Raw genomic sequence first — 72,089 nt, 5'->3', positions numbered from 1 at the left:
AGTTTGCATTAGAGAAAGAGGTACCTTTTCAGAAGTTGTGTACTGCGCAAACAGCTAATATTACTTAAAAAAATTAAAAATCTGGCTGACTACCGTAGCTTTTATTTAGTTGAGCAGAAAGTCAGCTTGCTCTTACAAGCAGCTCTGTTAGCAGAGTTTGTTAACACATTCCACCCTTTTGAATGGATTTTTATCGCCTTTATCACCTTTGTCTGTCCTGGGGGTTGGATTGTCTCCTTTCCTCAATTTAACATCTGATACGTCCCCAATAAACTGAGAGACTAAAACATCTGCAACTTTACTCAGACTGATCCAAAACTTGGTGCAGAGTAAAATCTTCTAAACTGTAAGCCACGATGGTCACCACAATTACCCATATTACAACTGTGGTACCATAATACCCATAATAGGACCACTATAATCTAAAACAACCCCAAGTGCAGCACGCGTGAACCAAGGAAAAAATATCAGCTCCACAAAACAGATCAAAGATCCTGAATAAGCCCCCAAATATGCTACGTCCCCACTATAGTTATGGCAAGGTGAAAGCGGGGAGCTGATTTTTTAAACATTTTTTAAACAAAAACAAAAATAAGAAACAATGACATGTCCCTGCCTAACTGAGACATTGCATGACTTTAAAAGCTATAAAGTGTTTTTAGATAGATAAACACCACTGCACGAAAAGCAGGTGATCTTTCTTCCTCGTAATCATCTTAGAATCTTTGTGAACAATGTAAATTGTTCACAGTGTGACTTGGCCAGCAGCCGTATCACACTGCAACTCACAACTGGCAACCCACTGAAACTAAGCAGGTGTGAGCCTGATCAATACCTGGATGAGAGTCCTCCTGGGAAAAACTAAGGTTGCTGCTGGAAGAGATGGGGCCAGCAGGGGACACTCACCCTGTGGTCTATGTGGGTCCTAATGCCCCAGTATAGTGACAGGGACACTATTTTGTTAAAAGGCATCGTCCTTCAGATGTGACGTAAAACTGAGGGCCTGACTCTCTGTGGTCAATAAAAAAAATCCCAGGGCATTCTTTGAAAAGAGTAGGGGTGTAACCCCAGCTTCCTGGCCAAATTTCCAGTTGGCCTATACCAATCATGGCCTCCTAATAATCCCCATATATGAATTGGCTTCATTACTCTGCTCCCCTCCCCACCGATAGCTGATGTGTGGTGAGCATTCTGGCGCACTGCGGCTGCCATCACATTATCCAGGTGGATGCTGCACATTGGTGGAGGGGAGTCCCCATTACTGGTAAAGCACTTTGAGTGGCATGTCCAGAAAAGTGCTATACAAGTGTAAGCAATTATTATTAAAGTAATTTTGCCAAAGACACACAAAATATATATACACAAAAAAGATCATGTTCTTCCCTTAAATCCAGGAATTTAAACTAGGAATTACTTGGCTAAAGCTGCATTAGTGACTATTGGGAATGTGTACTGATGTAGAGTTAAATTAAAGCCCACTTCCCTTCTCCCTACTGCAAGGTGATAATGTGCTGGCTGGCACAAAACAATTCCTTCTTTCCGAGTATCCTGGAGATGGTCTGGAGGTTCATTCATTCATGTTATCACTAAAGTGTTATTACTAAGTGGGCGGTGACCTATGTTCTCAGCAACCTGCTAAATTAAGTATTTTGAATTGTATTGTATTTTTTAAAAAGGAGCCTTTATTGATATGCTGGTTTGGTAACCTGAATCTGAGAAGCAAGAACAAACTGGGCAGAATTGTGAAAATATGTCAGAAGGTCATTGGTGCTGATCTTCCAGTCCTCTCCTCTATCATTCACGTGCTTTGCATAAAGCAAAATCCATCTGCGATGATCATCCACACTGCTTTTTTAATTATTTCCAGTTACTCCCATTAGAATTCAGATACCGACTCCCCAACTCCAAAACCAACAGATTTAAGTTTTCATTCATACCTGTAGCCATATCCTTACTTAACTATTACCCTTCAATGTAAATATGTATGTATATTGTTGTTCCTGTCTTTTTTTTCTGTTTGTCTGTACCCCAACACTGCTGCTGTAAAACAAGTTGCCCCCCCGTCCCCAGGATAATAAAGACACTCTCTCTCTTTGTTTGTTTGAAGAGAGACCTATCCACCAAACCCACTGCACCAACGCACCACTTGAAAATAACATAGCTGAAAAGGACAGGTTAAAATGTTTCCAAAGTAATCACAAGTGAATGAGTCAAAGAAAAAATTAAACATGTTTACAAAGAAAGTGGACTACGGTAATACTACCAGCTACATAAATATATTTAGATCCTGAAATAATATAATTATTAATTTCCTTAGTTAAGAAAAACTCCAAGGGGGCTAAATATTTTATGAAGGCAATGTTGATTCACTTTGCAACTTGAAATAAGGGATAGTGTTTTCAGAATTTATTTGGAACACTGGAGTTAACACCAGTCCCGTAAACAGTGTCCTCAGGGGCACTGATATTTTTTAATCAATCAAATAGTAAGGACATCATATTAAATTCCCATCCAAATCACATGCACCACATGAAGCACCGTGCCTGCATCAGCCAGTCTGGTGCATTAATAAGACTATAAAATGTTTTCTATAAAAGGATTTGTACAGTTATAGGGCATGCATGCTAGGATTTCTGCCACAGAAGAACCAGTAGCTGCTGGAAAGATCAGCCAAATCTGAGGGAAAGTGAATTATCACTTATGAATAGGAACTCAAACTGGTCTCCACCATTGAGGGAACAGTTGAAAGGCATTAGTACAGCCTTGAAGTAAGCATTTGAATCACGTGTCCTTTCTCCTTTATTATAAGGCAATATGGCAATGTTGTAGCAAGACAGCTGAAGAATCATGTTTTAACTCAATAAGAAAAAAGGTACTATTCAATGCAATGCATATACATTTGACCTGAAGGTACAATGGCAGCTTCTGACTTTAAGGCTGATTAAGTAATTGCAGACTCTCATTGGTCTTCAGCACAAGTTCCTTCTTGCTTCATTAACTGGCTTACTGTGACATATTGTTATCCAAATCAAAGGGGCAGGAGGCCACACTCCATAATAGGACCTATTAGTTGTTCAACACCTTGCAGTTTGTCTGTTAGCCTTGTGCTTTTTCATCTTACATGATGAATGAGCAAATGTTTTTTTATTGTTGGTTTTGGTTACCTTCTCTCCAGCTCTGTGCCGTTGTAGCGGCGAGGCTTATTAATAAGAAAGAATTAAGTGTTCTGAGCCTTCCCAAATGAGGCCCCATTTCTCTGTTCATCTCTGTGGTGCAGCCACAGAGAAACTATTCATGCAGGCTGATTTAAGGTTCCTTTGATAAAGGACAGCTCCCAAAGGAGGATGCACTTAGCTAAGCCTGGCTATCATGATCAATGGTCATCCATTGGCACCTATCTGTCTAGGGAGTGCCAGATGGACATCTGGACTGCATTCTTAAGTGTCAGGAGTAAGTGACTCATATCTCACCTTAATCAACCAATCAGGGACTGGTAGGGCCGAGTAACCCACGTGGGACTCTGATGCCCATGGAACTTTCAGCCAATGAATGAGCTGAAGTTCCTCCAGGTAAAAACAGGCAACACAGAGAGCCTGAGAGATTCAGAAGGGATTCAGGAGAATTCAGTGGACTATTCTAAAGGGAATTCAAAGGAGAATTCCAGGGCAGGACAGCCCAGGAGCAGAAGGCTCCCAAGGGCAGGACATTCTCGCAGAGCGCCTCCTGACCATCCTGAGACTCAGCCCGGACAACCACGGAACGGCCAGTGTGTCCGAGTGCCAGAACTTTCCTTTGTTCTAAGAGTCTAGAGCAGAGGTTGCCAGAGAGTAACCAGAGGATCCACCCGAGGTTAGGACCAGCAGCAGGCCTCGTGAACAGGTCGGAACTGTGGACAGCTGAGTCACTATTCAGAACTAGCTCTTCATCAGGAACGAACCGGTCCTCTTCCTGACTTGCTGGGACCCACAGTCATCTTTTCTCCTGTGCACAAACTTTGCTAGTTAAAGCCAACACTAACTAGCCGGTCAGTGAACATCAGCAGCGCACCGTCGCAAGCCGCACAGCACAGCCTGGCACACAGCCAGAGAGCACGGATTGGACAGCAACAGCCTGCAACTGTTTCTTTGTGCCCGCAGGAGATCTGAATCCCCAGAGATTGGATGAGTATTCAACTTCAATGCATTACAGCTCGAGAATTCAATTGTTATCCCAAACAGTTGATATCAATTTAATTCCTAAGAGTTATGTACTTGTTTTGAGTATCTAATGTAGAAGTTGTAACCGAGTTCAATTACGAAACAGTATAAATGAATGATATACTGAACGTATGTCCTCTTGATATGTGTAACACTTTGTAACTGACTGAATATACCTTTTGTATTCTGATAACCCTCTCGATAAGATCTGTTAGGTTTACATGCATATTCTATGTATTAATAAATGTATTCTCGTGTATTAGTACCTGTGTGTGTGCGTTGTTTGAGTTATGTCGCATGGTTGGACTCTAAAGCCATCAAAAGAATCAACTTTGTGATCTACTGCTACAATTAATAATTGTCTCAGTAAATGCCCAAACCCTGCAGAACTGGTGCCTTCAGAGAGCCACTACATTACATTTTGGCTATGGCAACATTACACTGTAAAAACTGAGACATGCAGTTGTGAACTCATTGCTGCACATTGAATGTAGATTGAATGGATTGAATGTAGATCTTCTGTTCCCAAGGGAGATGTGCCATTAGAATTAAAAAAAAAACATCTACACATCAAAGTGACACACACCCCAAAACAGAACTCATAATTAATTGTAAAAATCACTGTCATACAGATGCAGCTGTAGTGATTCATAGCCGTTCAGGGACGCCAAATATGTAACGTTGCCATAGCCAAAATGTAATGTAGTGACTCCCTAGACAGATAGGCGCCAATGGATGACCATTGATCATGATAGCCAGCCTTAGCTAAGTGCATCCCCCTTTGGGAGCTTTCCTTATCAAACCTTAAATCAGCTTGCATGAATAGTTTCTCTGTGGCTGCACCACAGAGATGAACAGAGAAATGGGGCCTCATTTGGGAAGGCTCAGAACACTTAATTCTTTCTTATTATTAAGCCTCGCCGCTACATATCCCCCCTTTTTGAAGGTCACGAGGTCCTGAGGCATTGTTGCCTTCAAAACAAAACAGAGTTAAGTGATGTCCCTTGCCATTAGAACATTAATCTTAAATGTCCACATTACTCCTCGAGAATTCATACCGGAACCAGCATTGGATACAAACAGGATGAATAACATCTGGAGTATGTATAAACACGGTAGGAGACATTATCTCAGTCTAGGAATTACACATCAGGAAGTTCACTGTCAATATCTGATACCTCTGTAGTAGATATTTGGGGAGAAGTCACTTCCTTTCTTTTGACATGCTACCTTTGACTCATTCGTGCTACCCGGAGTACATCTTGATGTGAGAGTACATCATTCAGAGTATACTGTCAGTCATGATCCAGCTTCCCGGCAGTAGTGTTACAATAACAACAATTCTTGTTCCCAGCCCCCCGATAAACCACAACACCTGTGTTGGGTATCTGCTAGGGTGGTTTGGAGGTTTGTTCCATTAAAGCAAACTAACTACCCGTACCTCTTCAGGGCTTACTGTTTCTTGGATTTCTATCCAGTTCAATAGTATGGCACCTGAAGGCATCCATGACCTCAAGTTTGGTCTTATATTGTCTGGTTCCAGACCGTACAGTATTAAGTTCAAGAGCACTGTGGCCTCCTCGGGAACTTGCAGGAAAACTGTTTGATTAGGTAGCTGCATTGTGGTAGCTGTATCATGCCTGTCACAAGTCATGGTGACAGTTAAATGTGGTGTGCTGACCAGCCATTTACTTCCCACCTGCTCTTCATGGGGTTCATTAACCTCCCTCTGCCCATTAGTAGCTTTACACCCTTCATTGGTGAATCGTTTAGACACAGCCAATGGATAGCTTTGGTAGCCATACCCATCTCAAGATTTGGAACCGAATTCAATCTTGGATTGCCTTCTGGGTGAGCTATGAGCGATGGGGTTAATGTCACATACTCCTCTACTGAGAAGAGTGGAATCAAGTGGGTTGGGAATTGTGCCATGGTTAGACTGGCTACAGTGGCACTAAACTCCCTTAACAGGTCTTGTGTCAACATTCTGGCCTGTTGCACACAAGCATAAACCCACTGTATAACACCAACAATCATGTCCACTGGTTGGGGAATAAGGTTTAACCCTGTTGCATAGGAAGTTGCCTGTAGGGTTTTCCCTAAGCTTTCCAACTTTTGCTGCTGTCGATACAGTCTGTCACTACCCTCTGGCCTCTCTGACACCTGCCTTCTTGGGGCAGTCAGGGTGAGAGTGCCAGTAGCACACAAACCTACCAGTAAAAGCAAACGTGCAACAGTGGTGGCAGCAATCAGTCCTCCCAAAAGTCTTTTCGGGTGGCTGATCCCAGTCATCTCCTTCTGGGTGACTGTTGCCTTTCTAAGCTGGCGCAGCATGTACATGGTGTCTTCCTCAGTATGCCATGTGGCATCTTGGGCACCAACCTCCTGGAAATCTGGGGAGATCTGACGCAGCTGCTGATGCTGCTCCTCCTTTTCCAGGGCATCTGCTTTTTCAATTTGTTCATGCCTGTGCTCTAGGAACCCTGCAGGGGGTGGTGCAGCGGTGGAGCATGCCTGACCCTCGGCTGAGTGGTCAACTGGAGCACCTGAGTGATCTGGGATTGTTACCCCATTCTCACTGTTCAGGTCCACCCTGCACACTTCCTGATTGAGGAATCCCTCTATCGGCATGTTTACAATCGTTCGCTGGGCGTGGGTGTAGGACACCTGCTCGCTCCCCCCTTCCCTCGCTAGGGGTTCAGGGAGCTGCCCCAGCAGTGGGATAGCTAGATCACTGTCTTTGAACTTACTATCACCCACCAGGCCCATGTCAGTGCAGGCAGGGATTCTGACATCCCTCTTTGCGATGTCCTGCACTGGCAGGCGGGTGACTTGACCATCCAGCTCCAGTCTGGCTGAACCACTGTTGGTCAGACTCAGACTGACAGGCTGAGCTGGTGGCTGTAAGAAAACCGGCTCGGCTTTCATTCCCTGTCCCTTCTGGGGGACTGGGTGTGTTGGAAACCCTGCCGTTGAGGCAGGAACAATCAGGTCAGTCTCACTCACTACCTGGTAGTTGTGAGAAATAATGTTACCTGACTGCAGGTTCCCTGGGTCAAAGCAGAGGGAATCGGCATCTGGGATCAGGTGTGTCCACAGCGCAGTAGTCTCAGCGTCCAGCTGGACCTCCTGTCCAACCTGTGAATGTTGCACCAGGGGCACTTGGCGGTGGCCCTGTGACAGCTGCTCAAGCAGATCCTCACTAATAGAGGACCTGTCAGGGCTAATATCAGTCATTTTCATGGTCTGTGCATCTGTATGCATTAAGATCATCTTTCTGACTGACGGGTGGAGATTCGCAATGAATAAACCCTTGAAATGTGTGTTCTCTTCGCAACCCTCATCATTTCGCCCTGCAAAATAAGTTCGTCTAAGTCTCTCGTAATATTCGCGAGGGGACTCTGCTCTCTCGTGCTTAATGTTAAGAGCGGCGGCTATCGCAGCGGTCGGGTCAATAAACGCACTGTATTCTTCGATAAGTGCTTGACACAGCTGCTCAAAATCATTACAGACTTCTTTTATCTGCCTAGCCATCCACTCATGTACAGCTCTGCTGGTAGTTTTCCTGACCAGAAACACTTTCTCCTGTTCTGTGGCGTTTGGCAGGTACTGCAGGGTATACCTGAGGTCTTGAATATAACTCTCGAGATTATTCTCTGACACTGCGGGGTCAAAACTCTCTATGTCCTTCCCTAGCTCTCTCAGAGAATGGAGATTTATTTTCCTAGCTTCTCCGCTGACGGAGATATGGAAGAGATCGTGGTCAGACCTGTCGCTGCTAGAGAGAGTGCTTAATAGCGACTCAAATTCAGACCTTTTAGCAACCATCGTTAAACTTAAAGAGTATTACTTTTAAGTACGAAATCACAGTTTTACCACAGAAAACCACAAGATCAAGTATGCAATCAACCCGGTAGATTGCAAAAGATCACAAAACAATCAAGCACTGCTTAAAGAGCAAGGGGAACTTTTTTCAGCACACTGTATTATCGTGTATGAAACCCGCGGCGTTTTATATTGAATTATTCCACTTGGTTGACTCATTTCAGTCTTGCCACACCCGTGCCAGGGACGCCAAATATGTAGTGATTCATAGCCGTTCAGGGACGCCAAATATGTAATGTTAGTGGCTCTCTGAAGGCACCAGTTCTGTAGGGTTTGGGCATTTACTGAGACAATTATTAATTGTAGCAGTAAATCACAAAGTTGATTCTTTTGATGGCTTTAGAGTCCAACCATGCGACATAACTCAAACAACGCACACACACTGGTACTAATACACGAGGATACATTTATTAATACATAGAATATGCCTTAAACTAACAGATCTTATCGAGAGGGTTATCAGAATACAAAAGATGTATATTCGATCAGTTACGAAGTGTTACACATATCAAGAGGACATACGTTCAGTATATCATTCAATTAGACCCTTTCGTAAATGAACTTGGTTATAACTTCTACATTAGATACTTGAAACAAGTACATAACTCTTAGGAATTAAATTGATATCAACTGGTTGGGATAACAATTGAATTCTCGAGCTGTAATGCATTGAAGTTGAATACTCATCCAATCTCTGGGGATTCAGATCTCCTGCGGGCACAAAGAAACAGTTGCAGGCTTGTTGCTGTCCAATCCGCGCTCTCTGGCTGCGTGCCAGGCTGTGCTGTGCGGGTTGCAACGGTGCGCTGCTGATGCTCACTGACCGGCTAGTTAGTGTTGGCTTTAACTAGCAAAGTTTGCGCACAGGAGAAAAGATGACTATGGGTCCCAGCAAGTCAGGAAAAGGACCGGTTCGTTCCTGATGAAGAGCTAGTTCTGAATAGTGATTCAGCTGTCCACAGTTCCGACCTGTTCACGAGGCCTGCTGCTGGTTACTCTCTGGCAACCTCCACTCTAGACTCTTAGAACAAAGGAAAGTTCTGGCACTCGGACACACTGGCCGTTCCGTGGTTGTCCGGGCTGAGTCTCAGGATGGTCAGGAGGCGCTCTGTGAGAATGTCCTGCCCTTGGGATCCTTCTGCTCCTGGGCCGTCCTGCCCTGGAATTCTCCTTCGAATTCCCTTTAGAATAGTCCACAGAATTCTCCTGAATCCCTTCTGAATCTTACTGAATCTTACTGAAACTCGAATCTCTCAGGCTCTCTGTGTTGCCTGTTTTTACCTGGCGAACTTCAGCTCATTGATTGGCTGAAAGTTCCATGGGCATCAGAGTCCCACGTGGGTTACTCGGCCCTACCAGTCCCTGATTGGTTGATCAAGGTGAGATATAAGTCACTTACTCCTGACACTTAGGAATGTTGTCCAGATGTCCATCTGGCACTCCCTAGACAGATAGGCGCCAATGGATGACCATTGATCATGATAGCCAGCCTTAGCTAAGTGCATCCCCCTTTGGGAGCTGTCCTTATCAAACCTTAAATCAGCTTGCATGAATAGTTTCTCTGTGGCTGCACCACAGAGATGAACAGAGAAATGGGGCCTCATTTGGGAAGGCTCAGAACACTTAATTCTTTCTTAATATTAAGCCTCGCCGCTACACAAGCTCATAAAAGATATTGATTAAGGAACATTAACATATTACTGTATGCGAAACTGTACTGTATACAGTATGTATATGTATATTTAATGTCTTTACTGTGCCCGTTTTATTATTGAATATTTATATGGAATTTTACCACTGAAGGGAAATCTTAGTAGCTGAGCATAAAAAGAATAGGAGCATAACGCGTGTGAAGACCATAAACGATATTAATTATGGAACATAAACATACAGTATTACAGTATGTAAACTATATATGGCTGGTCTCGGTACTTTAAAGAAAAAATACACACCAGTATTCCATTTCTCCCTAAACATTTTAAGCATTGAAGTCTTTAACTAACGTGAAATAACGTGAATAAAAAGTGTTAGTTTTATATAATTTTATATAAGTACAATATAATTATACTCATGTACTGCAACACAAGAATAGTATACGCTGTACAATGTCTGTTGATACTGTTTGTGTAGGGCTGTTTCACCACTCCTCACGTGAGCTTGTGGGTGGTACTGTGGTCTAAGTGCCTGAGTGCTAAACCACAGGTTGGGTATTCAAATACAGCTGGCGCCATGACTTTTATTTTAACAAACATTTCTTTGAAAAAATAGAATAGCAATATTATGGACAATTAATTGACAATAAATATAGAAAAGCACATATTACATTTGGGAAATTTGGTTTCTGTCAAAGCGCAATGAAACCTATAACTTGATTCTTATGGAAGCCCGGTCCCCCCAAGGATTAAAAAAAAACATACAATCGCGTTTCTAAAGAAATAACAGTGATGTTCATGAACAAACAGTAGCATGTTACATTATTAGTTTGGGTGTCTCCTCTTGAAAGAAACCTCTAAATTGCATTTTGAGTGTGGTTTTTTACTTTTTTTAAATTACAACCCATAAATAAAGCTGATTTTGTTTAGACTTTTAATTATTTTAAACTGTATTACAGCAGCACAATACACAATGCAACGTAAATCGCTACATTTGTCTTCTACGTAATAATGTTCAGAAATAAGAAATTAGATTGCTCATAAATCTAATCACTTATTCTACATAAACACAGCGTAATTGCTCTCTGAAAATGCTCTTTTTCTTGTTCGTTTTGGAGACCTTGATCGAAACTGATTTGAGATGTCAGAACGGATTTATTTTCTGTGTATTTCTGTGTGCGCATTTCCTACATTGCTTAGTTTGTCGAGATTTTAACTTTATATTTTGGCTCAGGATTTCAACTATGAATCATACACCAATTACTAGCAGTAAATACTGATGTTTTGCTCACTCTTACCACAAAAATAAATATGTATTGTAGCTGGAATGAACTTTTTTTCGTATCTGTCTCTACCTACTGCGACTCGAACAGGCACCCAGAGGTGGGGGGGGGGGCGTTTTTTCCATATAAAAGTATGGTAGTTAAAAACCATTAATACTTTTGCTTGAGTTTAAATAAAGTCAATGTTTTCTCTTTTGGCTAGACTTGATTATTTAGCCATGAGATATACAATAGATTGTCATTAAACAAACTTATGTTTATTAATCTTCCTTGTTATGCACAGTGGGAATGATAATGTAATAAGAATTAATTTAATCACAGAGATCTCTCTGGTCGGGGCGCGGGAGAGCCGGCTGCCAGTCGGTGACGGAGAAGAAAATAAAGGCAGATTTGATCTCCGCAAGTCTGAGTTTTTGTGTCCGTCATCGATACACTATCATTCTGTCCATCGAAAACTGGTTTATATGTGACCTTTCAGAACACCTATCTGTTTTCTTCCTAGCACAATTTATGAGCACTCTGTGATTAAATTAATTCTCATTACATTATCATTCTCACTGTGCATAACAAGGAAGATTAATAAACATATGGTTGTTTAATGTCAAACTATTGTTTATTTCATGGCTAAATAGTCAAGTCTAGCCAAAAAGAGAAAACATTGACTTTATTTAAACTCCAGCAAGTATTAATGGTTTTTAATTACCATACGTTTATGGTACATGACATTGCTAAAATGTATTTAAAAATAAAAATGATTACAAATGCCAGCAGAGAGAGAGACACAAACAGTTTTTCATTGTCAAAAAGTAATTGCTTTTTTACTTTGTCAGCACCCAGAAAAACGCAAACGCGTTTTTAATAAAATGCTTTTATTCATTCTTAATCAGACTCACATTCCCGAATGCCCCCCACCCTGCTCAACAACCCTAGGAAGAACACGAATCAGCCTGTTATTAAAATTGTTGCAATTTTGTTTGGTCATTTCTTCTTCCCAGAATTTGAAGATCGTATTGATCAGTTCTTGCTTTGTGCTGGGTTTAACAGTTTTCCGAACATAGTCTTTCAGCGAATGCCAAACATCTCTATCGGATTTAGATCTGGGGATTCAGCTGGAGTTTTCATCCAGTTCACTCCTTCTGCTATAAGCCTCACCCTTGCTGCTGTGTGTTTCGGATCGTTGTCTTGAAAGAGACAGTGCCTTGATCCAAAGTGCTCCCTGATATATGGGGCGGCATGCTGTTTCACCACGACTTCCTCGAAGAATTCACGATCCATAATTCCTTCGAAAATAAGAAGTGGTCCCGGGCCTCTTCTAGATATAGCCCCCCAGACGTGAACCTTCAGTGGATGTTTGGGCTTTGTCTTGTCCACATATCTCCCCTTTTTACAAAATGACATTGTTGAAAACATTGTTACAGAGCCACTGTTGTTTCCTCGGTGAAAAGTACATCATGAAATGCCTCCGCCTGTTTAATCCATTGGAGCACTTGTTTGAGTCTTTCCTCTTTGTTTTTTACCCTTATCATGGGGCATGTGTTGGTTTCTTTGTATTTCCATCCAAGCCTTCTGCGCACTCTTATCGATGTCGGACTAACGCTCGCACCGAGGTCAGCCCATAGCCGTCTTTGAACTTGCATTGCCAGTAGCTCATCATTTTCATCTGTCAGTCTGTCGATGGCTCGCACAATAGGACCTGAAAAAAAAAGAGATCAACAGTTAGTTATAAAAATAATGTGCGTAGTTGTATTTACATGCAAGAAAAGTGTTTTTAGAAAGTAATTTACCTTTGAATTATCCTCGGTTTAGATTATCTTTGCCTCCTCTCCCCTTTATAATGTCGTCTCACTGTGCTTTCACAAACGAAGACGTCCATCGAAGCCAAATGCTGTACAATGTCTCGTGTTGACTTCCCATTTCTTTTCATCTTCATTATTTGGTGTGAGAGAGTCTTCGTGATTTTGGCCATAGTCTGTCTCCTTACCAAAGCAATACAGTGGTGCAGCTTTAAGTCTGTACCTGTATACAGTATGGTACAGATAAAACTTACACCATACCGATGAGCTAATACCAGGGAAAGACACTCCTATTTTATTTAAAACACAATACACCAGGAAATGTGTCTGATGCATTAGTAAGTTAAAAAAAATGGGTTGAAAACCCAGGCATAACAATTGTTTCCTTTTTCTGATCACTCACTGTCTGGATACTCGTCTCACCTGCCCTGTTTTCTTGGTATTTGCTGAGTATGCCTGCTGCGATCCACTCCTGCCCTCACACCTAAAGAAGACTATTTTACATTTCTTTGTGCGGTCCATAGTGCAATTAACCCTTGCTAATACATTTGCGGTCTTTTCAAAGTATGTGCTGTACTTTGAAAGCTAGATGATCTCTGGTTCTTTGACAAAACAAGGCTCGCCAGATAATGTGAAAAAGACACAAATCGAAACCTGTTTTTATAGCTTTTAAAGTCATGCAATGTGTAAGCAGGAACACATCATTATATCTTATATATGAAAAATACATAATATAGCTCCCAAGCAAACGCAAACATGTTTTTAATAAAATGTTTTTATTCATTCATAATCTAACTCGCATAACTCACATTCCCGAGTGCCCCCGTCTAACAATTTCAGGAAGTCTAAGGAAGGACTAAGGAAGTTGTCATCTGTTGTTGAAGCTCTGTGAGCTCGGTGACTTTGGAACACAGCGACTGTCAGAAGATAGGACACAGCAACTCAGACACCCGTTGAATGGAAAGGGACACTTTAATGTTCTGTATGGCTGGCACAGCACCCCACCGCACCCCACCCCCCACCGCAATATTTATCTTATTCCTCCCCCTACATGATAGTGCATGAATTAAATTTACATTGCACATGGATCATGTCTGTACAGGTTGATCTAATAACTTGCACATTTTTATTACATATGTATGAAGTAGTGAATCAACCACACTCTAGAGAAAGACACAGTATCTATTGAAAAATAATTATTTCATAGGCATTTACATGTATGTCACGTGTCTAACAAGGTGGTCTTACTTGTATGCAAAACTAGACTATTTGTTGATCACTTACAACATATGATATTGAGGAAAAAGTAAGTAGTAATGTGGGTGTAGGATAGGATTGACAGTTCTTTTATTCCCTCTTTGTAAGTTGGATTAAATCCCCCAGGTTTTGGCTCTTGTGCAAAGAAAGAATAACTTGATTGGATCCCAGTTGAGCAGCTCTTCCCCTGGCTTTCATTGAATCATTTATAACTTTTTTAGACTACTTGAATGAAGAACACAGAAGGAAGCTTTCTGAAGCAGCACTGTCAGACCTGAGCGCTGACAGTCAATCTGGACAAGACCAGAGTTATGGTTTTCCAGAAAAAAAGCCAGACCTCCAGAAAGCTTCCTGAAATCGTCGGATTATGAACGAATAAAAGCATCTTATTAAAAACACGTTTGCGTTTGTTTGGGAGCTGTATTATGTATTTATATATCTTATGTAAGATATAATGATGTGTTCCCGCTTACACATCGCACGACTTTAAAAGCTAGAAAAACAGGTTTCGATTCACATTATCTGGTGAGCCTTGTTTTGTCAAAGGACAGCACAAAACAAAACAGACATTGTGTGGTACAGCACGGAGCTCAGTCAATTCAAACAAGTTCAGTTTAAAAAAAACTGCAACGGACATAAAAACTCCCTTGCTTTTAACAGAGCGTTTCATAATTGCCAACTACGAAATTTATTTAAACTGCGACACTTATCATTCAACCAGAACTCGAAATATCACAAGGATCCTCTAGAGCACAGCAAAGACTGTATGAAAAGTATACTAGTGACAAACTAGTATACTTTAGATATTTTTTTCTGAACCGGGGAAAATCTGATCATGTTTCTCTATAATAATAATAAAAACATTATTTTACATATCACCTTTATGTGATATCACCTTAAGGACAGCACATACAAGGGTTAATTGCACAATGGACCGCGCAAAGAAATTTAACAGTCTTCTTCTTGTTTGTCTTTAGGTGTGAGGGTAGGAGTGGATCGCAGCAGGCATAATCGGCAAATTAGGAAAACAAAGAACAGGACAGGCGAGACGTTTATCCAGACAGCGAGTGATCAGAAAAAGGAACAGCTGTTACGCCCAGGTTTTACGCTCTCTCTCTGCTGAATGAATAAAAGCATTTTATTAAAAACGCGTTTGCGTTTGTCTGGGTATTTACTTTGTAATCTGTGGTTTACATCTACTGTATTGCTTTGAGATTCCACTTTTAAAGGTGATATATAAAATCAAGGCTTTAACTTGCTTTGACTCCGCAATGTATTTAAAAAATAAAAACGATTACAATCTAATCTTTCCACGTTTGATCCCAAGATCCCAAGAAAAATAAATGTAAATGGGGAGAAAGCTATGCTGAAAGTTTATTAAGATACTTAGAAGACAAAGATATCAATTTATATTGCATTTGTCTGGGTGTGAATCAAAAAACACATATATTTAAACACGCGTTTACGATTTAAATCAAAACACGATTCAAATCAATATAAATGTTTATATTGTAACACATAGGTAACTATTCATTGTTATTAAAATGACTTAAATTCGATCATGTTGTGATATTTAGAAATATAAATTTGTTTGGTGCGAGTGAGGTTTTATTTAATCTCTGACCAAGGGAAACGTTTCATTTCTTCAAAGAAATGTTTGTTAAAAGAAAAGGTCATGGTTCTACAGTGGGATTCGATCACAAACCATGTGACATGGGAGTCAGGAACCTAACCCACAGCGCCACCGGCAAGGTCGCATGCAGAGTGCTGAAAAAGCACTACAGAAACATTATCAACAGACAATGTACAGCGTGTACTATTCTTGTGTTGCGGTACATGAATATAATTATATCGTTATTAATTTCTTTAGATACGCGATTCCATATTATATTCCCTTTTAATCAAATTCTAAAAGTATGCTTGTTGACTCCGGTATCACATTTGTTAAAGACTTCGATGCTTAAAATGTTTAGGGAGAAATGGAATACTGGTGTGTATGTTTTCTTCAAAGTACCGAGACCAGCCATATACTGTATGTTTAAGTTCCAAAATTAATATCGTTTATGGCCTTCACACGCGTTGCAGTATGCTCCTATTCTTTTTATGCTCAGGCACTAAGATTTCCCTTCAGTGGTAAAATTCCATATAAATATTCAAAACTTAAAACGGGCACAGTAAAGATGTTTACTGTAAATCTTTCTACAACAGACCAATGGACCACGAGTGCCCCTGTCGGTCAACCAATCACGTACCGCGGTACCGCGCGTCATCGTGCATCACAGTGTGCGACGCCGTAGCCAATTACCTCCGGTACATGTGTGTACCGCGCACTTTGAATGGCTGCATCTGTATACTTACAAGTCTGCAAATACACACTGTAGCGTTCTAGAAGTGGGCTGCCCAGAAGCCTGAGCACATGACCTTGAAGCAGCCAATTTTGGAGACTCATTTTCTCTTTTCTCCTCCTCTCCAAATTGATGTCCTCTTTCCCTTTTTGTAGATTTTCGCACAAAACCCCAACCTGAGCAGTTGGCTCTGTTACTCATTTCACTCAGTTTTCCTGAGAGAACAGTACACATTTTTACTCCAAAAGGGCAATAAACTGGTAAACTGAAGTTCCATTCTCCTGCCTGTCTTGTTACACCACCACCAGTGTAGAATGAAATTAAGGGGAACTGCTACAATATGAATTGTACTGCTACTTAATATGAGACATAACTTAATTCAATCAAAATCGTTTGTTGTGTAGTTATGAGGTACTAAATTAAAATACAGTATTATAAATCCTGAATACTTTGTGCAGCAAATTATTATTTAGGTAGACTACAAGATGACAGTAAGGTAAACTAAGTTCATTGCTTTTATTGTTGTCCTTATCTTTATGTCCTCCCTGTTATGTATCACACTATAAAGGTACCCTATTGTTTGATTATTATTGAACACACCAGACTGAAAGTCCCTGAGGAATGGTCCTGAACCTTGTATGCTATATTGATTTTGCTTGTTAACTAGCCATTAACCCCAATGTTTGACCATTGCACACAATCAATGGAAGGACACAGAAATGAGCCATAACTCACCCACAGAAACAACTTACAATAGGATTTCACGTCCCTTTTTAAATCAACACTAACTTGAAAGATAATACCTTATCCACGAGGACTTTAAAACTATTTTTTTTTAAATTCAGAAAGTAAAGCAAAGCTATTTCCAATGGGAATAGTTGGATGACAAACAACATTTTTTTATAATGCTTAAAAGTAGAAGAGTACGTACTTGAGACTTTGTGTCACATAAGTATTTTATATAGTGTAAATAGCTTGGCCTACTTAATGAGAAATGTTCAAATAAAATCTTTAGGAGCATGTAAGTAGACTACCTGGATTAAAATAAGACTATACACACCCACACAACAAACACAACAGACACAGTAGGAGAGATGGAAGGAATTTGATTAAAATGATGGGATTCCACTTACAACAACTCAACCCACCTACTGCCATAAAATATCAGTTTTTGTTTGTGTGTGTTTGTTTATTTTTTGGTATTTTTTCTGTTAACAGCATGAAGAAATCGCTTTAGAAGGCATAAATCCTTTTATTCTTCTATAATCCCATTGTTTGCTGAGATAAGCACATGATGCCATCACAAAGGAATTCCTGACACTATAAAAAAGCAGTTAAAACCCAGTCATGCAGACCCAACAGGAGAAAGGATGATCACACAGAGGCCAGTGAATTTACCTGCATTAAAGACTGTTGTGGGGGGGAAGGAGTCCAGCAGGGAATCAGCATGAACCACCACTTGTACATTTCCACATCTAGAAACAGTTCTCTACTCATCTACATTCTGCATTTCTCTCTGTGGAGGCAGTTAAAATGAGAGACAACTGTATACATTTGCATACAGTTGAGTACCGCTTATTGCTGGGGACTGCAATTAAAACCATTAAAACAGCTATCCTCTGTAGTATGAGAAATACCCCAGAGTGCACGTTAGGAAGAATGGTTTCTCTTCTGCTGCATGTAATTAACATTTAACACCAGAGTTCATGATGTTTTCTTCCTATATCATTTTTGCCGTCCGATTTAGTTTCTCTATCTTGATTAACTTTATATATTTTTAACCTGAATTATTTGTCAAGATGCTAAATTTTTATGGAAGTAAATGAAGTAAAAAACATTATGTGTATTTTGCTTTTACCAAAATAAGTTTGAAACTTCAGGTGTACATCAAATTCATCTTCAAACTTCATTGACTCCTTGGTGGACAAAAGTGTCACATTAAACAGTAAATCTTACAATACATTTCTTTTAACATTCTCACCAATCATTTTATTGCAAACTTACTAATTTTGGAATCTCCACTTCTTGGTCTCCTGGGATCTACTTCAGTACTTCTCTCATCTGTTCTTCTTAGTTTGGGCTGGTGTCACCCCCTATACACCAAGAGGGCACTCTACTTCTGTACTGTTCCTAGTTCCCTGTAATTATTTGTGTATTTCCGGTGTGTCTTGTCTTGTAGCCTATTTACTTCTGTAGCGGCAATGCTTATTAATAAGACAGAATTAAGTGTTGCTGTGCTTTCCCAAATGAGGCCCCATCTCTCTGTTCATCTCTGTGGTGCAGCCACAGAGAAACTATTCATGCAGGCTGATTTAAAGATGTTTTCTTTTGATAAGGGACAGCTCCCAAAGGGGGATGCACTTAGCTAAGCCTGGCTATCATGATCAATGGTCATCCATTGGCGCCTATCTGTCTAGGGAGTGCCAGATGGACATCTGGACTGCATTCCTGTGTCAGGAGTAAGTGACTCATATCTCACCTTGATTAACCAATCAGGGACTGGTAGGGCCGAGTAACCCACGTGGGACTCTGATGCCCATGGAACTTTCAGCCAATCAATGAGCTGAAGTTCCTCCAGGTAAAAACAGGCAACACAGAGAGCCTGAGAGATTCTGAATTCTGTGGACTTTTCTAAAGGGAATTCAAAAGAGAATTCCAGGGCAGGGCGGCCCAGGAGCAGAAGGCTCCCAAGGGCAGGACATTCTTGCAGCGCGCCTCCTGACCATCCTGAGACTCAGCCTGGACAACCACGGAACGGCCAGTGCGTCCGAGTGCCAGAACTTTCCTTTGGTCTAAGAGTCTAGAGCGGAGGTTGCCAGAGAGTAACCAGAGGATCCACCAGAGGTTAGCACCAGCAGCAAGCCTCATGAACAGGTCGGAACTGTGGACAGCTGAATCACTATTCAGAACTAGCTCTTCATCAGGAACGAACCGGTTCTCTTCCTGACTTGCTGGGACCCACAGTCATCCTTTCTCCTGTGCGCAAACTTTGCTAGTTAAAGCCAACACTAACTAGCCGGTCAGTGAGCATCAGCAGCGCACCGTCGCAAGCCGCACAGCACAGCCTGGCACACAGCCAGAGAGCACGGATTGGACAGCAACAGCCTGCAACTGTTTCTTTGTGCCCGCAGGAGATCTGAATCCCCAGAGATTGGATGAGTATTCAACTTCACTGCATTACTGCTCGAGAATTCAATTGTTATTCCAACCAGTTGATATCAATTTAATTCCTAAGAGTTATGTACTTGTTTTGAGTATCTAATGTAGAAGTTGTAACCAAGTTCAATTACAAAACGGTCTAAATGAATGATATACTGTACGTATGTCCTCTTGATATATGTAACTCTTTGTAACTGACTGAATATATACCTTTTGTATTCTGATAACCCTCTCGATAAGATCTGTTAGGTTTATATGCATATTCTATGTATTAATAAATGTATCCTCGTGTATTAGTACCTGTGTGTGTGCGTTGTTCGAGTTATATCGCATGGTTGAATTCTAAGGCCATCAAAAGAATCATTTTGTGATTTACTGCTACAATTAATAATTGTCCCAGTAAATGCCCAAACCCTACAGAACTGGTGCCTTCAGAGAGCACACTACACTTCCATATATGTCATATACTTCTATTTGAGAGCTAAACCATTCCTGTTTTGTTCTGACTCTTCTTGTAATGTGATGCATACATCTTTCAGTGATTCCTTGGTTGTCTGTATTTTCTGTTATTGCATTTTTTCTTTTACGGTAGATCAGGCAACACGCATTAGTCAAAGCTCTTTCTTTTATGACACATAGGCAATTTTACCTTTACACCTTTTTTATTTTCCAAAAGCCATTTTTGGAAAGCCATTTTATGGGAAACATTATGTTTGGAACAGGAAAATAATTAGCAATTAATTATTAATTTTATTCAGTTTTTTGAATGAAATGCCAGTCCTCAAAATGTTGATTAATTTTCCTTACAATTTGTCACTTAAATACCAACAAATGATTATCATGGCGATAAAACTGTATTAACATACAGTGAAACATGAGGTAGATACTGCTCTATTTGATCCTGCCTTTCTGCACTCCTAAATAACTGAGATCTTGATTTGTCCTAAAAAATCATGTCTCAACCCTGTCAATTGCTACAGGTCTTGGTGAACTTCTTCAGTATAAAAGTTCAAAGCTCTTTTTGTTTTCTTTGTTCATAGCTGTAAAATTACACTAACAATAGACCTATAGACAATAGAAAATAGACCCTTGAAAAAGGTCAATCAATTCTGTATAAGAACCAGCCTCTTCAGCCACCTTTGTATTGCCATAAAACCTCTCTCTGACAGTAGAAAAAAATGTCTGCTGTCAGAGCCATTTAGAAATATTTACATTATGTTCAGTTTTACCTAAAGTTGCTGTAAAGTTAAAATTAAAGTAATATAAAACGAGTAATTTGAAATATAAGAAAGGATTGAAATAAGAGGAGGGTATTAGACCAATATGGTTGCTCGCCACTGATGGATTTGAAGATCTTATCCACTAATTTCTTAAAGAACATACACAGTGGCTAGTCGGCTAGCACCGTCTCACTCCACCCTTTAGAATAAAGTGTCTCTCATTTCATTTCCCATTTCCCTTAAATGTACTTCTTGGTGGTATAAACTTGTTTCCCTTAGTTCAATATTTAGTAAGGATTTAGACTGAGATCCCCTTGTAGTTTTCAATGTTGTTGAGCAGTGGTCAGCAGTCTACGGCACTCGTGCTATTATTGGCATGTAAAGGGATTTTTAATGCAATGCAAGCAGACAGTAAAATTCCAAAGAGCCACCAAGAAATTAAGTTTGTTGTATATGTTAATAAAGAGATATTCTTATATTCTTTTGACTGTTTTATTAACTACAGAAATCACACCCTTACATCATATATTCCCTCCTCTCTCGTTCTGTTGTCTCGCGATGCCTACTCACTATACTACAAACTTAAAAAAACATTAGCTATGCTAAGCATTAACTATGCTTACTGTTCTGTAATTTTTACAGCATGCTAACCAATGAATCCTCTTTAGCATAGAAAAATAAACATTCACTTAGCTTATTTTCTGCATCTTTTTTAGTGAGGCTGGCCTATAGTTTTCACAGGAAAACATGCCACTGATAACATTTTTCACACTGTCTTAAGTGTAAAGTCAAACAACGTTATGCTGTGGGAAGGTTTTGGCATGCTTTATGGTCAATATCACCCTGATCAGCATGATGAAAAACAGATTGCATTTTGTCAGATCTCAGGATTTTCAATGTATTGGCCCAGTGTTCTCTTTTCTGATTATTCCTTGAAACCAAGAATCTGGATTTCTCAGTTTTTCAATGGATTAGTATAAAATGCACAGCAGTACCGTTAGCTCAAAGTTTGATATTCACTGAATTTTCATTTTTTTGGAACTTTAGTAGCATCCTAAATAAACCATCTAGATATCAAACTGCTTGAATTTTATTGAGGGTGATTTGTGAATATTTGCATCCAGCATTTCAAAATGCATGACAAATAATGCAGCATCATGACTACATATTGTAATACATAATTAATTCTGTTGAAAGTATTTTGACTGTCACTAGAAAATGCCTGGTTTTCGGATCCCGGTCAATGCTCAGCCCCATAGGGACAGTCTTTTTCCAACTATAGAATGTAATTTGTATAGTTTTCTTAATGTCATACTCTATATTACAGTATGTAAAATATTACATTAATATTAAAAAAGAAAGTAGGGCTTTTTTACAAAACTAAATAATTCAGCCAGATATATTAAAATAGTTTATTATTAAAGCTAGTTGAGAATGTGATGTGCTTTTTTCAGGTTGACATCCACATTAAAATAATCTATATTTTGTCTTATTGCTAATTTCAACAACAAGTAATCAAGGAACAATTTTACTTTAGATTTTGATTATAAAAAATATATTTCACACATTTTGTGCTATAGTGGCTTGAAAAACATACAGTATCACACTGTATTTACTGTATATTCAGTAAAGGAACAAGTAATAGGTTTATTCCATGCTGAAAAGAGAAGAAAGAAAACACAACATTTCGGTTGTGGAGCCTTCTTCAGATGTGAGAGAGACAAGGCAGTCTCTCTCCCTTCCCCCTTCTCTTAACAACAGACTACTTTTCTTTTAAATGTTCTCCATTCATTGGAAGTTTCATTTCACACCTCTCTACACCTATTCTGACTTCACACCTCTTGATTGGCCTCTCTTTCTGTCTACTGCTCCCGCCTCTCGCTCCTCCTCTCCCCCAGCCTTTGTTCTCCCGCTACATTACCTTTGCTTACTGCCTTGTCTCTCTCACACCTGAAGAAGGCTCCACAGCCGAAACATTGTGTTTTCTTTCTTCTCTTTTCAGCATGGAATAAACCTATTACTTGTTCCTTTGCAGCCTACGCATGCTGATGCAGCTGCCCACCTGTATATTCAGTATATTTATACAGTTTGCCAATCATACTACATTTCATCGTGCTCTATTGTTTTAGCATATCAGCACATAACTTTGTGTGTTTTTTATATGTGATAAGTCGGGAACTGTAGTCTTTGTTTATGTATTTGACTCAAGTGGCCAATGTTTTTTTTAGATATCTCACAAGACAAATTTCCACATGTAGATACAGTGCCTATAGAAAGTCAACACTCCCCTTGGACTTTTTCACATTTTATGGTGTTACAGCATGGAACCATGATGTATTTAACTGAGAATTATTGCCACTCATCAACACAAAGTACTCTATAAATTAACTCTCCTTTCCCAGTCACACAAAATACTTGACTGGAGTCCACCTGTGTGGAGTTGAGGTGTTTCACATGATTTCAGAATAAATACACCTGTGTCTGTGAGCTTCCCAACTTAGTTATTGCATTTCCAACTACACCATGAAGACCAAGGAACATTCCAAGCAGATCCGAGACAAGGTTCTTGAAAAATACCAGTCAGGGCAAGGATTGAAGAAAATTTCCAAGGCATTGAATATACCTCTATGCACAGTGAAGTCCATCATTAAAAAGGTGAGAAAATATGGAACAACTGTGAATCTGCCCAGAACTGGCCGTCTTCAGGTCCGGGCACGAGGAACCGTAGTAACGGTGGCCAAGAAAAGGCCTATGACAACTCTAAAGGAGTTACAGTCCTCCATGACAGAAATGGGAGAAACTGTGCATGAGACAACAATAGCATGCATACTTCATAAATCTGGCTTGTATGGAAGGGTAGTAAGAAGAAAGCCTTTGTTGAAAAAAACTCATATCACTTCTTGGCTGGAGTTTGCCCAATGGCATGTAAAAGACTCAACAATTTGGAGGAAGATCCTATGGTCTGGTGAGACCAAAATTGAACTTTATGTTTGGTGCAAACCTAACACAGCACATCACACTGAGAACACATCCCTACAGTGAAGCATGATGGTGGCTGCATCATGCTTTGGGGATGCTTCTCTGCAGCAGGGACTGGAAAACACATAAAGATAGAAGGAAAAGTGGATGGAGCTAAGTACAGAAAAAATCCTGGAGGAAAATATGCTGCAATCCGCAAGAGCACTGGGACTTGGAAGACGATTTATCTTTCAACATGACAATGACCCAAAACATACAGCAAAAGCCACACTAGAGTGACTGAAAACCAAAAAGGTTAATGTCCTGGAGTGGCCCAGTCAAAGCCCAGACCTCAATCTGATTGAGCATCTGTGGAATGACTTAAAAATTGCTGTTCACAAATGGTCCTCATCCAACCTGATAGAGCTTGAACAATTTTGCCAAAAAGAATTGAGAAAATTCTAGTGTCAAGATGTGCAATGCTGGTAGAGACTTACCCAAAGAGACTCACAGCTGTAATTGCTCCCAAAGGTGGTCTTACTAAGTATTAACTCTGAGAGGGGGTATGAATACCTATGCATTCAAATATTTTCTGTTTTTTTTATTTTGAATTAAGTAAAATGTCTGGATGTTTCTTTCCACTTTGACATTACAGACTACTTTGTGTTTATGGGTGGCAACAATTCTCATTATGATTCCATGCTGTAACACAATAAAATGCGAAAAAGTCCAAGGGGGATGTAGACTTTCTATAGGCACTGTATCTCCACAATAAAAATAGAGTTGGACCACGTTTAAACACACAAACAGTTTGTTGTAGAAAGTAGCATTTCTGCTGACAGTAATTGTTATGCTGCAGAAAGTATGTAGATCTTTCAAACTACTAATTAAAAAGATTACTTTTTTATATATAATATATTAGCTAAGCAAGTGTTATTTCAAGCTAAGTTTGTCATCTAAACAAGATCTGTGATGTGCTGATTACATTCTATGGCTACAGACATGAGCAATTATCTGTGATTGACAACAAATGTATTGCCAAAAGGATATACAATTATCACAAAATCTACAGCATCAACAAAAACATTTCCAATCACACAGTGTATTATTATTATTATTGTGAGATTGTGAGACACGAGCTTGTAGAGACAGACACTACCCTACTGCTTTTTAACAATCGCTTAATAAAAAGTAAACAAAGTACATGTGTTATTTAATATATTTATTTTAGTATTAGATTGTCTTTATTATCCCCAAGTGATGAGAAAATGAGAAGACATTGTAACGTACAGCAGTATACAGTGTTGTATTCAAATTTATTTTTATGAACATTGTACTAGCTTGTTAAATTAAAATGTTCATTGTTTTACAATCTGACAGTCTAAGACAGAACAAATTAAATTATATCCCTGAATGTCCCCCACTGTGTTCTACAATCTTTGGGAGAACATGAAAATCAATTGTTAATACAATTATTACAACTTTGCTCAGTCAGCTACTCCTTCCACAACCTGTTATTTGCTATCCTGAGTTATTGCTTTCCCGTGTTCTGTCTTACATTTACAGTTGTTGAGGGAGTGCCAAACAATGAGTTAATGACAATGATGAAGTAATAAAGCTTATTTATTATAAAAGCACTAACATTAACACAGTATGATGACTTGAAGAGCTCCAGTGCTCCTGCATCAGCACCCTTAATCACCACAGCACATTCCACACGTGCAATGAGCTCATTAGGACCATCGCTAACGAGATCAGACCAGGCTTTAAGAACCTTGCACACTACTTAAACCCTGAGGAAGCTCTGACATTGAGTTGATGAACAAGAGTGCGTGCGTGCGTGCGTGCGTGCGTGCGTGCGTGCGTGCGTGCGTGCGTGCGTTGTTTTAGGTTTTCCTGTTTACAGTCATCCAGTTCCTATTTTCAACACTACTACTCACTAACTACCTATCATCCCCTCATGTCTTCAGCCCAGATACGACTGCTTCCCCTGCACATCTCAGCTACCTGTTGTTTTTCTTTCTGCTTCCTGTTGCTACATTGTTACTACCCAATCACATAATAAACTCTGTAATCTTCACCGCTAATCAAACTCTGAGGACAATCACTTCACCGTGGTCTGCTTCTTTACACACACAGCACATGCATATTTTTTCAAGGTGAAAATGTTTAGACTGAACCTGTGGGTAACAGTGTACTACCAGTAACTTACATGTATGACATACAATATTAGGTGATAAACAGTGGTGTCTCAATTATATTCACCATTGTATTAATAGTTATCAGGTATTCAAACTTTGAAACAAATATGAAATCTTTAAAAAAAGAAGTTATTAACCCTACTGTATTTCATACCTGCATTTGAGATCATCGTATGCCCAGGTATTTTGTTTTGATTATACTGAGGGCGTAAAGATTCAATGTAAATCGGCGCTCAAAGTAGGATTACTCAACTTGGTTAACTTTAGTAGGTTTTCTGTGCATTTGTGTGAAAAGTAAATTGAAACTCTCTCCAAAAACCTCAAGAGTTGATGTTTCAACCTTATAAAGGGAACATTAGCAAACAATTAATTTTCTTAAAAAAGGTTGTAACTAGCAACTGTCATAATACTTAATAGATGTAATTTTTTTAAGCCAAAGACAGTTTCTTATTTAATCCTTATTTAATAACTAGGCATTTAAGTCAACAAACATTTAAAGTTTAAACCCATTTGTTGAGCAACGCATTTAAAAAGGCAGTTCATAGCCTCAGGTTATCTTGCATATATGCTCATCTCTGTGACACTAAGCTCTTTGAAATGAATTACACCTTCAAATTGCTTTCCTAGTCTGTCCGGGGTGTGGGGCTTTGGGCTCCTTTCTTCAGTGTAATATCGAATAGGGCCCCCTGTACCACTAATGCTTTAAGAGATTGTAAATGTAAAGGGAATATTTAACATAATGTGATATATAAACTTAATAAAAATGTCAGTGTAGTATACATATTAAATTAAATTTAATTATTAGGGAATGGTTTTAATTATTTATTATTAAATATATTAGACTTAGTGACTTTAAAATCTTTTTAAAAACATTTGAGCTGTCATGTGAATGAATTTGTCACATACTGTAATTTACCTTACAGTAAGGTATATTAGTAACCAGGAGATCTAGCAGCTACCAGGAAGATATCCTGTGGGGTTTTTGGGATTTGGAGTTCCTAGGCTAAAGCTAATTCAGTGACTACTGGGAATGTGTACTGAAGACAGAGAGTGAAAATAAAAGCCCATAACAAGAATCCCTCCCCCTACTGCGAGGAGACCACCAAAGCAGGAAACACTTTGTCCAGTGCTACTTCAGAAAAACTAAGCTGAAATTGGTGCTACACACTACAAGTACAACTTTTTTGTTCTCGCTTATTTCTAACAACTTTGGTGAACATTTAGATTGTACTTTTTATAATTTAAAAAGATATAATGTATAGTGGCATTCAAATTTGTATTAAAACTAAATGCTATATACACGTAATAAAAACTCAAGTACAATTTCTGTTGGGCATCTTTAAATTCCTTTGCTCTTTCCGAGTATCCTGGAGATTGCTGGATCTGGAGGTTCGTTCATCTTATTACTTTATTATTGATCTTATTTAAATATTTGATATACTGTGTTACATGAAATTATCAGAAATGTGAATATGGTTTACATATTAATTTATCGAGAGAAAGTCTTTATTATGCCAAGGGACAATTTGTTAAATAGGTGGCGTAGTCGACAGATGCTCCAGAAGGCACAGAACTTCCCATCGGCAGGAGAGACGGTCAGCGCGGACAATTACTAAGAGGTAAGGACTCCTCTTTTATTAAAAGTCCCGACTCTCTTGTCTGACCGATTGGGAAGTCTCTGCTCCCTGCGAGAATCGCCCAAGATAATGGAGTAAACGTGAGTTCCTGGAAACCTCTGGCCTGGGGAAGACACCGGTGTATGTAATGGGTGGTTTGCTGTAAGCCCAGAATTTGGTCTGGCAGGCGGTGATCTGCAGTATTGTGCACAGGCGTTCGAAACTGGTGTATGCCTTAATTGCGCATGGAGTTTTTGAAGGGGTTTTGAGCTTTACCGCGGAGCTCAGAACTGTGTTGGGCCTAAAATGTGCACAGGAGTTCTGAAGCTGAGTTGTGCCTTAAGGTAGGCACGTAATCTAGAACTGGTTTGGTCTTAATTGCACGCAGGAGTGTTGAGGCTTAGAACCTGGTTGGGCTTTAAATGTGCTCAGGAGTTCTTAAGATGAAGTGGTTCTTTAAATGCACGTATAATCCAGGACTGGTTTGGCCTTAATTGTGCGCAGGAGTCCTGAGATGAGCTATGCCTTGATCGTGCATGGATTGGCAAAGGGTGTTTTTGTTGTTTTAAAGGGAACAGGAGAGAAGTAGAAGATATATATGTATGTTTTTGGTGTTTTCATTGTTTGTGAACACATACACACGCACAACACTAACATAAACACACCTCATAATAAAAGAGCATAGCACTAAGTAGCAGGATTTAAAGGACGTTGGGATCCGAGAATAGCTCTAACTGGAGCTCAGTATGTAAGTCCACCCAGGGGCAAAAACAGCAATGCTGGCATTCTGGGAATGGTGAATTACTGATCCAGGAAGGGAGTTCTCGAGGTCTCATTTCGTGCCTGTGAACAGTGTGGTAAGTCCTCTCTAAAGACTCTGAGAGGCATTTAGATCTGAAGGTAACAGACGCCCTTAGTTGAATAAGTGCAGGAACGCACAGGATGTCCTAGTAAAAGCATCCCCTATATGAGCTGTTTCCTCACACATGACAAAGTAATTCTTCAAAAAAACGAACATGTGTGCTAACTGGGTGTTTGAGAAAGGGGTGGAAGTGTCTGATTATATATCGTAAAAGTGTAAGTTGACAGAAAGGGAAGAAAAACATATGAAAAAGCTGAGTTTGTTAGAAGGAGTTTGAGGCGAAGATGCCTGTTAAAAAGCATATGAATATTGGCATAAACACAAGGATTTAGCTGCAGCCCTGGTGCTTGGCCGACACCTGCGGTGGTAGATTAGCATAAAAGAAAAATCAGAATGGGATAAAAAAGAAAAGGAGCTTACAGAAAAAATAAAAGCGTTAAATGAAAGAAAAGACAATTTATTCATGGCAAAAGAAGAATTAGAGAAAAAGCTAAAAGAGGCAGTGCAAGATCAGAAACTATAGGAGGAATTAGTTCCTGGTCGCACTGCACTGGTTTATGTGTTACAGCCCTAAATTATATCCTGCTCTCCCGCAGGGGAACAGACATGCAGGAAACGAAAGTAATTGGGGTCAATTCCCACAGTGGCCATATGGAGACGGGGGGTCTGATTGGGATGACACTTGGTATGAGTGTGATAAAGACGGATCAGGGTCTCCCCTATTAGAGGGAAGGAGCACGCAGATCTGTACTCTCACCCGAAGTGGGAAAGGACTTGATGTAGCAGGGGCTGGTGCTGCTGATGACAGCGCTACGTTAACTCTGTCTCGCACCCCGTCGAGAGGGTCCGCTCTCGCACCTACCTTCCCTGACCCCCAATATGATCAAATCCAAAACCGGAAGATATTGACCGGTGGGCTAGAGAAGTACCGCATCCAAAATTAGGAATACAGCGAACCTGGAATGCGCTTTAGGAATTAAAAGATACTTATGGTATCACTCCCCTGACTGCCACTATGATCCTCAGAAGGACAGGGGAAAAGCGTGTCGGAGAACTAAGACAGTTGTGTGAGGATAACGGCGGGGGGGGCGATGGGAATAGGTTTGGCGATGGCTTAAGCAAAATTATCCACCAAAGACAGATTGGAAAAAGATATCTGCATGTCAGCAGAAAGAAAGCGAGGATGTGGCTGACTTCACTGACCGCTTCGTCACAGTCTGGCTGGAATGCTCAGGACTTAGTGACGCAGATGATGTGAATAGCGACGCCTCTGCTGTGATTAAACAAATTTATTTGAGCGGTCTTAAGCCTGATATATCCAAAGCCCTTCAGTTAAAAGAGCCCGAAACAGGGCAAGTTACAAACAAGCAGTTCGAGGAAATTGTTAAAATGGCACAACAAATCGAAAGGAATATGTACGCTAAGGTGCGGGCAATACAAAAGGGGTGGACACCTGGCTCTGACACCCGACTTATTCCAAAAGGGGAAATTATTACAGCCCAGTGCCATTATTGTAGGGGTTTTGGACATTTGCAAAAAAATTGCAAAAAGCAACTAGCCAGCGAAGGCAGGGCTGGAAAATATCCCGATCCCCCCTTCAATCCCTCGAATCGAGAAGGACAAAAAAAACTGTTTTCACAATTACAGGATTTGAGCGAAGCAGACAAACGCGCTACCAGGGATCTTTTAAAGTAGGACTCCCCCTAGTGGCCTCCCTACACCTATCTCAGGAGCTGGGTGAAAAGGAACTCAACGTAGAATGTACGATTAATGGGACTCAAACGTCACTTTTATGGGACACTGGGGCCCAATTATCTTGTTTATCTGAACAGTCAGCCAAACGGTGTGGTGTCATATTCACAGGGAGGGAGTGGGAGGCCACTGGTGTAGGGGCAATTGAATTACACTCAGAGAAACTCAAAAACTCGAGATTAGACTAGGAGATGGGGATGCAACATTTAACGCTGTCATGTGGGTAGGACCTACCCCAGATCTTTTGGGGTGGGATGCTCTGAAATACCTACAAAGAATTACATTAACTGTACATGAGGAGAGGGTAGAGGTAAATCTCCAAAAAGACGAGCTAAGAAGTCATTCAATTTGGACTACGGATAAGGACAAATGCGGGCTTCTGGACATGGAACCCACCACATTTACTTGGAATTCCCTGCCATACACAAAACCATATAAAATCAACAAAGAGGCAGAGGAAGAGGTTCAACCAGTAATACAAAAACTATTGGCTCAAGGCATTGTACGAAAAACACATAGTACAAGCAACAGTCCAATATGGCCTGTAAAGAAAGCCAGCAGAGCATGGCGATTCACATTTGATTACTCAAAAGCTAATCAAAACATCAACCATCTCACCCCCCTGGTAGCAGATCCCTCTGCTATTTTTCAACTGATGACACCTGAACACCAGGTGTTTTCAGTAATTGACATGGCTAATGGGTTCTGGTCCGTTCCTCTACATCCAGAGGTACAAGATTGGTTCTCTTTTGTTGTAGATGGAGAACAATATACCTGGACCAGGTTACCACAGGGGTTTCATAACAGCCCCACCGTGTATCACATGGCACTTCGGAGTTGCCTATGGTGTCCTCCGTCGTATCCAATATGTGGATGATATTTTAATTGCGTCTCCCGATGAGGAAACCCACAAGAAGGACCTCAAAATTATTCTTAACTATTTGGTTAAAAAAGGGAACAAGGCTAGTTATAGCAAAGCACAGTTATGCCTAGACACCATAATTTACTTGGGACAAAAGATTAGTCAGGGAAAGAGGGAATTGACAAAAGATTGGGCCCAGGAAATCCGAACACACCCTAGTCTTAACATGGTGAGAGAGCTCCAATCATTTCTGTGCAATTTTAATAGAAATCGGGTTGATGCTTTTTCTGAAAGGGCCAAACCACTTACAGACCTAATAAAGGGGGGAGGGAGGTCCCTTGATCCTATTGCTTGGAGCCCTGAAGCTGAACATGCTTTAAATGATTTAAAACAAGCTCCTGCATTGGGATTTCCTCAGATGGATCAACCATTCTACCTTTACATAAGTGAAAAGAATGGATTTTGGACAGCTGTACTAACACAGGAACATGGGGGTAGGTACCGCCTGGTAGGGTATTACTCTGGATTCTTGGATGGGGTAGCGAGGGGCTGGGGACCATGTCTACGTGCCGTTTAGGCCGTCTGTCTAGCTGTGTAGGCAGTTAATAACATAGTGCTAGATCGGCAACTGATTGTTCGATGCCCACATGCAGTACACACCCTCATGTCCTTGAATCGGGTCAGTCAGGTTACCTGACCCCACAGAAACCTATCTGTTAGAACACAGCTGTGATGTTTGGACAATGGGAGAGGATGAGGGCATCAAAATAGCCAAGCAACCACTTGGGAACTAAGATCTCATCCTCTTCACTGATGGAACCTCATATATAAATTCCAGTGGGGAATGGAAGCGGGTTGGGCTGTGACTACAGAACATGATATCCAATGTGGGGGACGACTTGAGGTACCCACGTCAGCTCAGCGAGCTGAGGTGAAAGCTTTGGTAGAAGCCTGTAAATTGGCAAAAGGCAAGACCACCACAATATACACAGACTCACGATGTGCGTTTGGAGTATGCCATGACTTTGGAAGGTTATGGAGTAATTGGGATTTTTTTTACCTCTGCTGGCACTCCGGTAAAGAACGCTGATTTGGTGTCTGAGCTGCTTGAGGCTCTCCAACTCCAAAAGCAGGTAGCTGTGGTCAAATGTAAGGGGCAGGGACAATAAGTTGGCAGACTGGACAGCACGTCAAGCTGCCCTGGGGCAATGGAGGGAGTGGTTTATAGAAAGACCTCTTCAGATTATTTCAGTTTGCACAGTGAATATCCAGGCATTCCATATGGAACAGCTCAGCGAGCTCCAGGCCCAGGCACCAAGGACTGAGAAATGGACTTGGATGGAACACAATGTGGGGCTGCAGAAGGATGGGACCTGGAGCAGCCAACGAACAGGCAGACCGCCTGCCCCAAGCAGCTAATGCCCTACCTGGCACAACAAATACACTCCACAGGGCTCCCAGGAATTAGCCAAATGACTCGACGCTTTGCTCAGAGTTGGGTGGGGACAGGCTTCGCACCCTTCGTTGCTGACGTGGTACAACGTTGTGGAGTGTGCCAAAAAGCCTCTGGAGCACCGCCAGTTCAGGCTCCTAATCTACGACGTCCTGCACCCGAGGGACCTTTTAGACACTGTCAAATAGACTATTGTTCACTGCCACCCTGTAAAGGGAAGACAGGCATCCTGGTGGTGGTGGACCAGTTTTCTAGATGGGTGGATGCTGTCCCTGTCAAAGGAGAGACTGCGCAGACAACTGCCAAATATCTTGTGACTGAAGTTATTCCCCGATGGGGACTCCCGTGTCGCCTAGACTCAGACCAGGGCACACATTTTACTGGAAAAGTGTGTCATGTGGTGGCAGACCTACTGGGGATCAAATGGGACCTGCATTCCCCTCATCACCCGCAGTCCTCCGGCATGGTGGAACGGGTGAACCGAACTCTGAAAGATAAATTGACAAAGTACCACCTGGGAGGAATCCCTTGGATGGATGCATTGTCCGCCGTACTGTGTAGCATCCGTGCAGGGACAAATTGAACTGTGGGGCTGAGCCCATTTGAGGTGATCACGGGGCGCCTCATGAGACTGAGTGACTCCCCAGGACATAACAGAGTAGACTTGAGTATACTAACTGATTCTCTGTTACAGTATTGCAAGTTGCTGACAGAAGCCACCCAAGGTCCCCTCGAGCAGGTCCTGAAGGCATGGGGACCGCCAACTGAAGGAGGACACAACCTCATCCCAGGAGAGTGGGTGTGGATCAGGAAATTTCCCTCACAGGTTCTCCAGCCAAGCTGGGATGAACCCTACCAGATCCTGTTGACGACCGATTCTGCAGTTCGAGTAGAAGGAAAAGATCACTGGATCCACGCCTAGCTCTGCCAACCTCATCTCTAGTTGCAGACACAAGATGAAATCATTACTGTTGATGATGTTAATGGTTTATGTAGGACTATGTTTCACAGGGATTAATGAACATCATTCCCACAAAGGAGAACATGGAGTTAATTCCATTTTAGGCCTCTCATATCTGACAGCCAGGAAAACCAACCAAAGTGCCTGCTGGGTGTGTGCCGCATTACCCAAATATGTACAGGGGGGACTTCCTATGGGGGCCATTCCTTGGCGTCTCGAGGAGGTCATAGACATGATCATTTGGAGAGATGATATAGGGAATTTTAATATGACAAACTATAGGGGTTGCCATAACACAACTTTAATCTGCACAACATTGCAATATCTACAGGAGTGAGGCTTAGAGCCCATGAGTTTTACAGGCTCTTACGCTTCTAAATATAACAGAAGCCATACACCACCATATACCTGACTCTAAATAAGGAACGTGAGGGAAACATATGTTTTCAGCACACTAATGGCCTGCACTTGGTGGGATGGAGTCGTTGCAACCTTACCATCGTTGTAGATATATCAACCTCTACCTTTCAAATTCCAGGATGGGATCGGCACACCCCACAGTTCGGTATAAGCTTCTTATTTTCAGAGGCATGGGAAGTGCCAAATGGAACATACTTCATTTGTGGAAAACGAGCCTACCCATGGTTGCCACCCCAGTGGTCTGGTTCATGTTATTTAGGATACGTGGTTCCTCATATCTGTGTTCAATCCCACAGCCCCTTTGGACCTAACCACAGACCACAAAGAAATCTGGCTGATTGTGAGTATTATTTAGGTATAATATTTCCACAGGCATGAAATTTCTAGGTTGAGAATTAATTCAAATGGCTTTGACTTTAGAGGAATTAGCTAATTCTACCTCATCTAGTCTGAAGGCTGTTAATTATGAGATGGTAGCCCTAAGAACAGTGGCCATGCAGAACTGACTAGCCTTAGATTATGTGCTGGCTGCCCAAGGAGGAACTTGTGCAGTAATTGGCATTGAATGCTGCACATATATTCCTGATAATTCTGAGCACATCACAGATCTGGCCCAACACATTTACAATGAGGGACAGAAATATCAGGACTATTACACTGAAAATTGGGGAATTGGGTCTTGGTTGAAGTCTGTGTTTGGGGCCTGGGGTGGAACTTTATTACAGTATTTATTTGTAGGAATAGTATTGTTCATATGTATAATTGGAACCATCACATGCAGAAAAACATTTATCACATCTTGCAGTAACCATGGAACGCACAACGTCATGGCAATGCATGCCTGTTCACCTAGAAAGGAAAGATCTGCCCTGACATTGTTTGTGTAAAAAATAGGCTGCACTGACGTATGCCATATTTTAAAAGTGGGGAATGAAGAAAGATGTGAAGACAGGGTTAAATTAAATCCTTTCTTTCAGCCTGAAGATTAGACTTCTAAGCAACAAGCTGGAGTTTATGGCAGGAAAGGGGGTTAACTGATAAGGATTCCAGATGCGAGCTAGGAGAGCTAGGAAACCCCCTGGGGACGTAATCTTAACTGACCATTTGGCCAGGGTCTTTTCACTGGCCGAACACCATGACCCCCCCTTTACCATAGTAATGAGTGATGTCAGAAGCGGCAGGAAAATGCTATATAAACTAAAAGTTTGTACCGGCACTTTGAACAATACTTTGGTTTAGTTGTTTCTTGTGGGAAACAAGACTTGGGCTTTATTGTTCCTTGCATGCAATAAACTCATCTGTTTAACTTCATATCGGGATCCAGAACCTTGTTCTTTCTGTTACAACATAGGTAAATTGGGTTTTGGCTGAAATCGAACTCAGACCCTATCACATGATAGCACAGAATTACACCATGGAGTCACCAATGCTTTGCTCTGATTGGTGTTTGATTTTCCAATACAACAGATGTAGTTAAAGGAGCACATCAACACCTTCCCAGAATAACCAAAGCTTATTACAGAGTTAAAGATGTTGATGCAGAAAATGCTTATAAGAAGATGGAATACTAAAAACTGTTTGTTTACCTTTTACTGTTAGCTATTGCTACCTGCTAAAATGTATATCATTTTTCATTATTCTTAAAAAAATATTGTTAATGACATTCAGAGACGTTATTATACTTTGGTTATTTTAAGTTTTAAATACCAAAATTTCCTTTTGTTACATGATGCCATCTTAATATCTCCTATTAGTTGATTTAAAAAGCAGTACAGCTTTTTTACAACAATCAATAGAGCAATTATTCATAGAATAGGTTTGTAAAACATAGCAATTTATAAAGTATATAAACTTTATATAGTTAGAACGAGAACAACAAAACTTTTTCCAAAATAAAAACAATAAGCGTCTGATTTAAAGACTTAATGCAGAAAATGTTTATGAAGAAGTTGAAGTAGTGTTGTGTAGTTTATTTTTTTATTTTTAGCTACCACTACTAGCAACTGTATGTACATTAGGTATAATATATTTATATTAATACATCAATATAATTTATGACATCCAAGGATGTTAGTTATATTTCTGTTGTTTTTATTTTCAGCTACCAAAATTACCCTTTAGTTAGATAATTCTGTATTAATATTCCATATTCAGTGGATTTAAATATGCACAGTAGAGACACATTAAATGAAACAATCATTTCACTAACATCTAACGCACAACAAGTGCCATCTATCTATCATATTTGGCCAGTGCTGCACCACAGTACCACACACATGGAGTGATAAGATTTAATGTGCATTCTAAGTGGCTGTATCTGCACTTATTGTTGAGACACAATCTTTCAGATGTCAATAACTTTTCAAAACACTAATGTTTAAAATACCATGATTTGGGATTTTTTTCAGCATTTGAATCAACATACCTTTGTGAACAGGTATTTTCACAAATTATGTCAGTTCTTTGTCCCCTCTGTAGCCAGTAAAAACTGAACATTCAGGGCCTTGCGTACTGCTTAAAGTGTTAGCAAAGTAAAGCAAAAGCAAAACCATACTAAATGCTAGGCAGGCATAATAGTTTTTCATTTAGGATATTTATTTAAATAATATTAAATATATTTAAAAAATATTTTTGTAGATATGTAGATTTTGTAGATCTATTCATGATTTTATTGATTGAAATGTAGGTAGGGCTATTATTGATGGAAAATTCATACAATCAATGGCATACAAGTCTGTAAAAACAAGTTCATGACCTAACTCATGGCAGGATCCTTCTGAAAGGTTGCGGACCAATGTTCTAGTATGAAATAGTTTCATTTTCCTTAGTCTGTCAGTGTTGGACTCCCTTTGAACCAAAGAATCTATCTGGTAGCTCTTCTTTGGGCTGATACAGCAATATATTATTTATATTGTGACCATAATTGTATACAATAAAGTCTTCATACAAGATGACTACCCATTACATTGTACAATTTTAATATTCCTTGATTTAGGTATGAAACTAAATTATATATCCCAATATTGTATTATGTATTGCTTCCACAGTGTCCTGAAGATTATTTATTAAAGTTGTGTTTAATTTTATTATTATTAAAGTTATGTGTGAACATAAACACTTAATTCTGTCTCATAAGTCACATGACCAAAGCACTCCTCATCTACTCTGTTCAACATTAAAAAGTTACCTTTTTAATGTTCATTAGCTCATTAACTAATTCAATTAATAGTGCTTTTGCAAATATAATTTATATTCTTTCTATCATTAAAATATGTGTTACATATTGCTTAATATTAATAAGATTAAGTATTTCTATCAGTACAACTTTTTCTTCCAAGAAATACAAAAATAATATAACACTCTTTTAACTTTGGAAAAAATATTTAATGTATTTTGAACTTGAGTTTTTTACACCTGTGTTAAAAAATTGAATTGAAATACTGCTTGATACTTCTATGTTAGTATGTTTGCTATACATTTATGAAGCACCATAAGGTGACTGTTATATATAAAATATAACCACCGATGTTGTAAAATTACCTCTCTTCACCCCTTTTGCCAAATATTATTCTACAATCCCCTTTTCCCAATTGCTTTTACAGTTTTGTTGTTTACACGACAGCTCTGATGACACCACATGCTTTATTCCATAAATGAGTGCCTCTTTGTTCAGTTATATACTCATTATTCTGTTTTGAGTTCATGTTTAGCACAGTTTTCAAGGATTTAATAAGACATGTCGAATTTTAGTAGTTCCAATGCCTCAAAAGAGTGAAAAAGACAATAATCTGTATGACTGGGTAAGTAAACTCAACATAAAGAAAAAAATAAATGTGGAGCTGTCATTTCTAAAAATAGGTCAAAAAATGAATTATGTTTCACTAATGTGAGTCTTTTTAATGTGAACATTATTGCAAAGATAATAAAAATTCCCAAAATACATTTTACTCAGAGATGCAGACATAATTTAATAATGTATTTTTTACTGTGTTTAGAATGTCATAACATAAAACAAATAATTTTGCTATCATTTTCATTTTCATTTACATTTTAATAAATCAATATTTAGATTAATTAACTTTCTCAAGTCCATTGCATTACTCTTCTTCTCAATTATCTGTTCAAAAAACATTTGTTCAAAAAGACAGACTCAGAGTTTATTCCCAAGTTAATATAGGCAATTTGGCTATCAGTAACTTTTAATAGCTTATGCAATGATAATGATTTAAAACAATTATAGTTGCAAATAGAATGCCACCACTTCTAATTCACTTAGTAGCATATTGAAAACAATAAAGATTGCATAGGTGTAAAACTGGAATGAGTATACATACAGATGCAGCCATTCAAAAAGGGTGGGATATTTAGCGGTATATCCCGGTGGGCGTGTTGCATCAAACACGGTGTATCGCGTCATTTGACGTCATACCAGAAAGTATCCGGAATCACCTTGTAAAACCGCCAGGAGGAACCGATAAAGCTTAACCTCTCATGTACAGCATTTGAGCTTTTAAATTTAAACTGTGTATTACAGCATGTTAATCATCAGTCATTAAAAAGTTGGTATATTTTATTAAAGCAAGATTGCTCAGTTGGGCAAAAGTACACAACCTACCTTTATCATAAATATTTATGATACATTATATATATATATTTATAATTATTATAAATATTATGCAGAAATATTTTATGCATCAAAGCCTTTACCGAAGATATTACTCATATTATGAATGACCTTGGACAAGCTGTAAACTCAAAGTATTACGCTGGTCCACATTATTTGTAACCGTCATTTTAAATGAAAATACTTTATTTTTTCATCGACAAAAAGTTACAATACAGCATTTCGTTGATCTAACTAACAAGGACGGGACATTAGCTAGCCAATATGATAAAGGAATACATGACTTTTTTTGTTTATTTCTTTAGCACATTTATTTGAACATTTCCATCGATTGTACAAGCACTGAAAAACTGTCCAATCCCTAGTTCGTCGGGCATTTCCTTTAGTATAACAGACATAAAAACTCCCTTGCTTTTAACAGAGCGTTTCATAATTTCTAACAACGAAAATTATTTAAACTGCAACACTTATCATTCAATTATTATATTAATTTAAGGATCTAAATGTCCAAATCTATGTATCTATATAGCTGGTAGTATTACTGTATTTCACTTTCTTTGTAAACACGTTTTGTTAACACCCAAATCACTTGTGGATTCTGTTTTTTTTCTGTTATGGTCTGTAGCTCAAATCCGGCTTAACTAAAAATTAGACGCAAGAAGAGTATTATTGGACAATGTTGTGAGGCTCTGGCGGAATTTCTCTGTAAACTGAACAGTTATAGAGGAGACAGGTTGTGTATTGCTTCTTTTGACACTTGTAAAAAAAACATTCCAATGTTAATGCGACACAGAAGATAATGTGGTGTATTGGTGGGTAGTGAAACGATTTAATCATTTAATCTCTTTACTGTGCACATTTTAATCCACTTAGTATTGAATATTTATATGGAATTTTACCACTAAAGGGAAATTTTAGTAGCTAAGCATAAAACGCAGAGGAGCATAACGAAGCTCATAAAGGTCATTAACGATATTAATTTAGGAAAATAACATATTATGTAAACTGTATGTTGCTGTTAATGGTATTTTAAAGAAAAAATACACACCAATACTCAATTTCTCCTAAAGTATATTGACATTTTTTATATTTCAAACTAACACATGTTCGTACTGTATGTACAGTACACAGCGGTTCCGCAGGTTGAACTGTAGGGCGCAAATCCACCCGAACCCAAAAGCCCAACATATTAATGTGAATTCGCCTGACACTGCGTGGTTTTCATCATTCTCTGCAGGAGTAGTTTTTAATTCAGTTTGAATTATAACTGTATGTACTGTCTTCGTATTTGGCCAGGGCTTTAAAGAGAGGGCGCGCCAAAATTTTTCGGTGCCGTCGTCTGCTCTTTAAAGGTACCCCTGTCGCGGAAGAATTTGACCTCGGAACGTTCACCCAGCGTTATTATTGTATTTCATTGCACTTTGACAGATTGTTTTTAAATCAATTGTTGTCAGAATATCCCCATCTCCAAACGAGAACAAAATTGCAACGATGAATTAACTGGCTGTTTCAGTAACCTAAAGTATATATCTAAAGTAATAATTTAACAATATATGTAAATCTTTTAAGATATGTTTATGTTGTGAATGTCTGTAGATTGTATCTTATTTTTAGTTTTTGTTTTGTTTCAAATGGCCTTGCAGATCAGATACTCCTCAATGGAATCGCTTTAACATGCTAATGCGTGGGTGTAACAGTCTGTGTCTACAGTACATTGTGAACAAAACGGTTTCACGGGTATTTTCAACCCCCAACCAATGTTGTTTCCTGTAAAGCGCTTTGAGGAGCCACTCAAAGTTCCCTGGTTCCACACCCCTTGGTGTCTCTCTCTCTCTTTGTCTCTCTCTCTCTGTCTTGTGTCTCAGGGACCCAGTGGCTCTCCCGCTAGGCAGCAGTGTTGGGCCAACGTTGCCAGGAGCAGTCCCGGTAACTACTGTACCATAACTACTGCAAGGAATCGGTCCACCTGAGCAAACAGGATCGTAATGTTGACACTCAATAACGACACTGATATGTGCAGTTCCTGGACGGATAGCCCTCCTGCCCATCAAACAGACTGAATGACTGTTCGGGTCATTCAGTGTTGTCTGACCATTGGCAAAGTACAACTATTTATTTAGGGCGCAAATTAAGTTAGGTAAATCTTTTTGCCCAAAACTGAAGGGGCGACACTCCTCCCTCCCCCCGTGATGCCAGGCCTGTCCCTATCCTATTCCATAATGTCATTATATATAATACCATACAACAGTGACCAATCCTTACTAACTGCATGCGTTAAAATTGCACATCAGCACATAACAGGGGGCACATAGCCGCGATGTATTATCGATGTTAAATTTCAACCATAATATCAACAACATTAATAAACACATACGTTGAGAAAATATTCAACGTATTCAGCAAATTTTCCGGTTATATACCACAATGCATTGCTAGTATTCGTTGGTCACCATTTTGGACACGTTTTTCAAATGTAGAAGTATATCCGCAAATATCTCAGCAATCCTCTTTTGACGAGTAAGTATGAACAATAATAATACTATCTGAATAAATACAGATCTTTCTTAATATTATTTTGATTAAAATAGTACGTGAATAAGCAAAAAATGGCACATAAAAATAGTGTGAATGGGGAAGATGACACAAAATCGTTTTGCCGTTTCTCTATTCTTATTCTATGTTGTACTTTCAAACTTTGGGTACTCTTTAATTAGGACAGACTTTATTGCTCAACTGCTATGATGCAAGCCAAATTTTATACATTTATTTCAGCTTTGAGCTTCGTAAACCGTTCATTTTTTAGATTATACTAAAGAAGATATTAATCATCATTTATTTGGAAACTAATATTATATAATTTTCTCCTAGCTGCAGTGCTGAAGTCCCACCCTACATCAACAGAAAAAGAAATAAAGGAGCACGCAATGTGTTACTTGAAGAATGCATATGCAAGGCAGGGGGCCAGGAGATCTGGACACAGAAAATAATAGGTTTTTGGTTCTAACTGTTAGGACAATTAGACAGGGTTTGCAAATAGTGGACAAAAATCGTCTTAACTTCCATTGTAATATTTTTTTTCTTGGAAATATAGAAGTTGTTCATTTTAAAATTTATATTTGAATCAAAATGTGGTTTTGAGTTAGTGTGTTAATGTAATTAGTTTGTGTTTGTCATCAATATACTGTATATTGCCATGTTACCAGAATTTGTAGCTGAAGTTTAAGACTAGTTGTGTTTTTTATGATTATTGCCCATATGTTGATTGTTGATTGATTGTATACAATGTATAATTTGAAATACATATGTTTCAGGTGTGAGTGTGTATTTTCAGAATAAATTTCTAAACCTTATCATTGGGTTGATTTACTAGTTTCTACACCTGTAAAACCTATCTTTGATGTATAATAGACCTCTATCCATATACGTATAATAGACCTCTAAAGTTATCCGTATAATAGACCTCTAACCATATATGTATAATAGTCCTCTAAAGTTATCCGGAACTCCTACCATATATGTATAATAGTCCTCTAAATTTATCCGTATAATAGAACTCCAACCATTTACGTATAATGAACATCTAATCATAGACGTATAATTGACGTATAACAATAGACGTATATTAGAATTTCATTCTAGATGAATTACAGACCACATTTAGATGTCTAAAGTATGCATTTAATAGACGTATATTATACGTCTTTTGCCCACTGGGTTAAATGTTAAGGAAATTATTGCTTCATTTAATCTCTTTACCATGCTTGCTTAAATCTGCTTAATATGGAATATTAATATGGAATTTTACAACTTAAGGGAAATTTTGGTAGCTGGGCATAAAAATAAGAGAAGCATAACATCTCAGAACGTCATAAACAATACTAATTTCAGAATATAAATATATTACACAAACTGTATATGGCTGGTACTGGTAGTTTAAATAAAAAATACGCAACAGTAATCCACTTTCTTCATAAATATTTTATGCATCAAAGTCTTTCACTCGGTCACTTACTGTGGTAATTTTGGAAAAGTTTGACGTGCTCGTTCTGACTATATTAAGTTCATATACTTTAGAAAAAGCTTTAGATAAAAATGTTTTATCCCTTTCTATGAATATTTGCGCTCGTTATCGTGTGTGAAAAAAGTTTTATAATCTGCTTAATTGGAATATAATATGGAATTGCATATCTAAGGTATTAATAATATTAATTTAAGGATCTAAATATATTTATATAGTTAAAGTATTACTGTAGTCCACTTTCTTTGTAAACAGCTGGATCAATTTGACTAATTCACTCGTGATTACTTGTAAATATTTTGCCTGCTCTTTCAGCTACAACTTAAAGTACCGAGCAGCATGTTGGCATGATGGCTTTGGTGTATGACTCACATGCTGGAAGCATGGGTTCGAATCCTGCTTAAGGCATGAGTTTTCCGTTAACAAATAAACATTTCTTTAAAAAAAAACTAAAATAATCAATATTATGGACACTATATTGAATTGCGAACTACTGTTGTATCGCTCATGCATTCTGAATGGCTGGATCTGTATAATTCAGTGGACAAAAACTATCAACTAATGGCACTTGTGGTGCATTAGATGTGTCTCCGGCCAAGCGACCAGGTTTGGCTCAAAACTAAAGAAACTCCCAAACAGCAGTTTTCAAATGCAAACAAAACTGGATTTATTGCCTTCAAAATAGGGATAACAAAAAAAAAGCCCTCACAGGAGTACTCTCTCCAAACCTTCCCTCCAAGGCACTCTCTCTCTACTGAGCTCTCCCAGTCCCTTTTATAGCCCCTCCTCTCCAAGGATCATCCTCTTAAAGGGACTCGCTCCTTTTTTCTAACAGACATTTAACAGAGATGGGCAATTTGATCAAAATAAAGTATTTAACCATCCATAAATAAGTTATACATTTTAACAGAGTCATGCAACAGTTATATATCCACTTAAACAAAACAAATAATCTTACATCTGTTATTTATAGATGGCACACCAGTAACCTTTCCCTTCAAGAGCATTTGTGGGAGCATTGTGGGATATTATAAACAGAAAAGGTGACTGGTGGCCATCTTGATCAACACAATACAATACTCCACTAAGGGAAACACTGCAATGATTTTGGGGAAACAAAAAAAGTAAGTATCATTCATACTTCATTTGTATCACATACACACTCACAAACATACCAGAAGGGTAGAGGAAAATATTGGAGTATTTCATATCATCAAAAGAAGGAAAAAACAAGTACTTTGTCACAGTTAGTGAAACAATTGCTTCATTCAATCTGTTTCTCTACTGTGCAAGTTTAAATCCACCTAATATCGAATATTAATATGGAATTTTACAACTAAAGGGAAGTTTTGGTAGCTGGAAATTAAAACATAATATATACCAAATGTAATGATAATGTCTACATCAAGTAATCAGGAAACAATTTAACTTAATCTAACATACATACAGTAGATGATAGTAAGTAAAATAAACGTTTTATGCATCACTTAACTTGGTACCTTGCAGTGTTGATGTGCTTGTTCTAACTATATAAACATTATATACTTAAATTAATAAAAAGCTATAATGTTTTATCCTTTCTAAGAATATGTGATAAGAATACTTTTCAATAATACAATCATTATTGTTGCAAAAAAGGTGTAATACTGATTTAATACCACATGATAGAGAATATAAGTATGGAATCGTGTAACTAAAGACATTTTGGCAGTTAAATATATCACTTGTGAATATTTTGGAAACATTTTGATGTTTGTTTTATTGAAAAAAACGTTTTATTGTATTTATAGTGGTAATGGACAATGAAACACTTACAGACTGTAATGTAGGACACTTTAATATAAAATTTTGATTATGAAAAATATTTCACACATATTGTACTGTAGTGGATTTAAAACCATATGTTCTGATACTGTATATACAGTATATTTGTATGGTATATGATCACACTGCAGTTCTTTGATGTGTACGGTATTATTTTGGTATATCCGTGGATCTGACTTCATGGGACTGTGTTTGTTTCATTTTCTGAAGGGGGGGGAAATGTTATGTTGCACACAACGTCCATTTTGGGTTTACGACGCTGTTGCACTTTGGGTTTTGGGGGTTACCACAATACGGCACTTGGGTGCCTTGGCAGGTTTTCGCCATTCTATGTCAGTTACGAGTTATGCACAATAAAGAGCATAGGTCTGTGAAATCTGACTGTCTCTGTCCCTGGTTTTCCACAGTGTGACCTCCTTTTCTGATGGAGCTCAGTGGGTGGTGCTCTATTTTCTTAGCCTCTGATTGAAAAAAAAAAAACCTGCTGATCTGGTTCACACTACAAGAGAGGAGAATGTGATTTTTTTTTGTGTATATGAAGCATGTGTTGGCAAAAATGTATTTTAAACATTAAATTCAAAAGTAAAAAAAAAACTATAGCATTCACAAAGATTTATAAGCTGATCACAAGGAAGAAAAATCACCTTTAAAATAATCTTTTTTGATGCACTAAATAATAATAATAATAAATAAACTTTATTTTATATAGCGCCTTTAAAGGTGGCTTCTCAAAGCGCTTTACAGGATGACAATAACAATAAATAAGAAGACTACAACAATAAATAAGAAAATTTCACAAGACAGGACACAATTATAATTACAGCAATACAACAATAACAATAGAGGAGACCGTGGAAGATGGTATTAAGAAGAGCAGAGGGGTGAAGAATGGAACCAGTTAAGTAAAGGCTTTTCTGAAAAGGAGGGTTTTGAGTCTGGATTTGAAGGAGTTTAGAGAAGGTGACTCTCTAATATCCTTGGGCAAGGAGTTCCAGAGCTTGGGGGCATAGCAGGAGAAGGCCCTGTCGCCCATACAATGTAGACGGGCTTGGGGGACAGTAAGGAGGGCAGAATTTGAAGAGCGGAGGTTGCGAGGTGGGGAGTAGGGCGATAAAAGTTCAGACAGGTATTGAGGTGCCAAGCCATGTAAAGCCTTGTAGGTGAGCATGAGGATTTTAAAGTCTACGCGGAATTTGACCGGAAGCCAGTGCAAGGACTCCAGGATAGGAGTAATGTGAACACTTGCACTAGATCTGGTCAGGATTCTGGCTGCTGAATTTTGGACATACTGCAGCTTGTTCAGAGTAGATTTAGATACCCCAGGGAGCAGAGCATTGCAGTAGTCAATTCGAGAGAATACAAATATGTTGATCAGCTTTTCAGCCACAGTTAATGATAGCATAGGGCGTAGTCTTGCGATATTTCTGAGGTGAAAAAAAGATGTTTTGACAGTATGCTGTACATGTGGGTCGAATGTTAAGCCAGAATCGAATATAACCCCAAGGTTTTTCAATTTTGATTGGAGCTCAAGTACAGAGCCATCTACAGACAGGGTTACAGGACTGGCTTTGCGAAGTTGATGGGGGGTACCAATAAGCATGACTTCAGTCTTGTCACAGTTAAGATGAAGGAAGTTTTGAGTCATCCAAATTTTTATGTCAGAGATGCAATTAGATAGAATAGAGACAGCCACATCAGTGTCGGGTTTGGTATGGATGTATATTTGAGTATCGTCAGCGTAAAAATGAAAGCTGAGGCCATGTGATCTTAAAAGCTGACCAAGTGGGAACATGTAAATGCTGAAGAGCAAGGGGCCCAGTAAAAGATTTTTCACTATCTAAAACCATTTTTTATAGCTTTAAGTCGTGTAATGTCTATGTTTTTTATTTTCTTTTAAAATATCAGACCCCACTTTCACCTTGCCCTAACTATAGTGGGGATGAAGCATATTTGGAGGCTTGAACAGAATCTTTAATCCATTTTATGTAGCCAGTATTTTTAACTTGGTTCACGCGTGCACTTGTTAAGTTTTTAGTGGTGCTTTGTATTGTGGGTAGTATTGCAGTTTGTATTAGTAATAATAATTGTAAAAAAGTAATTTTGATGTCAATCATAACATTCAGTTTAGAGGATTTTGAGAAATGTCACAAGGCAGATATCATATCAATAGCGGCTGTTAGTCTCTCGGTTTACTGCGGACATATCAGATGTTAAAATGAAGTAGGAAGACAGTAAATTCAGCCCCAACCCCCACCCCCTGGGCAGACAAAAGTGATAAAGGTGAAATTCTAAATTAACTCGCAGGCCATTTCAGTATCAGTGGGGGGCCACAATTGGCCTGTGGCCATAGTTTGGACACCCGATTTAATATTTAACATACTGTACTATAATACAAGGTTTAAAATTAAGAAGGAAACTGATAAGAAAGGCTACCAAGAGGCCGATGGCAACTTTGAACAAGCAACAGGCCTTTATTGCTAAGACTGGTCATTGTGTGCATGTGATGACAATATCACGACAATATCACAATAAGATAAGGGCGGCACAGGTGGACACTCCCCTGGTGTCCTGGATTGTAGACTATCTGACCTGCAGGCCACAGTATGTAAGGCTACAGAGCTGTGTGTCCGAACAGATTGTTAGCAGTACTGGGACTCCACAGGGGACTGTCCTTGCTCCTTTCCTGTTCACTTTTTACACCTCTGACTTCAAGTACAACTCTGAGGCATGTCATCTGCAGACGTTTTCGGATGACTCTGCAATTGTGGAGTGTATTAGTGAGGGAAGGGAAGAGGAATATAGGGGTTTGATTAACAACTTTGTGGAGTGGTGTCATCTCCAGCTAAACAGCAGCAAGACTAAAGAAATTATCATAGACTTTTGAAGGAATAAGTCTCTGCTGAACTCTGTTTCCATCCAGGGTGAGGATATAAAGGTGGTGCAGTCCTACAAGTACTTAGTTGTACCCCTGGATGATAAGCTGGAGTGGTCTGTTAACACTGACGCCCTGTTAAAGAAATGTCAGAGCCGACTTTATTAGGCTCAGGTCCTTTGGTGAAAGTGGAACTCTGCTACACATATTTTATGAATCAGTGGTGGCAGCGGCCATCTTCTACGCTGTTATGTGCTGGGGCAGAAGCATCATGACAAGAGATGTACAGATACAGCCATTCAAAACAAGTGGGCGATATCGCATTATTTTGCGGTGCGCTTTACGCAGCCTACCGCGAGTTACCGTAAATTCTCGTATAGTACCTCAAATAAAATAATAGTATCTGGAATTTCCGCAAGGTGGAGCTAATAAAGCTCAACCTCTCATGTTTGCGCTGTTGCCATCAAAGTCTTTAACAAAGATATTACTAATAGTATTAATAATGAATGACTTTGGACAAGTTGTAAACTCAAAGTATTGCCCTGGTCCACATTCTTTTTTTTCATTGACTGTCTTTGTAAAAGTAACACCACAGCATTTTGCAATCACACATTTGTTTCCAATCATGCAAAGTACAGTATTTTTTGAGAATCTGCGATTCACCATGCCTTTCACATGCTCATAAAAGATATTGATTTAGGAACATAAACATATTACTGTATGCAAACTGTACTGTATACAGTATGTATGTATATTTAATGTATTTACTGTGCCCGTTTTAGTATTGAATATTTATATGGAATTTTACCACTGAAGGGAAATCTTAGTAACTGAGCATAAAAAGAATAGGAGCACACTGTAACGCGTGTGAAGGCCATAAACAATATTAATTTTGCAACTTAAACATACAGTATATGGCTGGTCTCGGTACTTTAAAGAAAAAATACACACCAGTATTCCATTTCTCCCTAAACATTTTAAGCATCGAAGTCTTTAACTAACGTAATACCAGAGTCAACAAGCATACTTTTAGAATTTGATTAAAAGGGAAAAATAATGTAGAATCGCGTATCTAAAGAAATTAATAACGATATAATTATATTAATGTACCGCAACACAAGAATTGTACACGCTGTATGATAAAACGTTTCCCTGGCTCAGAGATTAAATAAAACTTCACTCGCACCAAACAAATGTATATTTCTAAATATCACAACATGATCGAATTTAAGTCATTTTAATAACAATGAATAGTCACCTATGCGTTACAATATAAACATTTATATTGATTTAAATTGCGTTTAAATCGCCTTTATTTAAAACCCATAAATAAAGCTGATACTGTTTAGACTTTTAATTATTTAAAACTGTATTACAGCAGCACAATGCACAATGCAACGTAAATCGCTACCTTTGTCTTCTGCGCAATAATGTACACCTCTCTGTCCAGCAAATTAACAATAGTAAAAATAATGAACTTTATTGTATATGGCGCCTTTAAAGGTGGCTCCTCAAAGCGCTTTACAGGATAAAAACAATAACAACAATACTGTTAGGCTGGGCAAACTATTTTTTTTTTAAATGAAATACAAAATGAGATATAATGATGTGTTCCGGCTTAGACATTAACGAAGAGCATAACGAAGGTCATAAAGGTCATAAACGATATTAATTTTGGAACATCAACATATTATGGAAACTGTATGTTGCTGTTATTGGTATTTTAAAGAAAAAATACTGTAAAATCCTGGGTTCGGTACAATGTTTCAGGCATTCATGTGAAGGACAACAGAGCTTTCACTGGCCGATTATCAAACTTTTTTGATAAAACAAAAACAAAAACTATCCGACCAAACCAGAAAAAGAAAAAAAGAATAACGGACACAGCGCGAGCCTACATTCTCTCCTCAGCCGTCCACACCACACTTTTTCCTGGGTCAGAGATTAAATAAAACTTCACTCACACCAAACAAATTACCACACACTGAACACTGAACATGTTAACCCAAATATGTCTCACAATACTTTTATGGTTAATTACTTTGCTTAAATGTATTTAAAAATAAAAATGATTACAAACGCCAGCAGAGAGAGAGAGACACACACACAGTTCTTCATTGACAAAAAGTTGTCATCTGCTGTTGAAGCTCTGTGAGACTAGACTCACACATGGTTAGACTTGACTATTTAACCATGAGATTATGTTTATGTTTATTAATCTTCCTTGTTATGCACTGAGAATGATAAGCACCCCAAACACGGGGACGGCGTAGTGGTCGGCTCTGGCTTTCCCATTTATACCAATGCACTGCAAGTACAACCCCCTCTCTGCGGGAGTGTTGGCTGTGACGAATTAAACCGGTTTCACAGGTATTTTCAAAGTAGGAGGGGGCGAGATTTCCAGCGAAAGACACCTCCCCCCCTCCAAAACCCAATAAGTACAGTACTTACTAGTTAAGAAAGCTAGGCCCCTCAATGAAATCGCTTTAATATGCTAATGCATTGGTGTAACAGTCCGGGCGTGGCAAGCTTCTAATGTCTCCCGACTACGGCGAAAGGAACGCCTCTTTCATTGGAAGACAATGAACATATTCTACCCCGTACATGAGAATATAATGCTGGCGCGTGGGCGCGGTGGGGTGCTGTACCAGCTGTCAAAAAAAAGTTGTTGTTTTTTTAAAAGTCAATTGAGTCTCCATAATATTGCAGTAAGTGAAAAGACCATGGGCATTCTTCCTCCCCCTATATTCTCAGAGTAGAATAGAATTTATTATAAGCACAATTTACAACAGTGCTAAATTTAATATTATTGATTACTAATAATTTATGCTAACACCTAGCCTTCTTAACTAGTAAGTACTGTACTTACTGGGTTTTGGAGGGGGGAGGTGTCTTTCGCTGGAAATCTCGCCCCCTTCTACTTTGAAAATACCTGTGAAACTGGTTTAATTCCATATTAAATTCCATATTAATTCCATATTTAATTCCTTCACTTCTGCATAAGCTTTCTAGAGGAACAGTGGATGGGATGCGGCTCTTTCTGGGAATACTGCAAATTCACAGGTGCCTGACTTGATGGAATTCACATTATCATTCACATATCACCCCCCCTCTCTCTCTCTCGCTTGCCCTCCCCCCTGTGTATTGTCTGTTTAGGGCATTTGAGAGAGAGTGTGCTGTCCTTTGATAAAACAAGGCTCACCAGATAATGTGAATCGAAACCTGTTTTTCTAGCTTTTAAAGTCGTGCGATGCGTAAGCAGGAACACATCATTATATCTTACATATGAAAAATACATAATAAAATAGCTCCCAAACAAATGCAAACGTGTTTTTAATAAAATGCTTTTATTCACTCATAATCTGACAATTTCAGGAAGACTAAGGAAGGACTACGGAAATTGTCATCTGTTGTTGAAGCTCTCTGAGCTCGGTGACTTTGAGACCACTTGTTATCCCAAGTTGTTTGAATCGCCACAATTCAAATAGAGAAAAAAGAGCTGGCTGACAAGATTTAAGATGTGGCTGTCAATGTTGGATTAAAAAAACACATTGCCCGACATTAGTTGCATTGCTTGAAAAATAATTTTATTTCGAGATACTGGATAAACAATTCAAGTGTTTTTTTAACTTCCTGAAAAACAAGTAATAATTTAACAATATGTGCAAACGTTTTATATGTCGCTGCTGTGAATGTCTGTGGGGTGTATGTTATTTGCCTGTCCTGGCTGTGCTCTCTCGCTTGTCCTCCCCACCCCCCCTCTCTCAATTCAATTCAATTCAATTCAATTCAAGGTGCTTTATTAGCATGACAGATGGGTACAATCAGTGTTGGGTATTTACTTTGTAATCTATGGTCCTTTTAACTGTTTTTACATCTACTGTATTGCTTTGAGATGCCACTTTTAAAGGTGATATATAAAATCAAGGCTTTAACTTGCTTTAACTCCGCAAGTCTGAGTTCTTGTGTCCGTCCAATCCCAACCCGAAAGTCTTACAATATGTATCTTTATAGCAGGTGGTGTAAAGCTTTTTAGTATAGATTACACTTTTCTAAAATGTATTTAAAAAATAAAAACGATTACAATCTAATCTTTCCAAGTTTGATCCCAAGATCCCAAGAAAAATAAATCTAAACGGGGAGAAAGCTATGCTGAAAGTTTATTAAGATACTTAGAAGATAAAGATATCAATTTATGTTGCATTTGTCTGATTGTGAATCAAAAAACACATATGTTTAAACACGCGTTTGCGATTTAAATCAAAACCCCATTTAAATCAATAGAAATGTTTATATTGTAACGCATAGGTGACTATTCATTGTTATTAAAATGACTTAAATTCGACCATGTTGTGATATTTAGAAATATTAATTTGTTTGGTGTGAGTGAAGTTTTATTTAAACTCTGACCCAGGGAAACGTTTTATTTTTTAAAAGAAATGTTTGTTAAAAAAAGTCATGGCTCCGGCTGGATTCCGGCTTGTGTTGCGGTACATGAATATAATTATATTGTTATTAATTTCTTTAGATACGCAATTCCAAATTATATTCCCTTTTAATCAAATTCTAAATTCTAAATTCTGCTTGTTGACTCCGGTATCACGTTAGTTAAAGACTTCGATGCTTAAAATGTTTAGGGAGACATGAAATACTGGTGTGTATTTTTTCTTTAAAGTACCGAGACCAGCCATATACTGTATGTTTATGTTCCAAAATTAATATCATTTATGGCCTTCACACGCGTTACAGTATGCTCCTATTCTTTTTATGCTCAGTTACTAAGATTTCCCTTCAGTGGTAAAATTCCATCTAAATATTCAATACTAAAACGGGCACAGTAAAGACATTTAAATCTTTCTACAACCAACCAACGGACCATGAGTGCCCCTGTCGGTCAACCAATCACGTACCGCTGTATTTTGCATCGTGACGCACGAGGCCATAGCCAATTACTTCCGGTACGTGTCTGTGCCTCTCACTTTGAATGGCTGCATCTGTAAATAGGCTCAATAAACTCACCAAGATGACTGGCTCTTTGCTGAGGCTGAGCCTTGACCCCCCGGGAGGTGGTAGCAGAGAGGAGAATGCTGACCAAGCTCAAAGCCATCATGAACAACGCCTCTCATCTGCTACATGGGACTGTTATTAGGCAGCAGAGCAATTTTAGAAACAGACTGCTCCAGCTACAGTGTTCAAGGGAACTGAAGAAAGATATAAGATGTGAAGAAGGGGTTAACTGATTCTTTTCTGCACAAGGACTGGACTTCTTGTGACACCAGACATTCCAGGCTTAGAGTTATAGCAGGAAAGGGGGATAACTGATAAGAATTCCAGATGCCCCCCTTCTCAAGGAAGGAAACCTAACACTGACCATTTTGCCAAAGTCTGTGAACTGTTTGAACACCGTGACCTCCCCCCATTACCATAATAATGAGCTACGTCAGAAGCGGCAGAAAAGGGCTATATAAACTGGACGTTTTGTACCGGCACTTTGAACAATACTTCGGTTTTATTTTTCCTTGCAAAACTCATCTGTTTAACTTCATCTCGGGATCCAGAACTTATTTCTCTTTTAAAATAGAACGTTTCTGCAGGTCCTTCCTCCCGGCGGCTGTCAGGGTGTATAACACTGCTCTAGGCTAAGACTGCTAGCTCTTCATCTGCTCATCTATGGACAGCATATTGCACTATTGTACTTTTTGAAAACTCAATCTGTATATACCTATGCAGATTTTGCATATATTTTAATGTTTTACAGTGACTATGAGCATATTTTGCACACACCTAACTATGTAATTACAGATGCAGCCATTCAAAATGTACGGTAAAAACCAGTACCACACGCAACTACCCACAAGCCACTGTGGTCTACCGCGGTAAGTGATTGGCTGGCCAAAATGACCGACAGGGGCACTCGTGATGCATTGGTCGATAGTGAAAAGATTTAATCATTTAATCTCTTTACTGTGCACGTTTTAATCCGCTTAGTATTGAATATTTATATGGAATTTTACCACTAAAGGGAAATTCTAGTAGCTGAGCATAAAAAGAAGAGGAGCATAACGCATCTGAAGGTCATAAACGATTTTAATTTAGGAACATAAACATATTACTGTATGTAAACTGTACTGTATATGGCTGGTCTTGGTAGTTTAAACAAAAAATAAACACCAGTCTTCCATTTCTCCCTAAACATTTTAAACATCAAACTTTTATGAATATGCAATTGCTGTATAGAATGAATTTTAATTTAAAAAAAAATTATTTAACACGAAAATTAAGCTGTTTACATCTTCCGCCTGAGAATATAGTCACTTGTTGCTACGCAACGCAGAAACACAGCCACAGGTTACTAGCAAAGAGAGGACATTAGCTAGCCAATATGATAAAGGAATACATGATTTTTTATTTGACATCTGACACCCCTCTGATTGGAGAAGAAAAAACTTGCTGATCTGTTCTACATAGCAGGAAGAAAACAGCATATGCTGCTTCTATTCGAAACACATCAGTAGTATAAAGCGACACCTTTCGTCAAACTTTTGACAGGTACCACGCCCCCCTTTTCCAGCTAATGGTCGTCCGCGGTGTTTGGTTGTCCCGCCCCCTTGCCATCCAATGGCGTGTTGTTATTTGTGCATGTCCCACCCCCTCAGGAGCCAATGGTGTGGGTCGGAACTCCCGCCTCCCCCTGGCCGGTCGGTCCGGCGCCTCAGGGTCCCAAAGCCCCAAGGCGGCGCATCCCTCGCTTTAGGTGTGTGCAAGTGTGTATTGGTTTGGAAGGGGACCATGTCTGCTGCGGGGTTGAGTGCGCTCTATTATAACCCTAGGAAATCGGGCAGTAACGGCGGCGCGGGGAGTCTGTTGCGGGCCGCGAGATCCCGGGGTGTGAGCGGCGCCAGCCGCAGCCGGGTGGCCGAGTGGTTGTCCGGCCAGGCTGCTTATACGCTGCACAAGCCGTGTCTCCAAAGCAGCAGGGGTGCAAGCACACACACACACTGACTGCGTAAAGTCTCACGGAAAGAATTTGCAGGACAAACACCATGTGAAATGTGAACCGCTTTATTTCAACAGTGGGTTTTCAAACACCGAAACAGCGCAGCAGCACTTTTTACACAAGTTACAGACTCCAGTTTGCAAGTATGTGAAATGTGATCCGCTTTATTTCAACAGGGGGTTTTCAAACAGTGAAACAACACAGTACACATGCGTTACCGGCTCCTGTTTGCATTCAACAATTAAATGTTGGTGCGGAAAATTAGTTCGCTACACGTAACCACCGCCCCAACATTGCTGAGAAACTTTGCGGCATCTGAAAAAGCATTCATAACCCCCTTCCGCTCCCCGTGTCTAAAGCCATGCGAACCACACTGGGCGATCCGATCTAGCAGGGCAAAAAAATTTGCCTGCATAATCAGCGGGATGGTGTTACCACAGGTTCTGTGCAAAACACGTTGTATTTTGGAATACACACTGTAGAACCCCCCAGGCTTCCTTTTCTGATCTGAAAACATCAGATCCGCAATAATTTCACTCAAGTTCTTGACATACACATCTATCTCTTTAACAAATTTAAGGACATTAGCATTCGACTCTTTGTTTTGTATATCAAGCTTTGTAGAGAGAAGTGTGTAAAGCACTCTTAGTAAGAATTCAGACGTATACATTCGAAATTCTTCATTCTTTAGACGATGGCACACCAGGGTCTGAAAAATAGAGTGAAATCTGTATTCACATTTTACATAGATCTTTTTTTTGCGTCTGTAAAAATAAGAATAGTGTTTCTTTTGCAACTCATCAAAAGTCACGTCTACTTATTTTCCATCCAGCTGTTCAAGTGTGGTGTGTACATGCTCGTATGGGGAGCGGTCCTCAATTATATTTTTTAGCAACTGTTTTATGCGCCGCTCAGTGTCATTTGTAATGGTGTACAAACCCAGACACCGGGCGGTGTACAGAACAGCCGATAAAATTCGGGCTAAACTGAGAGACTTAGAAATTTCTAAAGCGGCAAACGTCACGTCTTCAGACCCATCTGTGTAGCCGCCATGTGTGACCCCGCTGCCCGGGATGGTCAATCAGACAGGCCGGGCGGTCATCAACCAGGACCCCCTTTAAACAGTGTTTGAAGATGCAATAAACTACTGCTTTCACAATCTGGGGCATAACATCGGGCTCATTAGGGACATAGGCATCAGCTTTATTAACATTTGGGCGAACACACAAGCATAGACACGAGACATTCACATGTGCCGGTAGGCTGAAGATTGACCTGTCCACATCCTCTTTATTCTATTAAAGGAAAAAGAAAAGGAAGGCTTAACAAAATAGACATGCTTTCTTCCTAAAATATCGAGCATTTAACGCGCTTGTGAGCTAAGGTTTTTCGTTAATATTTACCATTTGTAGCGTGGCATCATCGCTAGCACCCGGCAGTTCTTCAACATCTGGTACCCCAGCTGAACTCACACCCCCGCCACTGTCACAGGGTGTAGAGGGTGGGGTCGGGTTTTGCTAAAAAGAAGACCAAGTATTAAAATGACATACGCTAAGCACCGATACAAGCACGATCAGAAAAATATTTTAGCCGCCTACCTCTTCACTTTGTAGAGTAGAGGACCCCGTTGTTTCTTCACACAAAGAAGCCATCTCAGCACCTCTGCGGTGTCTGACAGCTCCAAGCACGCACTGCGACCCTGTCAGGCCGGAGCGTTTAAGAATATGCGCCAATGGTGTAACACAAGACATTTTTCAATTGGTTGTGATGACCCCCCCCCCCCCCCGATTTATCGAGCGCGAAAAGTATTCACACATCTGTTTATAAGTTTTAAAGTATTAACACGCAACGCAAACACAAATGTTGTGTTTCCCCAGAAAATAAATTTGAAGTTTTCTAATTTACAAGCACACCATGTATTTCACGCAAAAATGTTCTTAACATTATTAAAAAATAAAACCTCAAAACGTCAAGCTTGGTTTGTGAACACGTCCCTATAAAGAACAGATACATTTTCTTATAGCGTTAATAAAAAACATTTTGTTTGATAATATTCTTAGCGGTCTGTTGGTGAATCAAACACAGACACCGCGGCACATTTTCACCACGTTTAACAGCTATGAAATTTAGACACCGTTGTATGTATTAAAATAATATAGATTTTAACATTATAACGGTCTATATTCACTTATCAGTTTATAAGTTTTAAAGTATTAACACGCAATGCAAACACAAATGATGTGTTTCCCCAGAAAATACATTTTAAACATGCAGGGTTGGTCTTAAAGTTTTTAAAATAACGTAATAAGACACAGTTTATTTTTAATAACACATTCGCGCCACAGCTTTTTTGAAAGTTTGAGATAAATTTCCACACAGCGCAAGCGTAAAAGTCTTTAAGGTATTAACAGACAACAAATGATGGGGTGTTGTTTTTCATACTTTAACGGATTGGTCCTAATGTTCTAAAATTGTTTCCCAGTAGAGATAATTTGTGATGTTGTTGGAGACGGTCGGTGTGTAGGGGTTACTTAAAGGCTCTGGAATGCAGAGTGGTGGGAGAAACCCCCAGGGAAAAGTTTACAAACATTTTAAATTCATGTAAAGTTTTCTAATTTACAAGCACACCATGTATTTCACGGAAAAATGTTCTTAACATCGCAGCGCGAAAAATAAAACCTCAATACGTCAAGCTTGGTTTGTGTATAAAGAACATATACATTTACTTATAGCGTTAATAAAAAACATTTTGTTTGATAATATTCTTAGCGGTCTGTTGGTGAATCAAACACAGACACCGCGGCACATTTTCACCACGTTTAACAGCTATGAAATTTAGACACCGTTGTATGCCTTAAAATAATATGGATTTTAACATTATAACGGACTAAAACGTTTTCTAAAATGTTTCTTAATTTCTACAGCCCAGTACGTGCACACCCAACGATACCGAAGATTAATGGTTTTATGTGGGGGGGTTCTTAGAAGAGTTTATCGGTTTGTGTATAAATACCAGCGGTTTAACAGGCGAAGTTTTGGCTGCATTCCATTTCTTACAGTCTCACGTTATCGCCTAACTCGTCAGAATGGATCACGCCGATCAATTTCAACAGTCTGAAGATATTCTATTTACAGACTTAACACTGCTCGACTTGGTAGACGGAGACCAGGACTCCACGAATTTCAGCGGTATGTATATCAGGCTTTTTGTGAGACAATTACAACGTCACGGTGCATGTCTCATGTTTGCTATAGTTACAAAACGTTGTATAATATTTGTATACTAGACAATATTGAATTATTATAATGAAATTACCAGGGAGTTGCTCCATAATGTGGTCGTGACTGTGTGTATCCATTCATTTCCATTAGCCCCGAAAACCACAGCTGTAAAAAGGCCAGTTACCGCACAGCCCAACACTGGTGAGTATTTACGACAATGTTTTGAATAACGCTTTACGACCATGTGAGTCTTAAAGACACCGGGGTATATACTCCACACCAAAACTCGTATGTGTCTATTCCACAGACGCGGGCGAAGGGACAAGTCGCTACACATTTAAGAAACCTCGTTTGGGGTTTACAATCCCACCGCAAAACCTTGTGGAGACACATGCAGATGTTCACGTCATACCAGAGGGTGCGGGGCATATTATCAGATCGCCTGAGAGAAGAGGTCGGTATTATATAAAACATTCTTTTAGCATGGCCACTTAAACGTGTCTATAATAAAAACCCCCAACCGTTTTTTGGTAATTTGAGTTCTTTCACTAATGGTATTTTCCCACTCCGTGCAGACCCCGGACCTTCAAAAAATAAACTGCGACGCGCCAACACGTTAACTGGGTCAACGAGCTCAAAACGTCTGAAATCAACAAGCAAAGGTTAATTTAATTTAAGCGTGGTCAAGATGTGTTATGATCCACTTATGGCAAACGTTACTTCTTTTGTTAGGATGTTAATTCGCTGAAAGATCCTACATAGCGTAGTTTTCTGTTTGGGAGTGTTAAAAAACCTTATTTTAAAACTGCTTAGCTTTTAAAGTTAAAAGCGACTGGTCTGTGCGCGGGTCTATAGGCCGTTAACCACGCCGCTTGACCCAGTAGCACCACCACAGCCGTAAAGGAAACCGGTGTAACAACATGTCCGGGTAACTTGTTCCATTCACCCGCAGCCCTGTGTGTAAGGATGTGCCACATGTGTGGCGTTTTTATCATAGTTATCGTAGTTTTCTGATTTTGACAGTTTAGATTTCATTGATTGTTGTGTTGAAAAGTCTTTTATTTTTATCACCGTGTAGTTTTCTGATTTGAGATGTGGAGCATTGGCGTGGTAATAAAAAGTCTTTTATTTTTTCACACAGCCGCTGTATCGACGAACGGCGAAACAAATGTGGCGGAAACGTCGGACCCTAAGGTGGTGACTGCATCGGAGACGGCTGTTAAGACGCTGACCAAAGCCAGACGTGTCAAGCCTACGGAGAGAAATCATAACGCGCCTAAAGACTTGGTGTTGGGTGATGTGCTAGATTCAGTGCGCGGTATTACACAGTCACTATCAACGGCGATCACTAATGAGGTGTCCAAAAAACGAGCTTTAGAGCGTTTAAGAGCGGTTTTAGCCGGTGTACAGACCTTGTTTCCAAAACAGATCCAGGTTTTCACCGTTAACCTCTTAGATATAATTTCTACAGAAGATGCCGCTCTAAGCTCAGGATTTCAGACCATGATGATGATATTTCATGCTTCATTGGTGCAAATCCCCGGTGATAAATGACTAAACATGCGGTCTAAAAAGTGTTTAAAAGACCGTTTGTACATAAATAATAGAATTAAACTGGCAAAAGCATGTTTGTTGCGTGGTCAAAGATTCAGAGAGAGGCATCAGATTTCCCAAGGGCTGCCCGAACCACGCAATGAGAATGCCGTGGTAGAAAATAACTTAAGGCCCGAGGTTGTTGTAGCAGAACAGGATGTCGGTAACCGAGAACCGGTTGTACTGAACGATCTGAATCAGGATGGTGGCAGTGCAGGGGCGAATAGAGACCCCTTAGTTTTCCTGGAGCGTATACGTAGTTATAACAGGTCTTATAATAATTTTAGAGCAACAGAGCACCATGAAGAATTTCATTTTGTTAATCTCGACAGAATAACCTCGTATGTACAGGCTATAGACGCTGTGCATGGTGCAGTCCAGAGAATATTGGTTGAACTTTCTCCAAACATAGGGGCGAATGATTTTGTACAGCTGCGTTTGACTGCGGGTGGTTTTAACAAACCCTTGTTCTCACGCAGGAGACACCCCGGAGAATTAAATGCTGCCGATTTTTTAAGCCACATCTCGGACCTCTTACAGAGCCACACAGAGGTTCTCACCGATGACAGCCTCCGCTTAGTGGTGACGATAGTTAGGAATATGCAGGGGGTGCCCGCCGAAGTTTTAAATCCGTTCTGTACAGCCGGGTAATTGCTCAGAAAAAAGCGCACCTTATCGACTTACATTACACGGGCGGTAAACTGTGTTTCGCCGGGTGTGTGTACGGTTTGTTGAATGAGGGCTGTACCGATGGGGAAATGTTACAGGGCGCTAAACGAATGCACAAAGAGTTGGGTTTTCCAGAGAATCAGAAAATTAGTTTGTCAGACATTACCGCTTTTGAAAAACATTTAAAGGTGGTCATTAAAATTTTGTACCACGACCAGAGTGATTGGAAATATTTTACAACGGGGCCCACACCACCAAATTCTAAAATACTTTTTGTTCTACTGCATGAAGAGCATTTTTATGGGGTTTTAAATATTAAAGCTTTTGTGGGGGCGGCGTATTTTTGCACTAACTGCCATGCGGCGTATAGCCACAAGAACGCACACGCCTGTGTTAAAGCATGTAAAACCTGTTTAGATCCCCAGTGTTGTGAAATTGATGCAGAAATTCAGAATTGCCCGGCCTGTAAGGTCTTTTGTCATAGCTCTCAGTGTTTGGCGAGACACTTGCAGAATGCGGCGACGGGTGTGAGTAAGTGTGAGCGCAGGGTCTTTTGTGAGAAATGTGGGGTTTATAACCTCGCAAGTCACAAATGTAAAGAGAAACTGTGCTCGCGTTGTAACAACGTGATCGACACCCCTGACACACATTTGTGCTACATACCGCCTTTGGACAACCCCAAAATTTCAAACAAGTACATTTTTTTCGACTTTGAATGCATGCAAGAAACGGGGACACACATACCAAATTACGTCCACGCCCTTCATATTAACAATAAACGAAGCTGGGAATTTTATGGTGAAAATTGTCTAAAGGATTTTGTGTGTAAATTTATCGATAGACGTTTCAAAAACCATACGTTCATATCGCACAATGGCAAGGGATATGACAATTACCTAGTGATCAGACAGTTGTTAGCTGAAAAGATGGACGTTGAACTAATTAATCAGGGTGGCAAGATAATGTGCATGACCGTAAAAGCTCTGAACATCAGATTTATCGATTCTTTAAACTTTCTGCCTATGAAATTAAGCAAACTGCCGGCCGCCATGGGGTTCCCGGGGTGTAAGGGTCATTTTCCACACTTGATGAACACTTCAGAAAACCAAAGTTATGTCGGACCGATGCCGCCGCCAGAACTTTACGGCGTTAACTACATGCTGCCGAGCAAGAAAGCCGAGTTTTTGGTTTGGTATGAAGAATGCAGGGGAAGTGTGTTTAACTTACAGAGAGAGTTGAAACGTTACTGCCAGTTGGATGTGGCAATTCTAAGAGAAGGCTGTATCAGGTTTCGGGACGAGGTCATGAATATGACCAGACAGACACGCGTGACTGAGTCAGGGGCCGCCTGCGTTGTCTGCATCGACCCCTTTCAGTTTGTGACCATCGCTAGTGTCTGCCTGGCCATGTTCAGACTTATGTTTTTACAGGAAGAGACGATTGTGTTGCTACCCCATGACAATTACCAGCAAAAACGATTTTCTACACCCAGCATTCAATGGCTTCTGTACATCGAACACACAGAGCGCGTTAAAATCCAACACGCGTTAACCACGGCCGGTGAGTTCAAGGTTGGCCCATATTTTCTGGATGGTTATGCTGTAATTGACAGCGTGCCGACAGCCTTTGAGTTCAACGGTTGCTTTTTTCACGGTTGTAGCATTTGTTATTGTGAGAACGATTTTAATCCACTGACAAACACTACTTTTGGCTGGTTGTACAGAAAGACGATGGTGAAAATTAATTTTCTCAAAATGAGAGGTTTTAACGTGCGTGTTTTGTGGGAGCACGAGTTCAGAGACACGCTTGTTAAAAATGGGGGTTTGGCTAAATTTCTAACAGCTGCGCAGTTACCAGAGCCTCTGCAACCTCGCGAGTCGCTTTTTGGGGGGAGAACAAATGCGATTTGTTTGCATTACACAGCGCAGCCCGGTGAAAAAATTAATTACTATGATTTCACCAGTGTATCTGTTTGTGAACAAAACTAAAAAATACCCACTGGGGCATCCCCGAATAATATATAACAATTTTGGAGATTTAAAACGGTATTTCGGTTTAGCGAAGGTGAAAGTTTACCCACCCAGACGTTTGTACTTTCCAGTTCTTCCAACCAAAATTGACAAAAAACTGTTTTTCACACTGTGTCGTATGTGTGCTGAAACAAAACAGACCACCCCCTGTGAGCACGGTGATGAAGATCGCGCCTTGACTGGTGTCTGGTGCACCCCCGAATTACAGATGGCCTTAGATCTGGGGTATAGAGTGTGTAAAATTTACTAAATTTGGCATTTCGAAAAGGCCTCACACGATCTTTTTACCGACTACATCAAACTGCGTCTGAAAGGGAAACAGGAAGCTTCGGGGTTTCCATAGTGGTGAACAGATGTTGCGAAACAACAAAGATATATCCACGAATATTATGAAAAAGAGGGTGTCCGGCTGGACCCCTGCAACATTAAAAAGAATCCGGCCAAAAGACAGCTTTCAAAAATTGCCTTGAACAGTTTGTGGGGCAAGTATGGGCAAAGAGACAATTTACCACAGACCACCATTGTGAAAAACCCCAATGAATTGTTCAGGTACTTATTTACACCATATCATGAGGTGTCAGCCTGCGAGTTTATCGATGAAAACACAGCCTGTGTTACGTGGAAACACACTAAACACCACTATACAGGCCATTCAAACACTAACATTTTCATCGCTTGCTTTACAACCGCCTATGCCCGCTTGGAGTTATACAATCTGCTAAATGCTTTTCAAGGCCGCTGTCTCTACCACGACACAGATTCTGTTATCTTTGTGAGCCGGGAGGGTGAGTGGAATCTGGAACTGGGTGACTACTTGGGTGAGCTGACCAGCGAAATCGCTGCTGGACAACACATCACCGAGTTTGTGTCAACAGGACCCAAGTCGTACGGGTACAAACTGTCTGGAGGGAAGCCTGTTTAAAGGTAAAAGGCATTACGCTCAATGTGAACAATTGTGAAAAAGTTAACTTTGAGAGTCTGCGGGACTTGGTTTTTGACTATTGCGTTAACCCTTATGCAGAGTGCCGGGAATTTAAACACATTTCTATTCAACAGCCGATGATCGTGCGTGTTAAAAAGGATTGGCGCATTGAGACCCGGACCTTAAAGAAAACCCAGAAGGTGGTATACGACAAGCGGTTGCTGCAAGAAAATTTGACATCGTTGCCCTATGGATATTAACACGATGGATGTCAGGTTAAAACACCCTTTTTCATGCATTTCGTCCGGACCCTCAAATTGCGGTAAAAGTTATTTTATAAAACAGCTCTTGGAGAACGGTGATACCGTTTTGACTCGTAAACCCGAAAACATAGTCTGGTGTTACAGCTGCTGGCAACCTCTATACGCTGAGTTGCTTGTGAAATTTCCATACATTCAGTTTATAGAAGGACTACCGATGTCGTTTTCCGACGATCAGCTACTGCCGCCGGGTAGAGTAAATTTGCTTATAGTCGATCATTTGATGGAGTCTGCGTGTGAAAATAATGAGATAGAAAAAGCTTTTACCAAATACGTACACCACTGAAACCTCAGCATCATGTATATCGTCCAAAATGTGTTTTGTCAAGGCCGGAAAAGTAGAACCATCGCGTTAAATACAAAGTACATGGTGCTGTTTAAAAACCCTAGAGATAAACTACAGATTACAACCCTGTCCCGTCAGATGTACCCCGGTAAAGCCAAATTTTTTTTGGAACCGTTCGATGACGCCACTAAAAAACCTTTCGGTTATTTGTTGGTGGATTTAAATGCCGACACCCCAGATGACTATCGCTTGCGAACAGGTCTTTTCCCCCCAGATGTACCCACTGCTTATGTATTTAAAAAATCTAAAAGTCGGTGATCTCGCAACCACAGACTCAGTCGAAAAAACACGTTCGGGGCGTCATCATGTCTTCATGCGTTCGGAGAAACCTGACTCTCTTAAATTTTCTGGTAAAAGCACCTCCCAAGCAGCGGAAAGCTATTCTCTGCGGGGCTACAAATGATCTTGTACAGGCCATAGCTGAAATCGCCTTGAATACCTTGAAAGGGAACAAACCGTTATCTGCTAATCAGTTTGGGACCCTGAAGAGAAAGCGTAAGCTTATAAAGACTTTGAGTCGAAAGGGTCTTTCTCTTAAAAGAAAGACTCTTGGTGAACCAGTCCGGTGGTTTTATCGGGACCCTGTTGAGTATTGCAGTACCATTGATTACGGGGCTTCTACAACGTCGATAATGGAGCACGCTGAAAAAATGTACCTGGTACCTCAGAAACAGCTCAATCGACTCCGAGAGCGGTCTGGGTTCGAAAGTGATGTAAGAAAAATAACAACCCGTCAGCTGGATGATGAAATGCGTGACATTCTTCAGAACTCGCAGCTGGCCGAATATGAAAAAGTGAAATTGTACAGCCAGGTGTTACAACGGTATTTGACATTAGTACGCCAGGAGACTTCCGAAAAGGGGACTTTAACCGTTGTACTACCGGAAAATGCACCCACCGAACTATCACCCACGTTAGCACAACCGCCGTCATCGAGCGACGCTGACTTTGGGTATATTTTGGACAGCGTGTCTCAGCGTTTCCGGAGAAATGCCGAGATATTGTTAAAGACCATGGCCCGCAATGAACCATTAATAGCCTGGAATGAAAAGGGGGAATTTGTGTACAAGGGGGTACCCGTTGAGGGCTCTCACATGATTGATCTTGTCAGGGCTCTCACGCAGCAGCAAGCAGTTGCTGTCGGTAAGAAGCCAAAAGGTTGGGATGTGTTCATGGAGGCTATGGCAGAAATCAACGTGCCGGGCACCTTGCTAGCCAACGCTGGTAACCGAGAGCTACTTGAAAAACTCAAGGCTGCCCCGCTGGGGTGTCCCGCGTCGGTCAAAACTTTAAAACAACTGGTAGAGTTGTCGCCGGTCGACCCGGTCACTAAGATAACCGCTGAAAGGAGACGATCATTAATACCTAGACCCACATGGTTGTCTTTGTAACATTTTTTCTCTGGGTATGTGTGTTTGTGTTAAATGGCTTGAAATGTATATTAAAAAGCGAGCGCAATATGGTTAAAAATGGCTTGGCTGTAACATGTATTAAAAAGAGCTTGAGCGCTATATCAGCGAATGTATAATAAAAATATTGTGTTGATTTTAATTCATGTTTTGTGTTCTTTTTAAATAATAACCACACAGAAGTCGAAATGGTTCGATTTCATTTTTATTTTAGACGGTCGATTAACATTTGTGACATGTTTTAAATAGTCGTAAACACCCGCATAATTGAACATTCGTATTTTCAAAGGGCTTGAAAGGGTACAGGGGTCTCCGTCTCACACGACGTCGGTTTTTCAGAAACATTTCCACCAGGCGGTCATTCTGGATTGCATTCATAGAATAAAGTTCTAAAATGTTTCTAAAAGATAAGCCTTTACATCTATGGTATAGGAAAAAGACGCAATGTAGACCGCAGGTCACTGCAAAAGAATCTTGCAATTGTCGTTGTAAAATATGGAGTTAGCATTTCTGTTTAAGAAATCAATAATGTTCTTGGGAAAGATAAGGCTACGGGTGAAAATCTGTAGGAGTTGAAAAATTGTGCGCCCTCGTCGTCGGGTAAGTAAATAGCCAGCCAGTGTTCACCGGGGAGGTCGTGTGGGTGAGTATTAACTATTAAACACAACGGGCGCCGCGCCAGTCTCTCGCGTGGTAGGGCATCACTGGGGAACACGCCTAGAAAACTGTCTCGGGTGTAGCGGTCTCGGGTTAGAATGTCTTCCAGCTGTTTGGTGTTCATCTTTATATGCAGGTTGTGTGGTCTCCCAGTGCTTTTTAGCTGAAGTCGTAAATGACTTGACGTCTCATATCCAGCTCTATCACGTTGTCGAACAGCGCTTACACAACCATGTTAACTGTAGTGGGTAGCGGTAGCGCGAAGCGTATTTCAGCTCTCAGATTACCCGTTTTGATAAGTGAATAATGTTTTGTGCACTCGTCGTCGGGGCTGAGGTTGAAAGCGAACATTGTGTAACCGCGCGCGTACTCCTCGCGGTCCACCAGAAGTGGTTTGTCTTTCAGACGCTTCCCGGCTGTTTCCACCAGATTAAAATATTCACGGACGCAATGTCCATTCTGGAAGTCTGGTTGAAGCGGTTTAGTGGGGATTTGTTCACCGTCCGCGTAGAGAGCCAGAAAGTTAACGTTGTAGTGTTTAAAATTGAAGCGGTTTTGGGTAAAACTGCCGCTGAATGCCGCGTTGTCCACAAACCCCAAAATGACCACTTTGGGTAACTGTCCGAGAAAGAGGTTTTCTTGGTTACACACATGGCTCCCTGCAGGCAGGCTGAATACTTTCATCTGTATGCGGTCTATGGGGTATTTAGCGTTGGCCGTCAGGAGTGCTTCGGCGTGTCCCAGTCTGACCCCGGGTGACACTCTGACTCTTTTCACAAACAAAGATGCAGAGAGTACGCTCAGTTTGTGTTCTCCGGCGTTGTTCATTAAGCAGAAAGCATCTCTGTTGCGCGTGAGTTTTATTTTCAGGTCTACGCCATTCAGTAGTAGTTTGTCCTGAAAAAACAGGTCAGCGTGAATGTGACCCAGGAGCTCCAGTTTTCGGCTTTGCGTCGTGTATGATGCTCTTTTTCGGAACCCCTGATTGGGACCATCCAAAATTGTGGACTCGTGTTCCCCGGCTGTGTCTTTGTAAAAGAGCCCTGTTGAATACTGTCTTCAGCGTCTCTTCACTGTAGTTCAGGACAGGCTCTGTAAGGATAGCAGTTGTTGCTCTGGCTAATCAATCGGTCTCCTACGGTGATGTCAACCTGGCTGAAGATGGCAGCGATGGGGTAATTCACCAGGCTCACACGGGCTGCCGCATCAATGTCCCGACCGTCTGCTTCCGTTATTTTACAGGTCAAATAGAGCAGGGTGTTGTTTAAATCTAAATAATCTTCTCCGTTGCCTGCCACGTAGAACTCCAGAGGTGCGTTTTCCGTTAGTGCCGTGAGGGGTGGAACTTCTATGTAAAAGCTTTTCTCGACGCTTGTTTGGGTAGGCGCTAATTGAAATATGTCCAGCTCCGACTTGGCGCATTCTGCAGACCCACAGTGAACAAAAACCATATTTAAAATATGTCTCGTTGATTGTGGTGTGTCACGCCCTTCTTGGTCGACCTGAAGCTTCTATGAGTTGCCTGTCTGCGCTTAGCCGTTCTTTTATCAGGTTTCGGCGGCCCCCGACGGTGTGATGATGACGTCTGTCTTTTTCTCCTGACACCCCTGCGGATGTATGCTATACCCGAACCTTCCTGCTGATGTGCAGCCACCTTAGACATGACCGCGCTTGTAACGTTGCCGACCACGTCTTTGGCGATGTTTTTAGCTGCCGATGTCATGTGCGGCTTAGCTATTTCAAACCCGCGTTTCAGAAAAGGCATGGCTTTTCTAAATAGCGCTCTGAAAATACCCCCGATACCAGCGCCGTACTGAACCGGTAGCCATGAAAATCCTGGTAATCCATAACCAGCCTGTTGTTTGTAGTAGTGCGTATACAGAGAAGGATCCCCGTAGCTCTTGATGACCGTCATCCTTTTAGATGTTTGTCGCTTTCACAGGTCTGAAATGCAGCTTGACGATGACCTTTCCAAATGCAAATGACACGTGTTCGTTTTGATCCGTCTTTATTTCAATAGTGATGTTGTTAAAATGGTCGATGCTCACCGGCACGTAATGGGGTTTGTCGTACAATACTGTGACGAAATTCACCATCCATGCCTCTGAAGGGCACACAACGCAAAAGTGGTGCGTAGACGTCGCCTATTAACTGGTGTTCTATGATATCGGTGTATATATACATGGTGTTAAATCCGCCAGTCATATCGACAGGGTGCGGTGATTTTACACCCGCGACACCCGAATTGAAACCCAACATCCTCGCCAGGCGGTTACGCACCTGCATAACAAACAGTTTATCACTAACAACCCTTACCGACCAGCTAATGGGGTTGTATTTAAGACTTACAGCCGTTAACTTGGATTTTTCCGCAGCCCGTTTCATTTCATGCATGAGCTGCTTGATGTTGCTGTAGTACCCTCTCGGTAAGGTACAGCTCCATATAGTCTTGAGCTCCTCGCTGACAAACAGAAAAACTTCGTCTTCATCAAAAGTGTTTAGTGTATGCGAATAGTGCAGCTCGACCAGGCCCACTTCCCAGCTCCCGTCCAGGTCAATCGCCTTTGCCAGATGCTCTGTGAAGCACGCGTTAGTGTTCTTTGGAAACATCTTTGAGGATGAATTACTGGCCAGCGTCACATAGAAACCATTGGGGTTCATTTTTCACCACCTCTATATGTCTCGGACCTTGGAAGCCTTTACCCAACTATTGAATTTATCGCTCCAGCCGCGCCACTTTACCAAAAGCTGTTTTTACCACGACCCCTGGCTGCTAAAATCGTTTGGATGCGGTAGACGTTCTCAACATCAGGGTTTATCTTCTGTAGCTCTTCGGCATAGAAGGAGCCCTTAATGTCGTCGCCTGCGTAGTCCTGCAGTTTGTAATAGGGTCTCAGAGCCGCGGTCCGCTCTTTGACAATGAAAATTTCATCTGTGAAGGTCTGTTCATATCCCTTCTCAAACACTCCCTTTATTTTGGACACCCGTACGCGATCACCCACATTAAATGAAAACTTTGACGGTTTTCTCTTAAAGTGCTCATCATAGACCGTTCTCCACACCTCAAGGGAGTTGTCGGACGTAACAGAAGCCGGGGTTCATTTAATAGTCGTGTGGTAACTATGGTTATAAGCGTAAATAAGATCTGAAAGGACGTCGATATAACGAAAGGTGTTTTTGTGTGTCAGGTACCTCCATATTTTTGTTTTAATAGTTCTGTTAAACCTCTCGACCACACTAGCCTTCACATCGCTGGCCGTAACGAAATGTTCAATATTCTCACGTTTGAGAACATTTTGGAAGGTCCTGTTAAGAAATTCTTTACCCTCGTCCGTTTGTAGCTTTTTAGGAGCACGCCATTCTTGCAGTATATTTCGGAAGGCGCCTGTCACGGCCCCTCCAGTCTTGGTTTTCAGCGGCACGGCCCAAGCGTATTTAGACAGCATGTCTATACACATTAAGATGTAACATAAACCATCGTTGAAGTCGCGGTGTTCTCTCATGTCCACCAAGTCGGCCTGCCACTGCCAGTCCATTTCGGACACCAGCGTCCTGTTTCTCTTAAAACGTACGTGCGCCGGCTTGTGCAGCGTATAAGCAGCCTGGCCGGACAACCACTCGGCTTTTTCAGATGCCGCAAAGTTTCTCAGCAATGTTGGGGCGGTGGTTACGTGTAGCGAACTAATTTTCCGCACCAACATTTAATTGTTGAATGCAAACAGGAGCCGGTAACGCATGTGTGCTGTGTTGTTTCACTGTTTGAAAACCCCCTGTTGAAATAAAGCGGATCACATTTCACATACTTGCAAACTGGAGTCTGTAACTTGTGTAAAAAGTGCTGCTGCGCTGTTTCGGTGTTTGAAAACCCACTGTTGAAATAAAGCGGTTCACATTTCACATGGTGTTTGTCCTGTAAATTCTTTCCGTGAGACTTTACGCAGTCAGTGTGTGTGTGTGCTTGCACCCCTGCTGCTTTGGAGACACGGCTTGTGGGGAGGCGGGGGGAGGCCGGGGGGAGGGGGGAGTTCCGACCCACACCATTGGCTCCTGAGGGGGCGGGACATGCACAAATAACAACACGCCATTGGATGGCAAGGGGGCGGGACAACCAAACACCGCAGACGACCATTGGCTGGAAAAGGGGGGCGTGGTACCTGTCAAAAGTTTGACGAAAGGTGTCGCTTTATACTACTCACATATTTTAATTAGGAAGTAAAAACCTTACAGCATACACAGATTTCTAAAATGATCAAGAGGAAGAAAAATCACCCGTGTTTCGCACATAAAAAGTGGTTATTAACTATCGAAACCTGTTTTTATTTTGCCTGGCAATCTACCTGAATGCCGAACTACAGTAACTTCAGAGACACAATTGAACTAGTGTTGATAATGTAGTGTGCTCTCTGAAGGCACCAGTTCTGTAGGGTTTGGGCATTTACTGGGACAATTATTAATTGTAGCAGTAAATCACAAAATGATTCTTTTGATGGCCTTAGAATCCAACCATGCGATATAACTCAAACAACGCACACACAGGTACTAACTTTGCTTTAGCTGATTTCAGATTAAACAGACTTTGTATTTAATAGACAAAATCTGCTACAGGGGAATGTGTAAAATCAGAAATACCGGACTTCCACCATGTTAATGGACACAGTAAAGTGCAAAAATAATAAAACAACAAAAAATTTAAACATTGTTAAACATTTTTTGTACAAAATACCTTTTAAAAAGCATGAATAACAAAGATGCTCTATAGTGAAGACCAGTAGCTAAATGGTTATGATGGGTGTTGTTTGTGTTTTGAATGCTTTAGAGCTCTTTAAAAACAATCATTATAAAAAATACACTAAAATGCTAACAATATGTAAAAACATAACTCTTTAAAATGCATAAATAATAAAACAGGGTAAAAATAAATATTACATAGGATTATAATTCAACAATATCATTAATCCCAAATAGGGGTAGGTTAACCTCTGTTTAACTCCGTTGGCGTCGGCCCTCCGGAGGCATTTTGGCAGGAGAGGGGAGGCGCCAGGACTGCTGTGGGCAAGGTTGGCCCAATGCTGCTGCCTAACGGGAGAACCACTGGGTCCAGTCACCACAGATGTGGCCTACTTAGCCCGCCAGGGTTACCCTACTCTCCCTCAGGAGGCCCATCAGGAGATAGCGCTCCAGGCGTTCCTCTGGGCCCTGACGCCGACTGAGGTGCAGCGCCACGTGATGCAGGCCTCACCGGTCCCCTTGGAGCAGGCCATGGCTCTGGCTGCGAAGGCTGATGCCATATTCGTGGAGACCGGTGGGCACCAACGGAGGGGCGTGCGGGGAATCAGATGGGGAGGAGGAGATGACCAGCGCGGCGATTCTGGGTGAGCACCGATGGCTTTTCATCTGCCAACGCTGTGGGGAGAGGGGGTACATTGCACGGGAGTGCCGGGCGCTGGAGCCCCGGGGACTCCGGAGGCCATCGGGAAACGGGAGCGGGGCGGCCTAAAGGGGGGAAGGCTGCCCTTGAGCGACGCTACCCCCACTCCGGAAAGCCAGAAGGAGTGCTTCACCCCGCCTGCTACCGTGGGAAGGGTTGGCCACAGCCGGGGCTTATTTCTTCCCTGCCTTATCGAGGGCAGACCCTGCCAGGCCCTCGTTGACACCAGTTCGACCATCACCCTGCTGCAGCCTGGTGTCCTGCCAGGCACCAAGGCAGCCGGACCCCCAGGGCGCTCACCGTGCACTTTGGGGCTGCGAGGGTGAAACACCCCTTCTACCTTGGCCCAGTCTGTGAGGACTGTATCCTGGGGTTGGACTAGTTGCAGCAGGTGGGTGGTTGCCTTGACTTGGGCTGGCGAGAGTTGGCGGGGCAGGGGGAACGAATCAGTGGGCGAGGCGGGAGGTGTCCGGGGTGTGTGGGTTGACCAGAGTGGGAAGCGGAGGTGGCAGCAGCGGGCGTCGCCTGGGCCTGTAGGAGCCCCGGGTGTTGGGGCGAGCGTGCCAGAGCTGACTCCCAAGACGGTGACATAAGCTTGCCCCTACCCCAAGTCTGTAAGGCACTCCTTGGAGGTGAGGGACGGGGTGCTGCACCGGGGATGACGGGTGCCCCCCAGCGGCGAGGTCACTGCTTAGCGGCCTCCGGCTGGCCGTGCACCGCTTGGAGAACTGCACCACGGAGCGACCGCGACACCACAAACTGCCACCTGACTTCACCACTGGAGGGCATCCGCCACCCCCAGCGCAGCACCCTCTCCCTCACACCCAAGTCAAGGCAACCACCCACCTGCTGCAATCAGTCCAACCCCAGGATACAGTCCTCATGGACTGGGGCAAGGTAGAAGGGGTGTTTCACCTTCGCAGCCCCAAAGTGCACGGTGAAGAAAAATATGATCAATAATAATAATAATAAAAATAAAAATAAACTTTATTTTATATAGCGCCTTTAAAGGTGGCGTCTCAAAGTGCTTTACAGGATAACAACTGATGAAACAACAGTGGCTGGGGGTTGAAAATACCTGTGAAACCAGTTTGTTCACAAACAATGTACTATAGACGCAGAGACTCAGTAGCAATAGAAATTACCGTAACAATAGCAAAATAGCAATGTTATGGACACACAATTGACTTGACAACTTTTTTTTGACAGCTGGTTTTTGTTGACAGCTTGACACAAGTTTATCAGTGACAAGACCACGGGCATTCTTCCTCCCCCCTACATTC

General features: G+C 40.6%; 1 protein-coding gene and 1 long non-coding RNA gene across 2 annotated transcripts; one reads left to right on the top strand and one right to left on the bottom strand.

Moving 5' to 3' along the window:
• Window positions 1-54,259: 54,259 nt before the first annotated feature.
• Window positions 54,260-57,627, bottom strand: LOC148676417 (uncharacterized). The gene is made up of 4 exons (XM_088643028.1): window positions 57,527-57,627; window positions 55,809-55,909; window positions 55,614-55,727; window positions 54,260-54,919 (listed from the first exon to the last, which is right to left on the bottom strand). The coding sequence occupies exons 1-4, from the start codon at window positions 57,567-57,569 to the stop codon at window positions 54,452-54,454; spliced, it is 726 nt and encodes a 241-aa protein (XP_088499154.1). The 5' UTR covers window positions 57,570-57,627; the 3' UTR covers window positions 54,260-54,451.
• Window positions 57,628-57,745: 118 nt separating this feature from the next.
• On the top strand, window positions 57,746-58,990 carry LOC148676416 (uncharacterized). The gene is made up of 3 exons (XR_015940887.1): window positions 57,746-57,886; window positions 58,008-58,094; window positions 58,574-58,990. It is a non-coding gene; the product is annotated as an uncharacterized LOC148676416 (long non-coding RNA).
• Window positions 58,991-72,089: the final 13,099 nt, after the last annotated feature.

This window comes from Lepisosteus platostomus, chromosome 2, assembly GCF_059453375.1.
Source record: "Lepisosteus platostomus isolate fLepPlt1 chromosome 2, fLepPlt1.hap1, whole genome shotgun sequence".
NCBI classification, from domain to species: domain Eukaryota; kingdom Metazoa; phylum Chordata; class Actinopteri; order Semionotiformes; family Lepisosteidae; genus Lepisosteus; species Lepisosteus platostomus.
Note: the sequence above shows the minus strand (reverse complement) of the source record. Positions and strands in the feature narration are given on the sequence as shown.

Bases quoted from the DNA above. Each gene is read 5' to 3' on its own strand.
- LOC148676417 (XM_088643028.1), bottom strand. From the start codon at position 57,569: ATGGATACACACAGTCACGACCACATTATGGAGCAACTCCCTG. The intron at 55,910-57,526 runs GTAATTTCATTA...CCGGCCTGACAG, and splicing joins CATTATGGAGCAACTCCCTG to GGTCGCAGTGCGTGCTTGGA. The intron at 54,920-55,613 runs GTAAATATTAAC...TCTATTTTTCAG, and splicing joins ATGATGCCACGCTACAAATG to ACCCTGGTGTGCCATCGTCT.